This window comes from Oryctolagus cuniculus, chromosome 17 (genome assembly GCF_051225735.1).
Source record: "Oryctolagus cuniculus isolate XC-2025 breed Fujian yellow rabbit chromosome 17, ASM5122573v1, whole genome shotgun sequence".
In the NCBI taxonomy this organism is placed as follows: Eukaryota; Metazoa; Chordata; class Mammalia; order Lagomorpha; family Leporidae; genus Oryctolagus; species Oryctolagus cuniculus.
In genome coordinates, this window is record NC_142883.1 from 35,932,061 (window position 1) to 35,985,475 (window position 53,415).

Here is a 53,415-nt window from a genome sequence, read left to right on the forward strand (position 1 = left end):
GAGGGGCAGGAAAGTTCCACAAATCCAACGGCAGGCCCGGCTCTCGCCATGCCCAGGTGGGGAAGTCGGGGACCTCATGCTTCCCAGAAGGTGGGTAGGAAGCTGTGGGGCTCCCTCAAGGCAAAATACCCCGTAAGAAGCAGACTTTCTGTACCCGGGGCTGAGCCAACTGTGTGTCTGGAGAGAGCCGAGGGAACATAGGTCTTGCCCTCAGCCTCCTCCCTGGCTTCTAGAAGATACAGGGTACCCCAGATGTGCAGTATCCACCCGGAAAGAAAGAAAGAAACAGAGCTGGGGTGAGTTAGAGCTCTCTTCCCTGCCCCAAGCCAGGCTCCGGTGAGCATCCGGCCAACAGCTAACAGAGGAAGGAGTGTGACCTTGTGTTCCGTAGGAAGCAGTCCAGTGAAGGGCCCTGCGGAAACGGGGGACAAAGCTGACCTTTTATCCAGCAAGAAATCGCATGTTAGTCCTGCTGAGGACAGATTTAAAGGGTGCTCCTGGCCTTGCCTTCTCTTCTGGGTTCCCAGCCGACAGCAGAGATGGTGGAGGTGAGCGAGCGGCTTTGGTGAAGGAGCAAAGGGACTCTGAGGGGGGAAACCCTGCAGCGCCTCCGTACACCTGCGTTAGGGTGCCACTTGGAGTTCAGCTCCTTCCCTCTCCCTGCATCTCCTGGCCAAACCTCAGGGGACAGTGTGGAGTGAAGGCTGAGCTGCGCTCACACCTCGCACTGAGCCAGGAAGCCCCGGGCTCTGCCTCTCACCCACTTGTTGGTTCCTTTTCTGAAGCTGCCGTGCAGATCCCACCAAGAATCCCCTCCTCATGAGACCGACCTCCCCAAACAGCCGTGTTGTGTGTTGACTGCTCAAAGGCAGCAGTCTTGTCCAGGGCCTGCTGGGGCCTTGGTGGACCCTGGAATTGAGACCCCTCCCCTAAGGAGCGCCTCAGGAGCCAAGGGGCTGTCTCCACACTGACCCTAAGTGACATGCCTCTGTGCTCAGAGGCTCAGGGGGCCCCACCTTGCACCTGAGAGAAAACACAAGCAAAGGGAGAGGCAGGCCTCACTGCTGAGCCCAGAAATGACAAGTCAGGAATAAAGAGCCTGCACACACCGCACAGCTGTAAAATGGCTTTATGTTCCGATACGTAAAATAAAACGTCCGTGCTATATAACAAAACTCTTGACGATCCGTATCACCTGTCAGCTAACGTGTTTCCTAATAAAGCTTTATCTGCAGTGTATGTGTGTGTGTTTATATATAATATATAATATATACGTTTTATCTAAACCGCTCTTAGTTTTTAACATCAGACATGTAATAAAAATTTAAATAGATGTCTTTCCGAATACCCCCTCCAATGTTCATTTTTATTAAGTTTAATAGTCATCTTTAAAAAGCAAAGCTGAATTTGACATGTGGCCTGCATTTGTGAGATATATATATTTATTTATTTATTCATTTATATAATATATAAATAGGTTATTCAGCATGCAAAGAGTTGAGTGACTTCCCAAACTTCACTTAAAGCTCGCACCAGCCACACAGGCCAGTCTGCTGATGTTCAAGGCTAGAGAACAAGGCTGAGGGCCAGACGCCTCGTGGAGAAAAGCGACCTTCATTCCCTGTGCACACTGGCTGAATATTCTGGAAGAACTGAATTTTTCTCAATTCTCTCTCTCTTTCCATCTCTGGTTGGGCTTTCCTGGGAGTGGAACAGGCCCAGGAGATGCCTGACATCAGATCCAGGGTGGTCTCAGGGGGACATGGGTGTGCTTCCAAACTGCAGCCCCAGGAGGCTGCAGGCGGTGCCCGAGAGGCTGAGTATGGTACAGCAGAGGGGGTGTGTGGGTTGGGGGTGTGGGGTCGCCTGTGTGTTGAGGACCGAGGTGTGAGGGCTTTAAGACAAACCCCGAATAGTGACAAAGATGCTATTGATTTTCCCTCCTTTTGAAGGAAAAAATGAAACTTCCACCACTGTAAAATACCCATCAGGTGGGACCCTTCCTGGAAGTCAGCCTCAGCGCTCAGAGCCCCAGCAGTCAGCTTCCTGACCGCGGACTGAGACGCCTGCACCCCTCTCGGAGGCTCCGCAGGGCCTACCTCTCAGGTGGTCTCACAGGCCCTTCAGAAGCCAAAGCAGTGGGCCTCCTGCTCCCCTTGCACCTCCAGCATGTGTACAGAGCCTTCCTGGGGGAGACCTCACCACCTGGCCCTGAGCGGGCTCCAGGGGCCTCTAACTAGCTCCTCTGGACCCTCGATTCCCATCCCACCATGGGCACGTCCAGAGATGCCAGACAACAGCCCCAGGCCCTGCAGCAGAATCGTTTCTGAGATCATCCTGGTTTTCTTTGATGGCCTCAGTCGTACATCAGAAGACAGACGCTCTCCAAAATACATACATGGAAGCATGAGCACAGGTACACACGCACACACGCGTGCGCACACACACACGCATACACACACATGCACACGCGCTGTGAAATACCTTCCTGTGTTTCTCGGTTGTACAGGCCACCCACAGAGGTTACTACTGGGTTAACAAGGTCCGGGGGCTGTCACGGAGGCACGGAGTCACCCATCAGTCCAGTTCTCCACGGTCCCCATCCCTGAATGGTACTGTAGGGAGGACTCCCGGGACAGGGAGAAGCTCTGAGAGTACAGAAACTCGCTGGCAGCATTCAGGTGTGGGGAGGGGGGCTTCCGCTCACACACCGCGGGGAGGCCGCGCTCTCTGGGGAAGGAGGCGCTGGGCCCCCGCTCCCGGACCTGAGATTGGGAGAGCTGGTTGTAGACGCTGAAGTGCGCGTTTCCTGGTGGCTGGGAGCTCTGCGCGGAGATGGCGGGCAGCCGAGGCATCATGGTGGTGGCAGTGAAGTGCGTGGGGAAGGGCTGGTAGGGCACAGTCTCCATGGTCTGGACGCTGTAGCTGGTGTACGGTGAGACCGAAGTCCACATGTTACAGCTCAGTGGGGGCGGGGGCAAGTCGTCCACCCCAGACACCCCGGCGATCTCGGGCCCCGAGCCTGAGTACATGCACGCTTCTCGTGGGGTCACCTCACTGCAGTAGGAGGGGCTCAGCATCTGCTGGTCGTAAGGAGGGGGAGAACGGAAGTAGTGGTCCTCCCCCACTGAAGAGGGGGCTTCCAGATAGGATCGCTTGCAGGGCAAGTCCAGGTGGCGGGCGCTGTCTGCTGGAGGATAAAAACATACTCAGGGAGAGCCATTTCCACCCGCCCGGCACCTCCCGCACTGCCGCTGGATGCCACAGCAGGCTTCCCTCGTCACTCAGTGCCCACCCTCGCCCGTGTCGCCATGGCACGCCCACAAACGTCTTAATCAGCTACAGCTTTTAGAAGGCGGTGGCAGCCAAAAAGTGGTTGGATCCCAGACCCTAATCAAAGGCCATGGGGGACCCCAGAGCCCTGGACACCGAGTGACGTGCTGGACCAGGCTGTGATCCTTTGCCAGCCTCCTCCTGGGGTGGTGAGAGGCCCTGATGTGTGCTGGCGTTCTCAGGCCAGGCCAGCCCTGGCCAAGGAAAGTGGAGGCAACTGCCAGGCCCAACCAGGCTCTGAGGCCACATTTGTCTGAACTAGCCAGAAAATTAAGGCCACCATGTTTCTGCTTCATTCCTCAGCTCCTGTAGGCACGTTTCTGTTGTGGGTAGAAAAGGGAGTTAACCCTACTGTGGACAGAGACGGCCCATAAGATTGTTATCACGCCAGCTCCGACACCAAGACATCTACAACTTCAGGAAAGGAGCCGACGGTGAGAAAGAAGGGTCCCTCGGGCTTCTCGGGCTAAGCTGCTGCCCTGGTGTTGCTGACATGGATGTCCTGTCTGTGGGTCTTTCAGCATCTTCAGCTGCAGGAGTGGCCCACCCTCCTCTGGGGTACCGGGAGGACCCAGGCCTGAAGGCTCTGGTGGTGGCCTGCTCAACAAATCGAAGGACACTTATCCACACTTATCCTGGCCGCCCTCCTGCTGCCTCTGAGGATCATTCTGGAGGCCAGTGTGTGCACAGGGCAGGGCAGCCTGGAGGAGGGAGCTGGCTCTGCAGGCCAGTGCTCACCTCTCTCCAATGCCCCTCCTCGAGAGACATCTTCCCTGCCCTGGGGGAGCTGGATCTTCCCCCACTCACCCCTCCTCCCCATCTTCCCCCCAGAGTCTTCCTCTCTCCCTGCACTAAGCTCTTAGCCTTGGCAGGTGGCCAGTGACTCTAGGTCAGGACTAAGCAAATGTCTTCCATCAAGAGACAGCGAGGAGATGGATCAGGCTTTGGGGGCCACACCACGTCCACCACAAGTCCTCATCCTGCAGCTGGCCCCTGAAAGCAGCCGTGGACAACATGGACATAAATGAGGGTGGCTGTGTTCCAATAAAGCTTTATTTATAGAGACTAAATTTTGAACTTCAGATACTGTTCACATGTCATGAAATTTTTTTTTTTTTTTTTTTTTTTTTACAGGCAGAGTGGACAGTGAGAGAGAGAGACAGAGAGAAAGGTCTTCCTTTGCCATTGGTTCACCCTCCAATGGCACTGCGCTGATCCGAAGGCAGGAGCCAGGTGCTTCTCCTGGTCTCCCATGGGGTGCAGGGCCCAAGCACTTGGGCCATCCTCCACTGCACTCTCAGGCCATAGCAGAGAGCTGGCCTGGAAGAGGGGCAACCGGGACAGAATCCGGTGCCCCAACCAGGACTAGAACTTGCCGGCGCCGCAAGGCGGAGGATTAGCCTAGTGAGCCACGGCGCCGCCTAAGTCATGAAATCTTATGTTGACCTTTTCCCCACTGTTTGAAAACTGTGAAAAACATTGTGCACAGGCGGCACATCAGTTTAGTGCTCAGGCCCCAGTTTGCCAGCCTGCTCTCGGTCACTGAGCTCTAACAGGGCTTGTGCACGGGATACCCAGAGTTCAGCCTGGCTGGTGGCTGGGAGTGGTGCTGAGAGAACATGCTGGATCACAAGCAAAAGTCCCAGACATGGCCGGCGCCGCGGCTCACTAGGCTAATCCTCTGCCTGTGGCGCCAGCACCCCCGGTTCTAGTCCCGGTTGGGGCGCCGGATTCTGTCCCGGTTGCTCCTCTTCCAGTCCAGCTCTCTGCTGTGGCCCAGGAAGGCAGTGGCAGATGGCCCAAGTGCTTGGGCCCTGCACACGCATGCGAGACCAGGAAGAGGCGCCTGGCTCCTGGCTTCAGATCTGCACAGCGCCGGCTGTAGCGGTCATTTGGGGGATGAACCAATGGATAGGAAGACCTTTCTCTCTGTCTCTCTCTCTCTCCTCTCTCACTGTCTAACTCTGCCTGTCAAAAAAAAAAAAAAAAAAGTCCCAGACTTGTCCCCAAGAGAATGGCAGTAGCCTGGTGGGATCTTTGATGGAGTAACACTAACCATCCCCATTCCATCCACAGAGACACCGAGACCTGGTACCACAGCACAGCACTGGTGTTCCGGTTCCCAGCCCAGGGTCCCTACTACAAAGCAGCCCAGCCCCAAAAGTGCCACTACCATCTCTTGGGCCCCAGTCTGTAACCATGATGGCTCATCTCATTTCAATTCACAAACTTGCAAGAGCCTGTGCAGATCCTGGTGTGGAGACAGAGGGCTACAGGGCTGCCCCACCCTGCAATCTAAGAACCTCCATAGATGACAGCCCCAACCCGTAAGCCTGTGGACTCTGGGGCCTCAGCCTCCCCTCACCTCTAGCCCGACTAACGCTGTGTCTTCATCCTGCCCACAGAGCAGCAACTGCGAAGCCACACTTGCCAGGGCCTGGGGACACCAAGGCCACAAACTGTGAGCATTCCATACAAGATGAGAACCAGTCTTCCTGCACTGGGAAAGATGACCTTGAACCTGGCTACGGTCTCGAACCATTCAGGTTTACTCTCCCCGCCACACAAGTAATTGTGCATGTGTGTGTGTGTGTGCCCGTACGTGTGACTGGGTGTGTATGTGTATGTGTGTGGTAATGGGATATGTGTGTATGGGTGTGCATGTGTGTGTGGCAGTGGGGGTATGTGCTTGTGTAAGTGTGTGTATATGTGTGCAAGAGTGTGTGTGAGTGGGTTGTACATGTGTGGCAGTGGGGTATGTGTGTGCATGGGTGTGTGAGTTGGTGAATGTATGTGAGAATTAGCAGGGGGGAGGACTGGCACTGTGGTATAGTGAGTTAGAGCCCTGGCCTGTAGCACTGGCATCCCATGTGGGCACCAGTTCAAGTCCTGGCTGCTCTGCTTCCAATCCAGCTCTCAGCTGTGGCCTGGGGAAGCAGTGGAAGATGTCACAAGTCCTTGGGCACCTCTGCCTCTCTGTAACTTTTTCTTTCAAATAAATAATAAATAAATCTTTGGGGGAAAAAAGAGAGAGAGAACATGTGTGTGGTGGGGGGGGCAGCGTGCACGTGTATGTGTCATGGGGAGTGGCTGTGGAGAGAGCTCCCCCAGCCCCGTCATCCCTCCAAGGCTTGCAGACCAGAGAGCTACCTCGTCTCTTCAAGCAGTGATAGAAGAGGCTGGAGTCCCTCTGGGCAGGGAAGGTATTGAGAGGAAGGTCCTGTGGCTCAGCCGCAGCAAACTGCATGTGGGCCCCGTTCTCGTACTGGTAGTGCTGCAGCGCCTGGTGTGCACCGTGCAGGGGGCTGACGTCGGGCTTGGCCGCGAGCTGGGTGGAGACAAGCCTCTGCCGCATGATGCTTTTGGAAATCACGGGATACTCCTTGCTGAAGGCGGGGAGGACAGTGGGAAAGACGGACATACAGGGAGCTTTGAGGGTCCCCAAGTCCACGTGCTCAAATCCCGTCAGCCCCCCACCCTGGGCAGGGCAGCCTCACCTCTGCAGCCTGGCCACACGCAGGTCACTGTCGTCACTGCCCCGGAATCCCTTGGCAAAAGGATTGTTCTCGATTTTCAGCTGTGTGATCTGCAGGAAGAGGACACGCGGTAGAGTGGTGGCGAAGAGAGAACCGCGGGCCCCTGGCCTGCTTCCCACACCCTGGGCTCGCTCAGAACTCACGGCAGGGCCCGGAGGCCACACATAGCAGCCCTGAGCCAGCTGGGAGGCACCTGGGGTCTCCCCTGACCTTGCCATTCCACGTGGCATGTCCCTGGTTCTCTTACTCTTCTCCATTCTCCTTTTCTAGACCCTCTGATTCCTTCTCCTGCTCTCCAGCCCACAGCACCACCTGGTTCAGGCTCTCCCTGTACCTGGCTCCCTGGCCCACGGCCCTGTCCAGTGAAACCACCACATCAGGTTCACAGGGACTGTGCTCAAGGCAAACTGTACCCTGCTGCTCTCCTGAGGCCCTTCTACACCACCGCCACCCACCCGCCAGTCCTCGTGTGCATAACATGAACAGCACCCTGGGAAGGGTGGCAGGGACAAAGCCAGGGAGGCAATGAGCAGAGGGTGAGCCGTGGGGAGGGTGTGGGTGGGAACATCCCAGGCACCTATGACCGCAGCCTGGGTGCGGCCTCCACAACACTCAGTCCCCCTGCACCCACAGAGCTGACAGGGGCCCAGGGCTACTCTCCCACTTCTCTCCCTCTCTCTGCAGGCCCAGAAACATGCCTGCAGATGCACTGGGACAAGACTATACAACAAGAGGCCCTAACCCAAACCACAAGGCAGGCTCCGTGCTCCCAGCTTCTGCGCCTGCCAACTCTGCCCAATCCCTAAATACAGAGGCCACCATTACTCTGCTCCAGAGGCGTGTGTCTGATCCTCTGTCCTATTCCACACTCAATGTGCTCATGGCTCTGAGGGACACTGCCAGTTTTGGAGGTCCCTGGCCCAGCCTCACTGTATCTTCTCTGTCGTGGGAGCAGCAATGCCCGGGGTGTTGGTGGTAGGGTCTGGGGGGTACCTTGTGATTCTGATAGGAGGTCACAGAGATGAAGGAGGTCTCCGGGAACACATGTGTGCAGAAGGCTGTGTTTTTGGAGCCAAAGGCATTGTTCTCATCAGCCTTAACGATGTGGAGCCGCGGCTGGTACTTGTGCATGGAGTTGAGGATGATCTGCAAGAGAAGGGTCTCATTGTGAGCTCCAGGTCCCCACTCTCTGCTCCTGGACCCTGTTTAGCAGCCCTGGGCTGGCTTTCATACTCCCAAAAGCCCCAGCTTCAGGCCTGACTACCGGGACAGAGCCCAGAAAATTCAAAAGCTCCCAAGCAGAGAAGCAGGCCCCTGAGCCCTGACTCAGCCCGTCTGCTCTGAGGGCTCAGCTGCCTCCTCTCTCCTCTCACAGTGCGTGAAGGGCAGGGGGGTGGGGAGAAGTGGGGAAAGGGGCTCACTCTGTCTTCCAGGCGGCCCCCATTCACTCCCGCCTGTCTTAACATTAGAGGCCCGCTGGGCTACGGGCACTCAGAGGGCCAAAGGCAGCTCCCAGCCTGGATAGAAGCATGCTATGGACTAGAGCCCTAGATGACATGCACAATTCCTAAAATAATGGCAGAGGCGGCCAGGGGCCCCTTGTGGACACCAGGGGCTAGTGAGGACAGGTGGCCCAGCCGGACAAGGCTCAGCCAAGAGCTCCAGAGGCTGGGCCGTGAGCCCCGGGAGCAACACGCGGCAGTTGCTGCTCCGAACCTGCTTCATCTGGCCGTGCCCCATGGTAGCTGCGGCATCGCGTGCCATTAAAATGTATTTTTTATCGTTGACATTTGCCAGACGTCCTCCCACTGGAGGCAGGACCAGGAATTTGGGGCATTTTATCAGCTCGGCTGCCTTTGTTAACCCTTTGGTTTCTGTCTGGGCCGGCCTATGGTGGCCTCAGGTCCCACTCCCCCCAAGCTCCTTTCTCTCTGCCTGGGAGTGCCCCTTCCTAGGGATGGCCCTGCTGGCTCCCACCCTTGGGTTCCTGGGACCGGCCTGGTGCTGAAGCTGGATGAAAGATTTAACCCTTTAGTGACTGGCATGCCAAAAAAGAGGACAGAGTCAGGCTCTTCCAAGGCAAGCCTGGACTAAAGTCTAGGGCTAGAGAGGCTCTGCTCCCTTTACATCTCTGGGGCACAGGGACAGCCCAGAGAGCACACACTCAGCTGACAAAGGAGCTGGGCTCTGGGCTGCCCTGGACTCCTGACTTTGGTTAGGTGGTCCACCCAGCACCAACCAGCATTTCTGCCTCCTGCTCTGGCCACTCCCTCCTTTCTGTTTTTTGTGTTTTTTGTTTGTTTGTTTGTTTTTTGTTTTGTTTTTGTTTTGTTTTGTTTTTTGACAGGAAGAGTTTAGACAGTAAGAGAGAGACAGAGACAGAGAGAAAGGTCTTCCTTCTGTTGGTTCACTCCCCAAATGGCCGCTACACCAGCCTGAAACCAGGAGCCAGATGCTTCCTCCTGGTCTCCCACGTGGGTGCAGGGCCCAAGCACTTGGGCCATCCTCCACTGCCTTCCCAGGCAAACAGCAGAGAGCTGGACTGGAAGAGGAGCAACCAGGACAGAATCCGGCGCCCCAACCGGAACTAGAACCGGTGCCGCAGGCAGAGGATTAGCCAAGTGAGCCGCGGTGCCGGCCATTCCCTCCTCTTTCAATGGCAAACCTCTGGACCCTTCTAGAACAAGTAAAGAGCTTCCCCAAACCCCAAACCAGGTCCCACAACCGGGGACCCCCCACCCACTTGAAGGCCTGCCAGGCCAGAAAGTCCGAGTGAGCTTGACGGGGCCTTGGAGTATGCGCGAACCCGTCCAGCAGCTGAGAGCTCTCCTGCAGGCACAGGGGCTGGGTCTTGGGAAATACCTCCCAGTCCCTGTAGATCTCTGTCACCCGCACTGCTCATGAGGTGCAAACGCCCACCCAGGGTCCACCCAGGACCCTGAGCTCCCTTAAAACCCAGGAGGTGGCCAGACATCTCTGGGAATGCCCAGAGCTCCCTCGGCTCCCATCATCCTCCTTCCCTGTCGTCTGCCATGTGGGAAGCCCTGCACTCCTGGGCTGGCGCCCAGCTCCAGGACCGTCTGAAGCCCTGGAACTTCCCTCTGCGCACTCCACTTGGCTGCCACGGCCTCCGCCGGGCTTCCTGTTCCTTGTTCCTTGGTGAAACTATAAACTCCTCAAGGGGAAGGGCCGAATCCCTGACTCCTTTCGTGCCTCCAGGCTCCTCTGCCCTGACACAGGTCCTGGCGAGGGCCGGGCAGGCCGACAGCTGTGGGCAGATTTGGACCAGGACCGCAGGCTCAGCAGGGGCTTCCACAAGCCCCCTTGCCCCTGGGCCTCACTTTACTCACCAGAGACAACATCGATTGTCTCTAAGGCATTTGTCATGTCGGAAGTGGTGCTCAGACACAGCACAGACTATCCCGCTGTGAGTGGGCAGGACCAGCCCCTGGTTGCTTTGGCTCTCCCAGGAACCCATGCAAAGGGAGAGAGAAGACAGCAAGGCTGACAGAACCTAAAACAGATGCTACAGGCACCCAGCCCCCAGTGAGGCCATGCAGGGCCCTCAGGACCACCGGCAGCAACCTCACTGCTCCTGTGACACAGGGCGGTTCACGAGTGGTCCCAGGGCAGCCAAAGCCCTGGCATGACCCTCAACTCCCCCTCTCCATGGCCATGCCCGTGGTCCACTCCACGACCACATCCTGTGAATGTGCCTCCCCCTGCCCTCCGTGCAGCCCTGGTTCAGACCCGGGTCCCTGGCTGCACTGCTGGATCAGCCTCCTCCCTGCCCCCTCCCACTTCCTCTCCATCTTCACCTGCTGTACCGCCTATCAAGCTGTTCCCCTGCTTCCCCGGGGTATCCGGGAGAACAAAGCCCTTTGTATTTGTTCCTCAGGCTCCCAGGCCCGCTCCTTGTCACAACCGGGCCTGGAGATTTCAGGGTTCAGTAAATGCTTTCTATTGATGAAGGTCCCTGTTAGCCCCTTGCAATCAAGGTCAAGCTCCTTAGCCATCAGACAAAGTCCCCAGTGACTGGGGTAGAAACTCTGCTGACAGGGCAGCCTGGGAAGGCCGAAACTGCCTGCCCTCCTCCTAGGCAGGCACCACCAGAGGAGTGCGAGGACAGCCACAGAGACGTCACGAAGGCTCCAAAAGCCTCGGCGGACCTCTGCTCACCGGCTGCACGTGAGCAAGCGCCTCCCCTCCAGCACTGGGGTCCCTGTCTATAAAGTGAGGCCTTCAACTAAGTGGTCCCAGATCATGGACTCTGACAGCCAGGAACTCGGACAGGTGTCTAGGAGAAAGCCCCCTCCACTGAACCAAGGCAAATGTAAACGTGAGCCTCAGTCCCATCCCGCTGGGAGAACGGGAAACCAACTGGGTGACTCATGCACCTGGCTCTGCTTGCAAGTTCTGCAGGCGCCACACTGAGAGGTTTTGCCAGAGTCTCACATTTATGTGCGCTGCCGAGGATGCTGGGCCAAATGGGCCAGCCACGTCAACAGCCCCACTACGACTGGTCCCGTCATCATCATTGTTTCACAGAAATGGGATTCATTATGTTCTGGCCCCAGCTCCGAAGCCTGGTCTATTTTAACAATCGCAGTAGAGCCAGACATCCATCTCCTCGAGAGAGCACCACAGCGTGCTTAGCCACTAAGGCCCAGATTTCTCTCCGTTAGAATCACAGGACATCAAGACGTGGGAGGGTAGTCCTCACGTATCACTCCGGTCCAGCTGAGGAGCCAAAGGCCTGTGGTGGGCATGGGACTCACTCAAGGACACCCAGCTGGCTGGAGACAGAGCACTGGGCAGAACCCACAAGGTTCTCAACAACTTGTGGAAGGATTCGAGGTGTCGGCTAAGCAATGTGAGGGATGTGGGTCCAGCAGGCATGGCCTATCTGGGTGCGAGTGTTCATTTTGTCACATATGAACATCAGTTTACCTGCACCATTATTTTACTCTCTAAGTCTCCCTTCCCCTCCCCAGCCCTGCAAATAGATTAGGGTAGGGAGAGGAGCCGCAGCTCAAAAATAAAGGAAGAAAAGAAAACCAAGACCTGGAGAATTAAGTGACTTCCCAACAAAGAGCCAAATCAGAACTGGAACAGGAAGCCCTCTAGCCCATTCAAAAGGCCTCAGCCGCACAGGGTCTTGGGCCGTGTCACGGCCAGGACAGCAGTCCTGGGGTCATACCTAGGGCCCAGAACCTTCCCGCCTATTCTCAGAGCAGCAGCAATAATAGCCAATGTCCACCCAGCATGTGCTGTGTGCCCTTTGCTAGGCATTTTACATGCATCGCATAACTGATCTTTACAACAACCTCATAAAGCAGGCATCATTACTAGGGGAGTAGGGGTTGGGGAGTGAAAACATTTGCCCAGTACCAGGCAGCTGAACAGAGGCAGGACCAGAATGGTAGGGATTTCCAAGGCTGAGCTCTTACCTCCACCTGGTGGGGGGACAGCAGAGCTTAGTCTGGAGTTCTGTGGGCCCCCGTCACTCCCAAAGGCTTGGTACATTGACCGCAGCAAATGTGGGAGCAAACGAGGTTACGCAGGGGACAAACAGCTCTGGATCCCTACCCCCTGGCAAGTTAATAGCATGAACTTGGAGGGAAACCAGTACCTTCTCTGTCCACATGCCACCCTGCCACCCACAGGCTCACTCACCCAGCACCCGCTGGTTCTCCAGAGACGGTGCTGGGCACTGGGACACAGCAGTGGTGAAAACCTCGCGATGTTCTGCCTAGTGCAGACAGCGCACGGGAATCCGGAAATGGAGACACAAGCAAGGTGCTAGGAAGGAAACTCCAACACACTTGGAAGGACAGACTTCAGCTGAGATAAAGGCGTTCCTATGCACTCCCCCGAAGTCAGATGGCAATTTAAAGCAATTACAATAAAAAAAAAAAAGTACGCGGAGTTTCTTTTTTCACCACTACAAGCTGATTCTAAAGTTCATATGAAAAATAGACAAGACAAGCCAAGAAAACTGAGAGGAGTGAGAGGGCGGAGCCCTGCCAAGCACTGAAACCCTTTCAAAGTCTCAACAGCTACGGCACTGGCACACGAAGAGACACCAGCACCTGGGGGACTGGGCGTACAGAAGTCAGGGACCCCAGAGTGGGGAGGAGAGAGGACTATGCAATGCCTGTGCTGTACAATGAGCCCGCTCTCCAGAAACAAAGAATAAAGAAAAGAAAAGAAAGTTGGATTCACACCTCGTATCAAATGCCAGAATAAAATTCAAAAGGATCAGTGGTTTAAATGTAAAAATAAATCCATAAAAAACTAGAAGAAAATCCCCTTGTAAGTGAGGAGTGGAAAACAGGCTCCCAATTACTCAAAACCCAGAATCCTTAAGGAACAGACCAATCCAATCACAAATTTTACATGAGAATACAAAACCAAATGACAGATGACAAAGTCAGGAAATGCCTGTAGCTCTCATCATGGGCGGGAGCTGATTCCTCCTGATTTATAAAAGCTCCTACAAGCTGATGAGAGCAAACATGTAAGAGAAAATGAGCAACGGACAAGAACAGCAGCTCACAGAAGAGGCAACGCTTAGCCTCACTCACCATAAAGGAAATGAAAACTGAAACTGAGATCCACTTTTCACTCATCAAAATGGCAGAAACCCTAAGTTTGCTCTCCCGTGTTATTGCTTAGGCCACAGCAACAGTGGCAGTGCACAGTGGTGTGACTCCTCAGGGGCAATGACGGTGTCTTCAAAATTACAAACCCCTCTGAACAGGCAACTTAGCACACAGACATACACATCAATGCACACTGACAAGGGGAAAAACGAGAACACCTCATTCCTTCAATCAGGCTGGCTATAGAGTTGATGGAACAAACACGTGGTACAATTGCACAAAGCTAGAAAACAAAACAGAAAAAAAGAAAGAAGGATGTTTTCTATGAGTGGAAGGATAGCCTAGTTAGATTAAGCTTACAAAGCAAGGAGCGAAAAGTGTTGATACAGTAGCTGCCTTTTGTGTACAGATGAGGGGTCTGAGATTATGGACTATGCCTATATGTGCAGAAGGAAATGCTGGAAAGAAGTTAATTGGAGTAGAGCACAAGTGCAGTGTAGACAGTTTTATTTATTCAGTGATTTGTTTTGAAACCACGTAAGTATATTTCCTATTCAAAAACAAATTTTTAAAAATGCAAGTAAGTGTGAAATCATTACTTTGGTAAGTGCAAGGGTGAAAAGGTGCCTAAGGCTTTGTGTGTACAGAATGGGGACCTGAACTTTCTCCCTGAAGAAGCTGCATTTGAACTTGGATCCTAAGGCTCAAGTAGTATGCAAGTAAGCAAACAGGGTGGGAAGATCAACCCAGGCTGACAGGGAAGCACGGCAGGTGGCAGGCGGGCAGTATGTGTGGAACTGTGGCCAGAGGAGGAGGGGGAACTCGGAGGGCACTGGGCACAAGCTGGAGGCAGGGCACACCCCTGGGCTGCGCCAACTCAGCCTGTCCAATAGTTCTACCTACTATGTCAAAAATCCTATGCAGGCCCCCCTCCCCAACAATCTGGCATTCCTGCTAGTGAAGACGGCCATCTCTCCAATACACACACACAGTCACACATGCATGAACACACTCACGCATGCTCACACAGATGCACACAAACACAGCCCACTACGGCCAGGGCCTTCTTTCCTCCCGATCAAGGGTAAAGGAGGCTCACAGGCCAGCCACCTCTGTGTCCTGCCACAGGAGACACGCCCACCCCTCACTTGCACTGCTGGACTCTTATCCTGAAGAGGAGGAGAGGCAGAAGGGGAAAGCTGGGGGCAGGAGGAGTGGCAAGGAGGAGGCGGGATGGGCAGGCCACTGCTGCAGGCAGCAGGACCACGGAGGGGAGCTGGCTGCCAGGTCCATGGAGGCAATACCACCCTACCCTTGTTCCATGACCCTTTCTGCCCAGGCTGCCTGTGTAGCCTTTGGCCTTTGGCTCACTCCTGGAACCTGGTGGTCATTCCTGAGCCTGCCCTGCTGACCCGACCCTCCTGGTCTCGTCAGAAGCCAGTCCTGTCTGTTAGGAGCATCAACCGGGCTCAAGCCCTCACCTGAGTCATGCACCCTTCTCCTGGGTCTCAGACAGTCAAGAAAAGCAGTGTGTGTGTGGGGCGGGGGGAGGACACAGGGTGCTTGGAAGATAAGGCAACTACCCAAGCACATATTTTCCCCACGTGGCTGCTCTGCACCCCCCGTAACTGGGCCTTTCTTCTCCTTGGGCCCTTATGCACAGATAGACACACGGCCTGTCAGTCACCCTGCTCACCCCTGGGATGAGGAAATGGGGCAGCTGAACTTGAGGATCTCTAAGATAGAAGGATCCCAAGCTGGTATCATAGAACTGACTCTGGACTCCTCCACGACAGTGGCAGTGCCAGCTCACCGTGGATTGGGCCCCTTCACTAAGGAGAGACCCTAGCCCTTTGGACAGTGGAGTTGGGGGAAGGCTGTCAAAGAGAGGCTACTGCTAAAACTCCTGGGACACTATGAGGATGCCAGGGGAATGGCCAAAGTCCATTTGGCTGGAGAAGGTCCCTTGAGGCCTGGAAGCTTTTGGGGAAAACTGAAAATGCAGTGGTGACTTGTGCAGAATGAAGAGCTTGTTTGAGAGAAGTTCACAGTGCAGGATGGCTCTGTCCCAGCTCCTGTACAGAAAGAAGCCAAGAGGAGGCAGCTTCTTCACCTCCAGTAGGGCTCCCGGATCCCCCCGGCACAGGCCGGGGAGTGGAAAGGCAGCGTCTGCTGGGCTGCTTCACCCTGACCCGCCCTGGCAGAGAGCTCCTCCTCCATTGCCCATGTGCATGGCCAAAGGCTGCTCCCAACAGCTGAGGAGGGGACAGCTAGCACCCTGTGTATGGAAAGACAGGTAGGGGAGCCCAAACGGCAGGGGACCAGGAAGCAGGAAGCATGGGTCCATGCACTGGCTCCTTTCCTCCCAGCTCCTGAGACAATCTCCTCGGCTCCCTGAGCCCTGTCACCTCCACAGGGGGTGCTGGAGCCAAAGGACAACAGGTGCCGCACAAGGGTGAGGACAGAGGGAGAAGCAGTCCAAGGCTCTGCATCCCACGCCTCCCGGCAGAAAGCTGAGTTCACAGAGGTCGGTATCTGTTCTGCTGTGGACAGATAAGCCCCAGGCAGGGATCACAGGTGTGTGCATGTGCACTCCAGCCTCAAGAGCCCATCCGCAGGGGCCAGCGCTGTGGAGTAGCAGGTAAAGCCTCCACCTGTGACACTGGCATCCCATATGGGTGCCTGTTCGAGTCCCAGCTGCTGAACTTCCAATCCAGCTCCATGTTAATGGCCTGGGAAAAGCAGAGGAAGATGTCCCAAGTGTTAGGCCCCTGCACCCATGTGGGAGACCCAGACGAAGTCCCTGGCCCCTGGTTTTGGCTTGGCCCAATGTTGACCACTGTGACCACCTGGGAAGAGCACAAGTGGGTGGAAGACCCCTGTCTCTACCTCTCTCTTCCTTTAACTCTTTCAAAATAAATAAAATTTTTTTCTAAAATATTTATTTATTTATTTGAAAGAGAGAGAGGAGGAGAGGCAGAGAGGGAGAGAGGGAGGTCTTCCATCCATTGGTTCACTCCCCAAATGGCCACAATGGCCAGAGCTGTGCCAATCCGAAGCCAGGAACTAGGAGCTTCTTCTGGGTCTCCCACATGGGTGCAGGGGCCCAAGGACTTGGGCCATCTCCTACTGCTTTCCCAGGCCATAGCAGAGAGCTGGATCGGAAGTGGAGCAGCCAGGACTCGAACCGGCACCCATATGGGATGCTGGCACTGCAGGCTGCAGGTTTACTCTGTACACCACAGTGCCAGCCCCATAAAATTTTTTTAAAAAGAGCTTAACAGAGGCCCAAACTTAACACTACCCACAGTGTTGTCACAAGCCCCTTGGAGACTCAGGTAGAATCACCACACAGGTTAGCCAGGCTGGAAAGACCTGGCACCAGGCTTTGAAGGCCAGATTTCTCTCTGACGTCCTAATGAAGGCCCAGCTCTCCAACCCTCCCCTCCCCTCCTGTCCCCTGCAGGAGTCAGGGAGGGGCACTCCTAAAGCCAGGAGCAATGATAGCAGGTAGGTGCACCCAAAGTCCCCTCCAGAGCTTTGATCCCAAGGGACTTCTGCACCAAACGCTCAGCTCCTGCCAGGGGTCTGGATGTGTGCAGCTGCGGGAGAGACAAGGTTCTGGCCTTCTACCATGGAGGCCATCCCTAGAACTGCAAGACTGGAGCTACAACCCAGCCACGAAGAGGAGGGAGAATACGAGTTGAGTGGGAGCAAAGTCATGGCCAGGATAGTGTCCAGGAGGCCCCTCTGCCGCTCAACACAAAGCCTCTGCTGCTCTGGGAGGCAGAGCCCTGGCTGAGCCTTTCCACTGGACATCCGCCTGCCCTGCCTGCATGGGAAATCCAGCAGAGGGAAGTCAGAAGCTACACATGTTCATTCAGCATTCTCCCAACTTAGCAGCAAATGGAACACACTCTGAGAAATTAAAGCCAGGAGGGGTCTGCCAGCTGCACATCCATCAATCAGAAATGAAGCCTTGCTGACATTCTCCATGAGGGTCATTCCTGGAACCCTACTTTGCACATAGCTCCCCAGAAGCAGAACCAAGGCATCAAGGGTGACAAACCTACACACCCCAACCCCACCGCCCACACCCCGAGCATTGCATGCACAGCTCAGGGGGCTGCACCTGCCAGCTTCTGCCCACCCCACCCACCCCACCTGTCCTGCACTTCCAGAGCAGCCACTGTAAGTCTAAGGAGGGAGGGCCTACGCTCTGGCAGATAATACCAGAGGGTCCCAGGTTTCTGTTTGCCACACACTTGAGCTAAAAATTTCCACCAAAAAAAGCTCCTTTTTGGTGGCCAGCGAGGGCGAGATGGGGAAAGAGCGAGCCTGGGAAGCCTGGACGGGGCATCAGACACAGCACCCCTGGTCTTCAGAATCTGCTTGAGGGGAGCCATGTCCCAGGCAAAGCCAGGGGGAGCTGACACGGGGGCTGGGCCTTGTCATCTGGAGGGCAAGCAGGCTGCACACCAGGGAGCGGCTTCGGAACGCATCCATGCTCTTTCTCATGAGGTTCACCTGTCTCGTGTGCTCCAGCAAGGCCAGATTTGGGGAAACTGAGGCTGAGAGGCTTGGCCCATCACAGTCATCACCAAGGTCACCGTTCTTTCAGAGCCTCCTGTGGGCGTGAGGTCCTCCCAGCCTGTCCTCTCATTCAGACCTAACAGCCACGAGAGGTAGCTGGGGCCATCTCCACTTTCCAGACCAGGAAACCTCAGCTCACAAGGCAAAGAAACCGCCCCACAGTGGGGCAGATGCTGGATCCTGTCCCCCACCCCCACCTGCCCCTCCCCAACACTGCTCCACCCCCACCCCAAGGCCAGCTGGGTCCCATGCTTACATGGCCAAAGGGGTCCAGGTGGTTGTTTGTCAGCTTCAGCTTCTGGAAAGAGACCAGTTGCCGCATCCAGTGGGCCCCCGTGGCAGGAGAATCCGGGTGCACATACAGCCTGCCCGGCATGGCCGGTTCTGCCTTCCCCGCCACCATCCTGCCAACAGAGCAGACATGGTGGTAGCAGTGGATCACCCTGGGGTCTGTGAAGCCCAGATACCCTGTCCCTCGGAGAGCACCCCCCCCCCGGGTGACCAGGCAGGAGAGCAGCCGCGGGTCCCACCTGCAGTCACTGTGGGACCCTGGGGGTGGGGGCGGTGGTGAGGCACAGGGAACAGAGAGCTGAGGAAGAGACATGGCTACAGACCTCTTGTATTTTACGGTAGTAGAAAAGGAAGAGAAGAGCACCAGGAAATGCAACCATTTGTAAGAACAGGGGCTAATCACAAAGGTGCCTGGGGGAGATCCAGGCACTCCTGCATATACACTTATAAACTGTAAATGTTACAAGTTACATTCTTCAGAGGGAGCTTCTTAGAGGCCATAGACAACTTTCTAATTGTTTGCCCCAAAAACAATGCTAGGAAATTAATCGGTAGCTTTCCCTCGGCCAGAGCCTGCTCTGAGTTCTAATCTAGTCCAGAGACAGAAGAAACAGACACACAGTCCTTGCCAGGACCTGGTCCCCAGATCCTGCCTCGGCAGCTCCACCTCTGCCAGCTCCACTACCCACCCACCCTGGCTGGCACGCCCTCTGCAAATGTTCTTTTTTTGTTTTAATCTTTTCTTAGAATTTTATTTATTTTCCTTTTGTTTGGAAAGCAGAGGGACAGACACAGAGAGATCTTCCATCTGTGTGTTTACTCTCCAAATATCCCAAACAGCCAGGGCTGGGTCAGGACAACGCAAAGAGCCTGGAACTCCATCCGGGTCTCCCAAGAGAGTGGCAGAGACCCAAGTACTTGAGCCATCAGCAGCTCCCTCTCAGGGTGCACATTAGCAGGGAGCTGGAATTGGAAGTGGAGTAAGGGGGACTTAAACCACTCCAATATGGGATGCAGGCGTTCGAGTGCAGATTAACTGCTGTGCCAAGTGCCTGCCCCAGAAAGCATTGTTCTCAGTCCTGGGGGCAGACAGAGAGGGTGTGAATGAGTTGGCCTCATGAAAAGGGCAGCCTAGCATTTATTTGTGCCCCCCCCCCAATTGGATTTGCTCCAATTGGATTTGCTTATCTCCCCAACCCCTTGCCAAAGGGTCCCGTCACTCAGCCCCAGACAGCAGCTCCCTCAGTCTTTGTGATGGACACACAACCTAAGGCGGAGGGGCTCTGCAGCCAGAGGATGTGGGTGGAAACCAGAGACGGCCAGGTGATACTGCTAACTAGCAAAGTTCCCCAAAGAAACAGCCCCTGCCCCATCCCCAGTGAAGAACTGACACAGTGTGAATCTGCCCAGTGCTGGCATTCTTTCATCACCGACAGCATGGTCACCAAGTCCTGACTGTCCATGGCTGTGGGGGAGTCCAGACCCTTGAAATCCAGTGGACACCCGAACACCTTGGCTGCTTCCCGGCTCCAGCCCCACCTGCAGCAGCTGTGCAGGCACTGCCTGCCCTGCTCGGCCCTCAGAGTTCCAGTTCCTGGCAGGGATCCTGGGCTGGGCCCCTGTGCCGCACACCAGGTGGGGGTGGGGTGATGTGTGGGAAAAGCAGCTGAGGGAGGGCTGGCAGTGTGGTGAGGGTCCCAGGCCTCTTACCATTTGTTGTCACAGAACTTGTAGCGATGGTCATCCGCAGGGACGATGTCGATCAGCAGGATGTACTTGGTCTTGGGGTTCATGCCTGTGACTTTGACCTTGTAGCTGGGGAACATCCTCCTGAGGGGCCAAGGGGTGAGGAGAAGCAGGGACAGGGCCAGGGGAGACAGCAGAGTGAGCGGAGGACGCGGAAGGCCTTCGCAGGTGCCACCCCATACCTAGGGATCTAGCACTCACAGCCCCCCACCTTGCCTTGCTGCACTAGGAGGGGCTGGTGTCCCCCTGAGCCCCTGCAGCTGTCAGTCTGTGTCTAGGAACAGAATTGACATGGTCTCTCAAATTCAGTTCCCCTAAGATATGGGCCTGGTAGCTGCGGCAGCCTAGACGCCCTGGCAGAGACTGTGAGAGAGGATTCCCTCCCCGGCCTGGCCGCCTTCATTTCCCTGCTGGCCTTTGCTAGCTGAAGTTCTGGGGTGGCCTTGTAAAGAGCCAGGACAGATGGCCTGGAAGTCCCTGTGTGCCGCATCCACCAGCAGCGAGACGCTGCCTCCCAGCCACATCTGTGTGCCCTCAGACCTCAAACCAACCAGCAGGAAAACAGTAAAGTGAGTGTTGCGGAAAACCTGGCTTGGTGCTTTGAGCAGGGGTATTTCTCACCGTGAATCCTAACACGGCATGGGGGAAAGTCAGTCCAGGAGCTGATGGATAAGAACACGGATTCTGAAGCCACCCTGCTGAGGTCCTCAGCCTGCCCCCACCACTGATGCGTCTAGGACCCTGGGTTTCTCTGTGCCTTGGTTCCCTCACCCTAAAACAAGGATAACCCTACTACCTCACTCACAGCTCGCTGCGTAGCTTCAATGACTCCATTTATGACTATCACCCTGATCCCTGCTGCACTCCACTCTCCACCAATCAGTGGTTCGACCTCCCTCTGTGATAACGGATTTACCAAGAAACCTGAGGCTCTGAGGACCCTGAGCCCTGGGCCATGCACACACACCTACACCAGCCAGGAAAAACACACACACACTCCGGGGTCACAGCTCCCTCCCCTGGCCACCAGTGCCTTCCCCACAAGAGCCTCACAGTCCTCCTCACAGCCTCTGCCCCTCCGAGCTGATTTCCCACAAAGATGTCCCCAGGAGAGGAGCAGATCCAACCCTAACAGAAGACACCGAGGGAAATGAGAGGGACCGAGCCCCGAGCTGTGGGAAGGCCCGGCCAGTCCATGCCTGGAGGAGTCCAGTGCTCAAGGAGCCATCCCGCATCCCCAGACAGATCAGAGGGCCACATTTTGTCCACGGGGGCACCAGCTTTATCTAGTGAGGGCAGAGAGGATGAAGGTCTCCGCAAGCGGGCAGACCCTACAGGAGGCCCTGGCCAGCGCCTTGAGGTTCAGGCCCACCCCCTACCCCAGCCCAGCTGGGCCCGCACACGCCTCTTGCAGGAAGAGGCCAGACGAGCGCCCCACAGCGGGCGGGAAGTGGGGACGTGAGCGAGTGAACGTGCGTGCGCGCCCAGGCGCATGTGCGCGAGCACGTGGTGCAGTGCGAGCCAAGTGCGCATGTGCGGCTGTGTGCGTGCCTGCTGGGCGCGGAGGGGGGGGAGTGGTGAGTTCTAGCTGCAAGTCTAGGGACTTATAAACCGTGTGGAAGAATTTGTCTCAGATGTCAATTGAAAGCATTTTCAAATGTCCACCCCACCCCCTCTGCAGGAACGGGGGAAGTGACGGCTCAGGAACCCAAGCCTGCCTCCTGCGTACCAGCCCCCGTCCGGCCTGGGGGCACAGCTGCAACCCGCACCACCCTCTTTCCCGGCCCTGCCTCTCCCTGGTGGGCTTAAAGCTGAAGGGGGTGGGGGTGGGGGAGGCAGCGGCTGCCTCCCCTCCTCCTGGAAGGGAAGGCCCAAATCCTGTCCCCTCCAGGCCACCATTTTGTAACTGCCACAAAAACAGCCGCAAAATGGGGCAGCCCGGCCTCGCTGGGCCGGCTGGCACCAGTGGCCCCCACATAGCCCTGGATCTCCTGAAGTCACTCCGGGTGGCAATGACAGAAGGCAGCCAGGGCTCCCCTCTGGGACAGTGTCCCACACAGGGCGCGAGGGGAAATGACCACTGCCTGGTCTTCATAACCTAGGCTGAGGGCGGACACCGTCCTCCCCCTCCGCCTGCAGCTCCGGAGGCCGGGGTGACAGTGACTAAGAGCTGTGTGGAAGGCGAGGGGGAGCCTGTGCTTGCCGCCCAAGGCGTGCAGCTGGAGCTGACCGCTGACCACGGGGCGGGCTCCTGATGGATCCCAGGGTCGGGGCGGTGATGCCGCCGGCACGGGAGATGACCAGGAAGCGATCTCCACCTCGCCTCTGCCTCTGCCCACCCACTCCCCCTTCCTGGGGCGGAGGCCTGGGGCGGGGAGGGCGCCATTATCTGCTCCGGAGAGCCGACTCGCTCTGCTCCAGGCTGCGCTGCCTTGGTGCAGACAGACATCTGAGTCTCGGCGGAATCCAGCTCGGGACAGCTCCGGGGCCATGCAGACCTCATTCTGCGGCGCCCCAGGCACATTCCCACAACGACCAGCTTCTGAGGGACCCAGAGCGGCCCAGGGTGGGGCCGGGCTGAGTGCGACGGCGAGGCGCCCCTCTGGCCACCCCACGGTCCCCTGCCCACGCTCGGGCAGAGGGCTCCGCCTCCGCCTGTGGGCAGCAGCCCTGGGTACCCTGAGAGCTACCGCTGGAGCCCGGGGACCCTGGTGAGCACGACCCAGCGACGGAGGCCAGCTGGATTTAGGCGCTGGTCCTCCCTCCACGCCCCGCTGGCTCTGCGAAGTCCTTTCTAAGGAAACAGCAGAAACGGTGGCGCGGGGCGCACGCTATGGCCGCGCTTCGCGATGCACCTGAAAACCAGCACCGTCCGGGGAACACGGACGCCCTCGTGGGCTGGGGAGGGCGGTCGCTCGCGCTGTACTCGGCGGAGTCGCCGTCGCCCTGTGCACGCGCCCTCCCTGCTGTCCCAGTCCCCACGCCCGTACCCGCGACGGACGGGGCGCCCCGCACCCCCACCGCACGCGCGGAAGCGGCTCCGCCGGGCGAATAAACAAGCTGCCGCCCGGCGAGGAGATGAAAGCCCGGGCTTCTGCTCTGATCACGAAACGGGTGCGGGGCTGGAGCCCTCGTCCATTCATCCTCGGAAATGGCTTTGGCATTAACTGCTAAGATAAGCTTCCGGGGACGCTTCTCCGCGTCCGAGAGTTGCAGGGCCCGCGCCAGGGTTTGGGGCGTTTGATTTTGGCAATATCAACACATCAATGCGAACTCACTGCCCGGGAGGGGACACAAAGCCATCGCCGGGCTCCTCCTGGGTCCAAGTGACTGTTGCCAAATTCCAGGCGCTGACAGACTCGCCCTCTCGTGGGGGAAGGAGCGGAGAGCCCCCTAGGGGGACCGCCGCCTGGCAGGGCCCCAAACCCCAACCCCACCACAGCCCTGGCTTCCCCAGGGACCTCAGAAACAACCACTCGTGCCTTCCTTCAGTGAAGGCACAAAACCAGACGGAAGGGGTGAGAAGTCTGGGGGGAGTAGTTTCCAGGGTGGCAGGGGGGGTGACTGGTAATGTTCTCCTTCTGTATCTGGGTGGGGGTTCCCGGTCGCGTTCCTTTTGTGAAAGTCTGTAGAGCTGTATGCTTAAGATTACTGCATTCCTCTGCAAGAATATTCCACTTCAATAAAATCTGCATTAAATTGTGTGTGTGTGTGTGTGTGTGTGTGCACGCGCGCGTGCGCGCTCGCGCAGAGAGGCACAGGAGAAAGGCAGGGAACCACTAAACACCCTACTCATCTTTTCTGTTGCTAATGTCCAGGGGTCCTCAGGAAGAATTCTGGGATTTGCTGGGAAGAGGCCAGGGCTGAGGTTGGAGAGGGAGGGTGGCCGTGCTGCCTACACTGGGGCCAAAGCTTCTGTAGCCAAATGACTTTCTGAGAGCACCCACAGAGCTATCAGGTTGACTGCCACTTTGCACGCAGGTATGGGTCCACGCGTGGGTATGCACGTACCCCTGCCCCCACATGAAGTGTGCTCATTCACCCTAAGTGTTTTTTAAAGAACTATTTTCCCTGAGGGAAGGGGAAAGGGTGAGGGTGTGTGAAATGGATTCTATTTTAGAAGGCTGGTTGTTTCCCTTAGATTTTCTTTTTTTTAAGGCACTTCCTTCTGATAGACTTTTGCTTTCAGAAAATACTTTAAAAAGAGATCAAAGCACTCTCTCCCCAACCCACTTTCCCAGTGTCTTCAACCCTTACTTCTCTTATCATCCACGCCACTGGGCTCTGACGCTCTGTATACAGAGCGAGGGCAATTGGCTTTGAAGCCACGGATTAAGCCGGGCCAAATCCTTGCCTCAGAATAACAAACAATGCAGGTTCAACAGGAGTTCTCATCGGTAGTTCATTTTTCAAGCACAAATTCACTGTCACTAACACAAGCAACATTGAACTCAACAGACCATGAGGGCTGATAGTGGAGATTTATCTGGTGGCAAAACTGTGACCTAGAAGCAGGCCAGTCAGATGGTTGGGAAATTTTCATTTGGGGGAGGTTTATATTTAAATTTTTGTGGAGCTCGCTTTTATCTGTGTTTGGGAGAAGATGCAGTTTCTCACGTGGGTCAAGCTTGGCAAGGATGTGAGGAGGCCAAGAAGGGATCTGCTCCCTGCATTTTCCAGCGTGGACCCTCTGGGCAAGGCCGCCTAACTGCTGCGTGGGGGAGGGCTGGCCTGCATTTTACACCTGCTGTCAGAGGTTCCTGAGCATTCGGAAGTCGGCTCAGATGGCCTGGCGACCCAAAGTCACAGCCAATGAGGGGACTCTTCTCTCCTGGGACTTCAGACTTTCAAGGCCCCAAAGGGCTAAGGCAGGAGGCTTGTGATCCAAGAATTCAAGCTGGCTTGGGAAGGTTCTGGCTCCCTCTCTGCAGAGCCCTTGCTTCCCTTCATCCCAAAGGCAGCTAGCTAGTCCCTAAGCTGCCAAGATCTCTAGGGCAGAGCACAGGGGGTGGGGGAGGCTTTCAGGCTGCGGGGTGTATCAACTGCGTGGCCTGTGTGGACCCAGTGTGGCCTTCCTTCCCTGGAGTTTGCTTCTCCCTGCTCTGCCCCAGCACTCAGGTTCAGGAGAGAAAGGTCCAGGCCACCTGCTGAGAAATGGCAGTGTCCCAGAAAGGGTTCTGAGAGAGAAACACACAGTTTAGGGGAGCAGGGCGCCACAAGCCCCAGCAAAGCTGCATCTAGAAGCTGCCTTCCATGATGGAGGTGCTGGGGGGGACAGGGTTGCACACTGTGATCAGAGCAATAAAAGTGGTTTCTGAAGGCAGTGGGCAGCCATGCAGAAGGAAACAGATTTTGTGTGTGAGAACGGAGGGGTGGGGGTAGACAAATAAGGCTGGGGACTTTCTTAAGGGCTGACCTGGTGCAAGGATAACTTCCTGCCAGAAGAATAAAAGGCCATGATGAATTCATAACTGACCAACATCATCAGGGCCATTTCAAAACTCCTTCTATCATTGCTTGATGCCTCTCTCTAAGCTCCCAGGAAGACCAGGCACAAACATCTGCCTGAAGCTGGCCACCTCTGTGAGCGCATGTATGAGTGTGTGTGTGGGGGGAGGGATGGGGGACCCACACAGGTGCAGGAAACCCCACTGAGGAGACCCACAAGTGCCTTTTGTTTGAAATGGCAGAGGCCGGGCTTGCCAGAGAACATGCAGGCTGTTCATTTTCAACAGACAAGGTTATGTTTGCTGCCTAAAAATGAAAATTCTGGATCTTTTTTCTTTCCTTCCCTCCACCCCAGCAGGCACAAGAAATCAAATGTCCCTCCTCACACCTGTAATCTACTTGACAATTTGCCAGGCACCATCCCCATGGTACGCTGGCTGGAGCCTTGCAATCACCAAGAGAGGAAGGGCGGCAGGTGGGTCTGGTCACCGTTCATCCGGCTCCACTAAGCTATGGTGACTTGCCCAAGTGCACTCAGCGAGGACCACGCAGGGCCCTCAATATCCTCCACGGCTGCTCCACGTGGCAGCCTCCACCAAACCCTACTCTTGAATGCAAATACAGCAAACTCTCTCGCCCCTGAAAGAGTCCTTGGGGCCATGCCTTTCCCGGACTGAGGTGTGAGGCTGACCAGGTGCCCATATCCCTACCTTCAGGGAAACAAGGGACAGGCTGCCAAGCCTGCCAGCTAGCAGACAAGGAGGCCAACAGCATCCCCAGGCTGAACACAGCAAACCGCTGCTGTGGTCTGCTCCGAACAGCCCTGCACTCCCTAAGCAGTTCAGCGGAGCTGCGTTCTCCAAAAAGAAGGCAGTACTGAGTGGGGCCAGACAGTTCTGATTAGTAATACGATGAGGTAGCATTGCGTACGTGCTTACGTGTGCTAGGAGCCGTGCTGAGTGCTTTACCAACAGACAACCGTATGAGGCAGGCTCTGTACTTTTACAGCTGGCGTGGGGAGGGGGCACAGACCGGAAAGCACCTTGCGTGGGGGCTGCACGGATGGAAGCAGCTGAGTCAGAGCTGGAACCCCTCCCCAGTGGTCTGACACCAGCACCCTGGCTCTTCATGCTTCTCCACCAGATTCCTCCCAAATCCCCAATTTCAGAACCACAACCAGGCAAAGGGGCTTTTTCACACTCAACCTGTCCCTAGGGACCAAAATCAAGCCTGAGTCTGCAGAGGCGCAGAGCGTGGGGAAGGGGCTCATGAACCTGAACTTGCGCAATCTTCACCTGATCTCCCCTGTCAGGGGCCATTCCTACCCCCACCCCATCCAATCTCTGTCATCCTCGTCTGTGTCTTCCTCCTCTCACCCTGTCCTCCCTGTTCTCTCCCACAGACACCAGCGCATTTTAAAGATGTTTCCACTTTATAAATCATCTCTCTCTCTGGCAGCCACCCGAGCTCTGCTCCCCAAACAACACACACACACACACACACACACACACGCAGCCTAACAGTGCCTTTTCGTTGGCTGAGGGCAGGCAGAAGAGAGAGAAGCAGCACTGCTGCGAGGAGAGACTTGGGGGTAACCAGGTGCCAGAGAAGTTCTAGAAACTGGAAAGTGTGGTCCTATCCCCATCCATCATCTGGAGGGGCATCTAGGATCCCTGCAATCTTCAGAAACCCTGGAAGGTCCCCAAGCGGGGAGGGCAAAGCAGCCAGGCTGGGGAGGGAGGCAAAGTCCTGAGGCTATACACTCTGAGTTCGAGTTAGATTTGCATGCTGCTGTCGCACCCTCCTTCCCCCTCGGGCTTCCCACCGGGTCCCAAGTCAGGGCTGGATGTGGCCTTGAGACTGGCGAGGCCGAGGGGTCTCCCATAGGCCCTAAGACTGCCAAGAAGCCCCCGGGAGAGCCCCAGGGCTCCCGTGCGCCATCCCCCGGGGGTTAGCTGGGTTAGCTGCCCGCGCTGACCTGCCCGCCTTGGTGATGATCATCTCGGTACCCGCCTCGTGGAACTTCTTCCAGAGCTCCTTCTCGTGTAGCCCCACCTTGATGTTCTCGATGGTCTGGGGTGGGAGGGAGAGGGACTCATGTCTGCCTGGCCCACGGCTCCACGGCTCCACGGCTCCACGCGGAGCCCGCGAGAAGGATCATGCAGACCCGCACCAGCCTGGGAGTTCACGCTTGGAGATTTCGTTTTGCAAAATTATTCTGAACCGTTGGAGAATTTTTTTTTTTTTAATTTAGGCAACAGCGAAAGCTCCCTCCTTCGGGGCTGCACCTACAGACGGGCCAGCAGAAGACACGTATCGTGACCGGGCAGCGGTAGACAACAAGCTGCTACCCAGACAGAAACACTTCTCGCGGCAGGCCGCACCCGCAGGCGCCTGGTTAGGCAAGACCAGCGAACGGCGCGCACACGCCCCCTCGGCCAGTCGCACGCAGACCCACGCAGGCTGGGCTCTGTTGTCTGAGATCGCCTGGTTAGCACCGGGCAGCCCCTCGCGATGCCCCCGCGGCTCCTGCGCGCACGCGGGCTCCCTCCCGCCAGGTCCCAGGCTTCTGACCCCAGCCCCTGGCGGTCCACACAGCAGGACACTGAGCTGCCAGGGGTCTCTCTCCCGCTCCAGTCCCAGAGTAGCCCCAAGGGCCCGAAAGGTAGAGAGAACCAACAGGCAGCCACGTCCCCCTGGAGCGAATCTTGCCCGCGGTAAGACGAAACATCGGGCACAAGTCGACCAACGGCCGACTTCTACCCGACGGCCGGCGCGACCCTACCTGTTCCGCAGCCGCGGCGGCGACGTCGGCGCCGGGGCCCGGGGGACTGCCGAGCGCGGCTCCGCCGAGGCCCGGTGCGGCCAGTACGGGCTCCGGGGCGTTGGCGGCGTTGGCTACGCTGGCCTCTCCGAGCGCTGGGGCCGGGGCCCTGAAGGCCTCCTCGCTCTCCGACAGGCCCTTGTCCTGCAGCATCTCCTGCGGGGCACAGCACACACCGAATCACTCGCCCGGATCCACACCAGCCAGAGGCCCCCGGGCCCGCTCCAGCCCAGCCGAGGGTTTCACGAAGGGCATAGAGGCCTTCCTGGCGCACGTGGACCCCGCCCCCTCCTGAGCCGGGGGAGGGCAGGACTCTCGCCTCCTCCCCGCCAGGTCTGGGCCTGGGAGGGTCTGCTTGCCCAGCTATGTCTGCCTGCCCTGGGTGTGGGGCTGCGTGATGAGTAGGTCTGGGGGAAGGACCGCCCCCTCAGCATGGCCCCAGGTGTACCCCTAGTCCCTCCCTCCTGCTGGGCACCAGTGCAGCCCCAGGCCTGGGTCTGTTTGGCTGTTCCCTAATAACTGAGGTCCAGGCCTCACTCTGCCCAGGGCGGCTAGCATGCTTCCTAGGCAGGCAGGCCCAGGCCTCGGGAGCTCAGCACCTGCAGAGAGGGCCTGGGGCTGGGCGTTGGCCCTTCAGCCTTAGGCACTGCGGTGCCCTCAGCCAGTCCTAAAGACAGCGCTCAGGTAGACAGACTTGCTGATCCACAGACTTTCACTTCTACACATGCGATTTCCCCCTTCCCCCACACACCCTTCTCCCTGGGGCCCTGGCATAGGCTCCTCCACACATCCTGCTCACAGTGGCTGCCACATTCTCCTAGCCACGCTAGAATCCGGGCCCTGAACGCGGCTAGGGGCCCCCCAGCCTTGTCTTCACATTCACACTCACCCGCTCACCCACTCACGCTTTGGCTTCAAAGGGCTCTGCTTTGAGCCAAAGGATGGAGACCCTTCCCAGCGGAAGAACTGGGCCAGTAGGGAGGGTCCCGTTAATAGGCACAGCCCAGTGCTGCCTCAGGGTGCACACTCCTACATCACTCAGCATCTGGGGCCTGTTCACTCACCTACGCTTGTGCCTGCCCCCGGCCACAGATGGGTCACCAGGAGATCCCAGCCTGCAAGGACCAACCAAGCTGTCCAGGGGCCCTGCACTGTCCCTGCTTCCCCTCTGTGCCTCCCTGCTCTTGCTCCTTCTGGTTCAGACAAGTTCTGGTGTGCCTTTCTTGGGGGCAGGACACTCTCCCTTTTCTCCTTTCCCTTGGGTCTCCGTCAGCATCCCAAGGTCCAGGTCCCATGCCCACCCAGTTCACTGGCCTCCCACCCCAGGCTTAAACTTCGGCTCCCAGAGCCTTTGCAATGTAAACAAGCCAAGTGCAACCGAAGAGATAAAAGGAAGGCCAGGGCCAGCCCGGGCTGGGAAAAGCCCATAAAGATAAGGCTGACGACCCCGGCCAGGCTTTGGCCATAGCAGGCGGAGAGCAAGGCTCACTGGACTTGGTCGCCCGGCACTGCCTTGGACCACGTGCGAGTTCCGGGTTGAGCCTGGGAAATCCAAGAGACCCCAGACAGAGGGAGGCTGCCCCAACGAGGGCAGTCGCGCTGGGGGGGGGGGGGCAAGTCTCTGGTTCCAACGATCTCTCCCGGCCCGGCCTGGGAGGGCGCCTGCGGTCGGGCTGTCCCAGGTGTCGCATCCCGCGGGGCGCAGGAGGGTTGCGGTCCGGTCCGGCCACTGGGTCCTCTGCAGGGCGATCGTCACGCCCGGAGACTCGCAGCGGCGCGGTGCGACTCTTCCGGCGCCCCCAATCCTGCCCAACGCAGAGCACGGCCGCCCGGACCGGGGACTAGGGCTGTGCCAAGCTGTCCTTCCTCGCCTCGGGGTTCGCCTCTTGCTTCGGGCACAGAGGCCGCATCCTGCCCTCTCCGAAGCTCTGCGTCCATTTCTTTGATTTCGCACCCTGCGGTCCCCTCGGACCCCGAGCCTCCGCGCGCTCTGACGCCGGCACCGCGGCGTAGTGCTTGGCGTCGTCGCTTGGTGCGCGGGTGCGGCCGGCCGGCTCCACTCCCCTCGAGCCCGGCTGGGTCGCTCTCGGCTGCCGTTTCCCTAGGAGTGCAGCAATCCTCTTCCCACTTTAAGATGACTGGTGATGTTTTCCTCGCGCTAGAAGAATCGTTAACTATCCTGTACTAATTTAGTTTTAATATTTTTAAAAACTGTCCCCACGCTAATGTCCCCACGCTAAGGGAAGTGATCTGGTCAGCTCAGTAGCACTGAGAATATTTATCTTATCACACGAATTATTAGTACCTTTATCATTAATACCACAAGGTTGAAGCCCTGGTTTCGTTCATAAATTTATCACTATTAAGCACGCGGTTGCTTTCCACCAGCGCTCCTTCGTTCCAGGCCCCCTAGCACGTTCGTGGTATTACCAGTTTCTCAGTAATTAAATACAGTGTTTCCACAGGTCATGCTCATCCATTGTTATTTTTTATATTTGTTCTGTATCCCCAAAATGGTGGTTGTTAGCTCTTCAGTCTCTGTTTACAGTTTGTCACACTGTTAGAATACTTGTTATTTACCGCTTCTCCTAACATTGTGCTCCACAGTCGTGGTAATTTTCTTCACATCCTAGTAATTGTTCGGTTCTCTCACTATAATTTGGTTTGCTGGGATCGTTCACATACTCCAGGTATTATTCTTCATCGAACCGGTCAGTATCTTGTTACTTTGTCATTATTTGTAATGTTACAGATCTTAATTCACTAGTTATTTTTCATCACATCATTACTTCTTGTTACTTTGTCATAATTTGTAAAATTGCTGTAGCTCCATCCTCTGATTATTTTTCATCACATAAGTACAATACTTCTTATTACTCAGCCATTATTTATAATGTTGTTGTGACTATTAATACCTTGGTCATAAATTGTCATATTACTCCAGCAATTCTCATCATTTTATTTGTATTTTACAGTTGCTCTTAAGATTTTGGTTAATATTTGTTTTAATAGTTCACTATTCTATCAATAAGGCATTATATGATAGCATCCCACCAATACTACTTATTCTCCTTAATATTTTTTATTGTTCATCTTTTTACTACAGTGTGCTTGCTACAGTTGCCCACAGTTTAGTAATTTCTTGCACTATTATTTGTTATACTATTATTACTGGCATGAAGACAGTAGCTCTTACACTGTTCCTGTATTTGGAGTTACTTTGTCTTTAATCCTGTTGAAGTTTTGATTAGTATTTTCATTTGATTTTGAAAGTGTTATTTTATAGCCCAAGTTGCGCTGTTTAGCCGTGTTTCTTTGGTGGCTGCTCACATTCTGATAATTTTGGGTCATCGATCATTATTTACACATAACGTTCCTTGCCTTAATTCCGACGAGTCGGTTGCCTCGAAGGCTCTGCAGTTCTGATCATTCATATTTCTGCATCGATTTTCGCCGCGAGTACCCAGGCCCTCTTCTTTGGCCTGTCCTACTCTGCAAACACCAGCTTCAAGGCCACTGCTCCGCCTGTCACGGCTCCACCTCGCCTCTGCGGTGCTGGCGCCGTCGCTTCTCTGCTCTTGGGTGCCTGGGACTCGGAGAGGAGGTCCCGCGCTGCAACCCCTGGGTGCCGGGGCCGGGCGGCGACCAGACCCGAGGCGCTTTATGCCGCCCTCTTGCAGCCTTGGCCGCCCCCAAGGTCCTTGCCTGGTCAGCTTTCTCGCCCTTTTACAGCTCATCCTTTTAGATCCTGCAGCCTAACCCTGGGCTCCAGGTGGCCCCAGCCCCGCACGCCCGGCTCACCCGCACCGCGCCACAACCGCACACTCACCCTAACTGCGCTGCCACATGCGGAGGCGCCTGTGGCCCGAGGTCCACTGCAGGCTCGGGTCCGAGGAGCGCGGGACAGCCGGGGCTCCGACTCCGGGCCGCTGGGTCAGGGTCCCGCTGCCCGCCCCGCCCTCGGAGCCGGACACATCCCGGCTCTGGAGCGGGCCCTTGATCTCCGACGCTGCACTTTGGGGCCTCAGCTCCCTCCTCCTCCTCCTCCTCCTTCTCTCCCTCCTTCTCTCCCTCCTTCCCTCCCTCCCTCCCTCCGGGGCCGCCTCCCCCACCCCCCACCCCCGCGCTGACGTCGCCGCTGTCAATCAGTCGTGCCCGCCGCCCCCCGGGGAGGGGGCGCTAGGGTCCCCTAGCTCTGCGGCCCCCAAGACCCCGAGCCCGGAGTAAGGCCGCCTATTCCTCCACCGCGCGGCCCAGCGCCCTCCCCGCGGCCCTTGCGCCCTACCGGCCGGGGAGCAGCTGGGAGTCCCGCATGGTTTAGATTAGAGAGGCGGGAAGAGAGGGCGAGCGGCCCGGCCGCGCCGCGCGGCTCCCACCCGAAGCTCGACAACCGGGACGGCTTGCCCAGAGCCGCGGGCCCACAGACGGGCGCTCCACGGCCAGGCCTGGCTCCTGCCCGGGCCACCTCCAGGCAGCCGTCTCCACCGACCCCTGGGCTGCGGGCTTCCTGCCGGCACACGCCCCTCTCTGACCCGCTCTCAGCCGCGCTCGCACTGAATTCGCGAGCCCACTTCCCGGCGTGGCAGACACTCGGTGCCTCAGAGCCCTACAACCGATTACCGACCGTGCCCACCACGTCCTCACACCTACGGGCTCCGGGCACCGTGCGCACCGCCCGCGCACCGCTCGGCCGCCCCTCTTCGTCCCGGCTCGGGGGCCGCGGGCGCCAGACCGGGCCTGGCGCGCCTCGCGGTCGGCCGCGGAGGTCGCGGGCGAGGGCAGGCCCCGCGCTCCGGCCGGGCAGCCGGGCCTGGAGAGGCGGCGGCGCCGAGGAGGTGCCGGTCCGGCCTCTGAGTCGAAGCCTGGGCCCTGGCCCAGGCCTTGACGGAGCCCAGACGGGCTCAACGATGCCAGGCTTGGCAGGGCCTCTTCGGGGAAAGCGCAGCCAGGGGCCAGGCCTCGGCAGCAGCACCCCATCCCCCGCCCCCTCCCCGAGATCCCCGAGCGCCGCAGAAAAGCCCAGCGCCCGCTCCAGCCAAGGAAGCGCTGCGTTCCTCTAGTTCTCCATGCGCGTCTTTACCTCCCCGCAGGCCCCTGCAGCTGCACGGGCGGACTGAGCCGTGTGCACCGCAGACCAGGTTCGACCTCGAAGCTTGTCGGATGCCCACAACACTGGGGCAAGGACAGACCTGCCTCCCATGCTCAGGAGCTTCTGACAATAAAGATTCCCAGAGGAGCCCCTCACTTCTCCGCGTGGACCGCATCCCTCTCTCCACTGGGGGCCCCAATCTCTCCAACCAGCCTCTGCTCCTTTCCAGATTCTGACCTCAAGATCACATGGAAGGGAACGAGGTAGGGACCTTCCTTTCCTGGATGGGTCTGCCCGCCCTTTCCTAATGCTAGGATGTGGAAAGCCAGCATCAGTGCCTCTCTCACCCCCCACCCCCACCCCCTCCTGCGCTCCGAGGAGGAAGCAAAACACAGACTCCAAAGCCAGCAGCGGTTGCTGCTGCCCCCGCCGTCCCGCCGAAGCACCAGGAGCCTGTAATCCAGCTCAACAAGAGGCCCATTGCTAGGGAGGCCCCCATCACCACCTGCAAGCAGTGCCAGACCCTTCCACAACTTCCCAGCAAGACTCCTCGCATGAAGGCCTAGGAGAGGGTGGGGAAGCTTGTCGTTCCCCTACTCCTGCCTCCTCCCCCAGGGAGGAAAGGGAAAGTGGTGGGAGATGCCAGGGGGAATCTGTTTCCTGTGTGAAGGGAGCGCTGCACTTACCGCCCCCTCCCATGCCCTCTGCCACAGCTAGCAGGGAGATCCCTTGCGGATAAACAGTGTACAGGCCAAGGAACCAACTACCGTGTGGAGGGAAGATCAGAGTTAGGACAGGCTCTGGAAAGAATTTGTTGACAGTCACTGGAGGAAGTGCAGAATGAGACGGTGGAGTGTAGCTCTTGTGAAAATGTAGACTGGAGCCTTCCCAGAAGTGCAAGACTTTCTGGAGACCATCCAAATCAATACCCAGTGGTTAATGGTGATTTAGAAAGGAGATATGGAAGAGACTGGCAAGGTTTTGGAAGAGAAAAGCAAGGGGGGAGCAGTGAGCAAGTAAGAGGGGGCGGTTACACATACACACTTCCCATCCTGTGCTGCAGTACCTCCTTTTGCTAACTCCAGGACTACAAGGATGCACCTCTAGTCAGTGGTGTTTCGTGGTTTAACTAGCAGTGCCTTTTCTTCTTAGTGGCATGTAAAGTATTAGGGGTAGCTTACACTTGATGAAGTGCAGCATAAACTGAAAAATGCTCCCCTCCAAAATTCTTTTCGGACTTCAAAGTACAAAACTCCTCCTGGGATAGCTAAACAAATAACTGACTGTTAAGCAAGCGTCTCCCGCGCTGACATGACATGGCTTGAGGTCAAGTGCTCTGGTTTGGTATTGGGCTGACCTTGGTTTTAAAACCCTGCCCTGAGTCCTGGATCACCATTTAGTAACTGTGTGACCTTAGGCAAGTCCCCTCATACCTACACAACATGGAAATGACCCCACCAGCACATAAGCTTTCCCTGAAGATTGGCCAAGTGAGTGCAGGTAAATGCCCAGCATGTGGGAGGTGGTTAATAAAGGTTAGCTCCCAAGCATTTTAAACATTGATTTGATCCTTCCCCAACCTTTCCCAAAAGGGCGGGAGGTAGTTTGTAACCAAAATAAGCCAAGAAAAATATGAGTGGGAAAACAAATTAGGACCAAGGAAAAAAGGAAAAGGCACATACACAGTCACTAGGTGCGGACTAAGTTGCTGTAATTGAGAGCAAGTCGGGCTTTCCAGCTGCAGGCAAAATGGCGGCTCTCCACTTCAGAACCATGGTAACAGCAGTGCGCAGGTGGGAGGTGAGTGAACACGCTTTCTCCTGCCAGGATCTCTGACAGCAGTTTCTCATGTAACTTTTTCTTCTTCTTCTTCTTCTTTTTTTTTTTTAAGATCATGTTAGATGCTGTCTTTCTCTTTTTTTAAAGACAGAGACAAACACAGAAACAGAGATGGACACAGAGAGAAACAGAGATCTCCCCCACGTTGGTTTATTCCCCAAGTGCCCACAACAGCCAGACTGGGCCAGGCAGAAGCCAGGAAACAGGAAATCAATCTGGGTCTCCCATTTGGGTGGCAGGGACACACGTACTTCAGCCAACACCTGCTGCCTCCCAGGGTACACATTAGAAGGAAGTGGAATGGGAAGGAGATCTAGGACTCAAACCTGGGCACTCTCATATGTGACGTGGATGTCCCCAGCTAAATCTTAAATGCAGAGCCAAATATCTGCCCCATATGTTTCTTATGTGTCTATAGAGTGCTTTCTCTTGTACAAATGGTTTCACAGGGGCCAGCACCCCATGTTCAATCCAGCTTCCTGCTGATGGCCTGGGAAAGCAGTAGAATATTTGGGCCCCTGCACCCATGTGGAGAGACCCGGAAGAAGCTCCTGGCTCCTGGCTTTGGATCAGCCCAGTTCCAGCCTTGCGACCATTTGGGAAGTGAACTAGTTGATGGAAGATATCTCTCTCTGTCTCTCCCTCTCTCTGTAACGCTGCCTCTCAAATAGATAAATCTTAAAAAAAAAAAAAAAAAAAGTGGCTTCACAGCTACTATCTCTAAATACTTTGTTAACCTTATTTTTCTTTATTTTATGAATTTATTTATCCAAAGCAATGTTTATCAAGTGCTTACTACATGCCAGATACATCAGGAAGAAAGGTTAGCTAACCATTGTAATAGTGAACTAACAGATTGGCTCACAAGTCCTGACTGCAAACTGCAAACTCCCTAATTTATTACCTAGACAGCCCAGAGAGAATGGGCTACAGGATTAACTGGGGGAGCCTGAGCACTCAGTAAGGTGGCTCTCCCAAAGCCTAGGGCAGATTTTGGGTGGATGACTGCCTGAGCTGGCACCACAGTGGCGTGAAAAGCAATTACAATTTTTTTAAAACCCAGGATTTTGGAGCAATTCATAAGGACCAATGCCAAGCCCCAACCCAGACCAACTGAGTCAGAGTCTCTGAGAGTAGAGCCAAGGGTGAGAAGCACTGCTCTGTGCCAAGTGTGGAATCCTGTTCTCTGCTCTCCGCCTCCCCCTCGTAGCCAGGGATTGCAGTGTGAGCCAGTGTTGGCCTAAGCTCATTGGAAGACTAGAGGGAAGGAAGGTGGTATGGAAGGTTTTGCTTTCTTGATAAAGAGGAAGACACACCCTTCAATTCCCCTGAGGAGGAGGTCCTTGGAGTCCTCACCCTCTGGAAACCTTAAGGCAAAAAGGACCAGTCTGCTAAGGATGAGAGAGAGAGAGACAGAGAGAGAGAGAGAGAGAGAGAGGAGTAAAACAGAAAAAAATCTGGGTGGCGTCACTGAGAAGGTAAACCAATACCAGTCAGCTTCTTGAAATATGAGAAAAATAAGCCATGTTCCTTTACATCACCGTTAGTCTGGCTCTGTTACTCACAGCCAAATCCACTGCTGAGACCCATGGAAAGGTCCCCGCTCAGCGTTGAGAGTCCTTCAGGTACTTCATAACAAAAGGCACATACAGAAGGTCTGTGAGTCCTTGTGTCCTGTGCATATATGCCTTCCAACAGAATCCAGGCAACAAAATCTTCCCCATTTCCTTCCCGGCTGTGTTATTCTGTGCGTGTTGCAGTTTCAGGTCCGAGATCCTTATTAAGCCTCCAATAGAGAAAGGATGAGTGAGGCAGCGGGGAATTTAACTGTCTTCTGTGGCTTTATTGTCACCCAGTAGCCCCAAATCTAGGTTCCAGATTCCCTAGCTCACACCCATGGGGATTCGCAAGCTCTGGACAGCTGGGGTTGGGGCAGGAATTTGAGCTCATTCTTGAAGGCTGAAGAACCGAGCAAGGGGACAGGCCATAGGTGGCAGCTGCTGCTGCAGGTGCTTCCCCTACACCACAGATGCAGTCTGCTCACCCGACCTCTCACCCCAGCCTCCCAGGCCTTCTCCTACCAGAGAGAATTAGAAAATGTACAGTCAAAAGACTGGGGAACTGGGCTGCCCCAGTCTCTGACCTGGGTGAGGCAGGCTGGTCCGAGCCATATAAGGACTGAGGGCAGAGGTGTGATTCTCCAACAGCACAGGTAGATCCTTCCTATACCTCCCTCTGGAGATGCTGCAGAGGTAAGGAATGGATCCTCAAATCTAAGTTTTGCCGAGCCTGGGCCAGGAATCCAGAGCTGCTGTTCCAATGTCCTAATCTGTAGGTGGATTCTCTGTAGGTCAGCTTCCCCACCCCACTCAACCTCTTTTCACATTTTCCTGAGATGCCATTTCCTCCAGCAAGGTTTCTCTGGAATGTGGGCTCATGTTTACTGTCTGAGGAAGGTATATCTGCCAGGCTTGTGTTACGTGCAAAAAATTCCTATCTAACTTCTCTTTTCCTTCTTTCTCCTTTCCATTCTTCCTTAGCATGTATAACACAAAGTTGGCAATGAATGAGGAGGTGAAACAAATTAGGATTCAAGAATGTGAGGGGCCGGTTTGTGGCACAGTAGGTTAAGCTGCCACCTGCAATGCTGGCATTACATATGGGCACCAGTTTGAGTCCTGGTTTCTCCACTTCCAATCCAGCTCTGCTAACGGCCTGGGAAAACAACAGAAGATGGTCCAAGTGCTGGGACCCCTGCCGCACACGTGGGAGACACAGATGAAGCTCTTGGCTTTGGTCTGGGCCGAGCCCTGGACATTGTGGCTTTTTGGGGAGTGAACCAGTAGATGGAAGATTTTCTCTTTCTCTCCCTTCCTCCCTCTCTTCCTCTCTGTCTGTAACTCTGCCTTTCAAATAAATGAAATGAATCCTAAAAAAAATGAGTATATGAGTTATCAGGAAGCCTTTCGAATTGGACATTTCAAATCCCACATTCAGATCCTCTGCAAGCTGTTTCCAGAGGGCCCTCGAGCATGACCAGTGTTACACCTGTGTCCTCATCTCTACAATGACTTCAATAGCGGCCGCCTCACAGGGTGGCAGAAGTATGACATGGCATCACCCGGATGAGAGTGCTTTGATGGCTCACAATCACAGCGAATGCATACTTCACACCTACAATGTGCCTGGCAGCATTCTCAGACCCTTATATGTGTTATCTCACTCCCACCTCACCACCCTATCAGATGGATACTACCATGCACCTAATTTTATAGGTGAATAAAATGAGGCCAGATAATTTTCCCAATGTTATACAACCAGGAAATGAAGTCAATCTGAAATTCAGTGTCCGTGCTTTCAACTCTGTGATCACCTAACCCAAGCAGGTTTCCTTTGTTAAACAGGGATAACTTCCCTCACCATGTTGTGAGAGTAACATAGTGTCTGACACATAGTAACACTCAAATCCTGGCAACATGATCATAAATAGGACTTGCCATAGACAACAAGAAAATAGGTCATTGTAGCCATCGGCCTCCAGGGCCCAAGACCTTCACCTGGCAGCTGTTACAATTGAAATCATAAACCCCCCACCCAGATACCAAAGGATCAAGCATCCCTCTCTGTAAATTCTCAAGAGAGCCACTCCTATCCTTGATGGTACCAAGAACACCATGCTGTCTGTTTCTGACCTCACCAAGGGAGCCCCTGGAAGAGTCGGCAGGACCATGGGAGTGGCTGCCCACTCATGGGACTTACTGTTGACGGAAGGAGGGTGTTCTACACTTACATTCAACTGCAAGTGTGTCTTGTGCAAAGATGGTGCTGATGACCCTGCCCAGCTGGGAACAAAGCTTTGGCTAAAAAAGGCAAATTCTTGACTAAACCAAACATAAATTAAGGAAAAAATGTGTTTATCATTTGGAATAAAACCCTCTATCACAGGCCCCTGGGCAAAGAATGCTCTGCTCCTGCTCCCCATCCACTTACTTGGGCACAAACCTGCTGCACCAGTGGTCATGTGGCCCTGGATGTGGAGGGAGACAATACAAGTGCTACACAGTGGCCTTGGAAAACCAATCTTTCTCTCTCCACTTCTGGGTGAAATTTGTTACCATAAAAACACCATGCACACACAAAACCAAGTAACACCTGTAACAATGCCAAATATGTGCCAAAGGAAACCCCAACAAGAGACAGGCTTGGTGCCTCCATCCCCCTTCACAGCACAGGCCCTTCTCTCAGGTTGTACCAAGCTCCAACCTGTCTGTCTTCCACTCATAGTCCCTCGAAACCGGGTCCTGGAGTTTCTTGGGTGCCCCAGCCCATCCCTCCAGGGTCCTCTCCCAGTAGCTTCCCTCGCCTTCAAACACCTCCAGCAGCCTGGGCCCCACTCAACCCAGGGCTGCGCTCTGTGCCTCAGCCATGGATTTTTGTCAGTCTCTAACTCTAAGGGGCTGGCACAGTAAACAGGTAATGGAAGGAGGCTTGATGTGAGCATCAGCGGGAAGATTGAAAAGCAACTGGATAAGGGATCTTGCTTACTGATCAGAGACCCAAACCTTTCTCTTGCAGAGTTCACGAAGGAAGGAGGCCGAGCGAGAGGCAACTTGCCTCCCAGATCCGTAAGCTCCCTCCACGTAGCTAACGCTATGAAGGTGCCTCCTGCCATCTAGCTCCAGCCTCTCTTGCTGCACTTATCCCTTTCTTTAAGGAAGCAGATGCATGCTGGACCTCCACAGTAAGAGTTTCCATTCTCTCACTCAGTCCCTGAAACTGGATGGAGGGAGCTGTCCAAGGCGCGCTGTGTCCTGGAGGGAGACCAGCACTGGCACTGATCGGGGTGCCTACCCACGTCTGCATTCTTGGGAAGCAGGCCTGGAGCCGGGTTCCGCCGGAGACGGAGACGCAGTAGGCCCTAGAAAGGGATGGCAGGAGAGTGTCCCGAGGCCTGACCCCCATACCCTTGCATTTTCTGAAGTTTCCCCTTTGAACACGTTTCTTTATTTATTGGGCCTCATTTAACCTCAGCCGTGTCCTCCTGGGATCATTTATTTGGTAAATGTCACTCGGCCTGCTCGGGCATTAACCTCATAATCCTATTGATTTCCTCCCAGCTAGTTGGAGGTTTCCCCCGCTTCTTCCTGGGCCAGTAAGGCTGATTCCCAGTTCTAGTCATTACCGAGGGTAACACCCTAAACTGGTGAGGGGCATGCCCAGAGGACGTCTAGGAATTCCTCATTCCTACGTTGGCCCTCCCCAGTTTGCGGGACATGGATTCAGGAGGCCGCCTCGGCTGCTTAAGTGTGAGGTAAGGTGACTAAGGGCGCAGCACCACCACCGGGTGCTCCCTGAGTGGCTACTGACAATGTCCTTCACTCAAAGAGCTTGGCTTCACCAATCGCAGCTCCCATCTGCCTGGAGCCCCGCCCCCCTCCGCCATCTTGACTGCTGAGGCGGCAAGGCGCCCAATCACTGACTAGGAAGTGCGTGAGGGCGGGGCTGAGGACCCTGCTGGTGCCCACGTGGCCGCCGGGCCTGCGCCTTCCCGCCACCTGCGGCCGGCAGCCTGGCCCCTGTCGAGCTGCAGCTGCAGCTCCCAGACACCATCCCAGCCCGTCGCCAGGGGATTAGTGTCCGTCTGTAGGTTGGGACAGCCTCAGTGGGGGTTGTCCTGGCCCAGACGAGGACCTCCACTTCGTGCCCTTCCCCAGGACCCCTCCTCCCAGGGTCCAGCGTGTGCGGAGGGGATTGTTTTGGGGGGTCTGGCTGCCTGGGGTTCTGATGTCTCCCAGAGCTGAGGTGTGGGGTAACAGGAGTCCCCCTCCCTGCCCAGCCTGAGCCACATGTGCTGGGAAGTTCATTTCCCCTTGTTTTGCAGAACGGGCTCTGGGATTGACCCCGGGAGTGACCCCAGTGTCAGGAGGCATTAATGATCTCCATACGGGCAATAAACAGGCAGCCCGGCTGGCTGGGTGTGGAGGTGCCCTGGAATGGGGCCGCCTTATTAGCCTCACATTTACTCGTGGGCAGAGCCTTAATGAGCGAGGGCTCCCTCATCCGTCTGCCCCCTCCCCCAGGCACCCCCCCAAGCTCCATGCGAACGTGGTAGAGACACTGAAGCTGGCTCCTGTGTCCCGCGGGCTTCCTCGGGAGGTTCTTTTCAGCCCCCAGCTCGGCCACTTGGCCGCCTCTAGCAGAACTTCGTACTCTGGCCTGATAACGTGTATCTTGTTTTCAAACCATGCAGAGGCCCAGTCCATAAGCGCTCTGAGTCAGCCCACTGTTTTGTCTACCAGACCCAAAAACAAGAGTCTTCCTCTTCATTAAGTTAAATCCCCCCTGACCATTAGAGCCTTATTCCCCAAAGAGCAAGTGGAGATAGCTGGCTTCCGCCCTCTACCCCAAATGGTCTTTGGCAACTGCCTGGGTGATTACAAAGCCCAGTCTGACTGATCAGACAAGTTCCAAATCCATGTCCATCCAGGAGCTTTCTCCTTCTTGAATGTGTGATTTGGCTCCTAGAAAACCAGTTTCTTCATCTGGGCAGTTTGCTGAGGACTGACCACACACTATGTGCTAAGCACCAGCAAGATGAAGCTGCGGAAAACTCAGGCCCTGCTTTTGGGGGGCTCCCAGTCTAGAGGGGCAGACAGACATGTAAACAAGGGCAGCAATAAATGCACTCAGGGCTCTCATCCGGGTCCGTACACTGAGAGTGAGGAGAACACAAAAGGAGAGTGAACAACTCACCTGGGATTGTGGAGGGAAGTTCGGTGAGGGATGACGCCTGAGTCCATCTTTGAAAGGCAAACATGAATGGACCTGCAAGGTAGAGAATGTGGACGGGCATCCCAGGAGAAAGGGAGAGCAGATTTGAAGGGCAGGGGGAGGCAAGTGTGAGCAGTGGTGGGGCTGGGGTGGGGAGGGCAAGCCTGTGGTTTGGGAAGGGCCTCTATCACCATCCTAAGAACTCTGAAGGCCTCGGGAGCCATAGAGGTTTGTAGCAAGGCTGAGGTTAGACCTCCAGCTCCACTTCCAGCCAGTGAGCTGCCCCGCCCTCGCAGGAAGTCTCCTTTACACTAAAGCTGACTGGATACATTCTTCACAGCTTGGACAACAGAACCCTATCTGGTAGTGAGAAAGGAGGCAGGGGTGTGGGCAGAGACAGATTTAATTTTAGTTATCAAGAGATGAAAATTAGAAACACAGAGGCTGGAGATCCTGATCCGGGACTCCTAGTGTGCAGGGAAAGGTTCATATTGGTGGCTGATGAGGCCCTAGAAGAGAATTCATGGGAGAAAAAAGGAGACCAGGAACAGAATCTAGGAGGATGGGATGGGAGTGGGGGTGGAGTGGGAGTGAGGGTATAGGGGGAAAAACCACTATATTCCGAAAGTTATACCTATGAAAACTGCATTCATTAAATTAAAAAAAAAAAACTTAGAAGAAGAAGAGGAAGAAGAGGAAAGAGAAGAGGAAAGAAAAGAGGAAGGAGGAGGAGGAAGAGAAGGAAGAAGGAGGAGGAGGAGAGGGGAGGGGGAGGGGGAGGGGGGGAGGAGGAGGAGGAGAAGGAGGAGAAGGAGGAGGAGGGGGGAGGGGGGGAGGAGGAGGAGGAGGAGGAGGATATTAATGACAGGCCCCGAGAAGAACTGGTCAGGAGACTAGCTGAGAAAGAGCACAGCCCTTTAGGAGTAAGGACGAGGCGAGCACTGTGAAACACCGACAAGGGTGTCAGGAGGAAAGTGCCAACTATGAGGGAAGAGCAGTGAGAAGTCGGCGTGCAGCAGAACAGTCTAGCAGAGGGAGTGTTGGAGGGTCGATGCGCTGGCTTCTTTAAATCGGAAGAGCCCACACTCTGACTAACCTGGGCTTGTGGAAGGAGCCCCAACCCTGTCCCTTGCTACCAAGCGTTCCTCTTGTGCACACTGGCTACAACGCGCCAGGAAGGCAGTCCCTGGGAGCCCTCCCACTTTGCAACTGAGAGAAGATGAAGTCCATCAGAGAAGGTGAAGAAAACCCTTCCAGCACCCAGGATCCCGGCAGGGGACAGCCGCTCACAGCACGCCTCCCATTCCACCAACAGCATCCAAATTCATCAGATTAACACCAAACCGAGCTCCTACCCTATCCCAGCACCGCTTCCCAGTCCCAACACCGCTTCCCAGGAGCCCGCGTTCCTTCACACAAGCGCCCTCACCAAGTGTCCTCACAGAAGCACGTTCATACAAGCTCCCTCACACAAGTTCTCTCGCTCAAGCTCTCTACATAGATTGTCTCATACAAGTGCCCTCACACGACTTCTCTCACACAGGCGCCTCGCACGAGCTCCCTACGTGAGATCCCTCACACAAGTGCCTCCCACAGGCTCCCTCACACAATTTCCCTCACACGAGCGGCCCCGCAGTCCTGTGTGCACACCTCTGACTGTACAGCGCCCTTCTCGCTGCTCTCCTTCGGTGTCCTGCCTACAGGTATGCGTCACCACTTGTGAAGCATCTTCACGCACCTGTATTCCGAGGAGAAGGGGGGGACCCAGGTGGTGTCATGATGCTTATTTTACATATAAGGAAGCCAAGGTTTAAGGACATTCAGGCACTTTTCCAAAGCTACAACTAGGAAGTAGCCTCTTCAGACTTCGGGAATCCAGTGGTTTTCAGATATCAGGCCCAGAATCACGAAGTTTAATGCCGCTGTCACCTGACTGACTGCATGCAGCGTGGCTGTGTGTGATTTGGTTCAGAGGGTTATGGGGGCCATGTGCAGCAGTCCAGAGGTGGGCAGCTGGAACCACACACATAGGTAGAATCCTGGACAACCTGCTTAGCCTTCCTGGCCCTCAGTTTCCTCATCCGAAAATGATCCACACAGGAATCAGTTACTTCACCGAGGCATTACATATTTAGGAAACATTTGGAACACTACATGGACAGTAGATTTACATGAAACAAAGCAACGTATGCATCATGGGAGTCCCAGAAGAAACTCAGACAGTGTCAGACAGCTTATTTAAAAAAAGAATAAAAACAAGGCAGGCATTTGGCACAGCGGTTAAAATACCACTTGGGATGTATACATCCCTTCTCAGAGTGCCTGGGTTTGAGTCAAGTATCCGCTTCCCATCCAGATTCCTACTAATGCACACCCTAAGAGGCAACAGGTGGTAGCTCAAGTAGTTGGGTCCCTGCCACAACATGGACTGAGTTCCAGGTTCCTGGCTTTGACTGCTGTTACGGGCATTTGGGGAGCGAGCCAGTGGATGGAAAGTCTCTCTGTCTCTCTGTCTCTGTCTCTGTCTCTCTCTGCTCTTTAGATAAAATGATAGTAAGTTTAAAAAGTTTTTTGTTTTTACATAGTAATGACCAAAAACCCCACCCAAATCTGGGGAAGGAAAGGAACATCCAAATCCATGACACCCAAAGAATCTCAAATGGACTGAACAAAAGAGATCATCACCAGGGCTGGCGCCACGGTGTGAGAGGCTAAGCCTCTGCTTGCGGCACTGGCATCCCATGTGACCACCGGTTTGTGTCCTGGCTGCTCATCTTCCAGCCCAGCTCTCTGGTAATGGGTGGGACAGCAGTGGAAAATGGCCCAAGTGCTTGGGTCCCTGCACTCATGTGGGAGACCCGAGAGAAGTGCTTGGCTCTTGGCTTCGAACAGGCCCAGCTCCAGCTGTTGTGGCCATTTGGGGGAGTGAACCAGCAGATGGAAGATATTTCTCTCAGTCCTTCTCTGTCTATAACTCTCTCTCTCAAATAAATAAATAAATAAATAAATAAATAAAATCTTAAAAAAGAAAGGAAGGAAGGAAAGAAGGGGAAGGAAGAAAAAAATCATTACCAAGATGCATAATGATTAACATTTAAAGTTGCAAGAGAGAAATTACCTACCCCATAGAGGAAGATCCTCATAAGTCTAACAGTGGATTTTTTGGCAGAAACCTGGAGGGCTAGTAGAGCGTGATGACGCATTTAATGTTCTGAAAGAAGAAAGTTCCAGCCAAGAATACTTTAGCTGGTAAAGCTGTACTTCAGAAATGAAGGAGTGATAGACTTTCCCAGATAAACAAAAGATGAAAGAGTTTATCAGTATTCATCTTCTTTACAAACATGGGAAAGGAAGTTCTTCAGGTTGAAATAAAGGACATGAAGTACCAACATGAAAACACGTGAGGGGGCCAGTGACATGGTGTAGTGGGTTAAGCAGCTGCCTATAACGTCAGAATCCCATATGGGTGCTGGTTCGAGACCCAGTTGCTCCACTTCTGATCCAACTCCCTATTAATGCTCCTGGGAAATCAGCAGAAGGTGGCCCAAATACTTGGGCCCCTGCACCCATGTGGGAGACTCAGAGGAAGTTCTGGGCTCCTGGCTGTGGCCTGGTACAGTTCCAGCCATTGTGGCCATTTGGTGGGTGAATCTGTAAATGGAAAATCTCTTTTATTCTCTCTCTCTAACTCTTCCTTTCAAATAAATAGATAACAAAATCTTTAAAAAAGAAAAAAAAAACACACACACACACGAATTTTTTTTTTTTTTTTTTTTTTTTTTTTTTTTTTTTTACAGGCAGAGTGGACAGTGAGTGAAAGAGAGAGACAGAGAGAAAGGTCTTCCTTTGCTGTTGGTTCACCTTCCAATGGCCGCCGCAGCCAGCGTGCTGCGGCCGGCACACTGTGCTGATCCGATGGCAGGAGCCAGGTGCTTCTCCTGGTCTCCCATGGGGTGCAGGGCCCAAGCACTTGGGCCATCCTCCACTGCACTCCCTGGCCACAGCAGAGAGCTGGCCTGGAAGAGGGGCAACCGGGACAGAATCTGGCGCCCTGACCGGGACTAGAACCCGGCGCTGCTAGGTGGAGGATGAGCCTATTGAGCCGCGGCGCTGGCCCACACATGAAATATTAACTTTATGGGGCGGGCACTGCGGAATAGCAGGTAAAGCCACTGCCTGAAGAGTTGGCGCCAATTTGAGTCTCCACTGCTCCACTTCTGATCCAGCTCTCTGCTAATGGCCTGGGAAAGTAGAAGAGGGCCCAACTGCTTGGGTCCCTGCACCCATGTGGGATACCCAGGAAAAGCTCCTGGTTCTTGGCTTCGGATCAGCTCAGTTTCAGCCATTGCAGCCATATGGGGCATGAACCAACAGATGAAAGATTTCTCTCTCTTTCCCTCTCTCTGTGTGTAACTCTGCCTCTCAAAAATAAATATTTTTGCCGGTGCTGCGGCTCAATAGGCTAATCCTCTGCCTTCAGTGCCGGCACACCGGGTTCTAGTCCCGGTCGGGGCGCCAGATTCTGTCCTGGCCACTCCTCTTCCTGTCCAGCCCTCTGCTGTAGCCCGGGAGTGCAGTGGAGGATGGCCCAAGTACTTGGGCCCTGCACCTGCTGGGAGACCAGGAGAAGTACCTGGCTCCTGGCTTTGGATCAGCGCAGTGTGCTGGCTGCAGTGCGCTGGCCGCAGCGGCCATTGGGGAATGAACCAACGGAAAAGGAAGACCTTTCTCTCTGTTTCTCTCTCTCTCACTGTCCACTCTGACTGTCAAAAAATTTAATTAATTAATTAATTTAAAAAATAAATATTAAAAAAAAAGAAAAAAGCGATCAAGGTATAATACTACAAAAATCATCAAATCACAAAAGGAGACAGGAAGACAGAAAAGAATTACAGAAGTCAGAATATTGGGGCCAGTGCTGTGGTGTAGTGGTTAAAGGCATCCAATATGGGTGCTAGTTCGAGTCCCAGCTGCTCCACTTCCAATCCAACTCTCTGCTATGGCCTGGGAAAGCAGTAGAAGATGATCCAATTCTTGGACCCCTGTACCCATGTGGAAGACCCAGAAGAAGCTCCTGGCTCCTGGCTTCAGATTGGCACACTGCAGCTGTTGCAGCCAACTGAGGAGTGAACCAGCAGATGGAAGACCTCTCTCTCTCTCTCTCTCTCTCTCTCTCTCTGCCTCTCCTTCTCTGTGTAACTCTTTCAGATAAATAAAAAAATCTTTATAAAAAAAAAGAAATCAGAACACAATTAACTAAATGGCAATTGTAAGTTCTTATCTATCAATAATTAGTTTAATTATAAATGGATTAAATTCTCTAATCAAAAGGCATAGGGGCTGAATGAATTTAAAAAACAAGATCCAAGTATATGCTCCCTACAAGAGACTAATTTTAGTTTTAGGGACACAAATATACTGAAGTGAGGGGTTGGAGAAAGCTATTCCATACAAAGAGTAATTAAAAGAGAGTAGAAATAGCCATAATTAAATTAAATAGACTTAAGCCAAAAACTATGACAAGAGACAAATAAGATCATTATGTAATGGGGCTGGCACTGTGGTGTAGCAGGTAAAGCCACTGCCTACAGTGCTGGCATCCCATTTGGGCACTGGTTCAAGTCCCAGCTGCTCTACTTCCAATCCAACTCTCTGCTATGGCCTGGGAAAGCCGTAGAGGATGGCCCAAGTCCTTGGGCCCCTGCACCCGTATGGGAGACCTAGAAGAAGATCCTGGCTCCTGGCTTTGGATCAGCACAGCTCCAGCCATTGCGGCCACTGGGGAATAAACCAGCAGATTGGAAGTCTTCTCTCTCTGCTTTTCCTTCTCTCTGTGTGTAACTCTTTCAAATGAAAATAAATAAATCTTTTAAAAATCACTATGTAATGATAAAGGGGTAAAATCATCAAGAAGATATAACAATTGTGAATATATATACATACAACATTGGAACACCCAGAATATCTAAAGCAAATCACTATAAAACTAAAAGTAAAAATACACAGTAATGCAATACTATTAGGCAACTTCAACACCAATCAATGTTGGCAAGATCATCCAGATGGAAAAATCAATAATGAAACAATCCTCAATGAAATACTAGCAACCTGAACTCAACAGCACGTTAAAAGGATATACCATGATCAAGTGGTATTTGTCCCTAGGATGCAAGGATGGCTCAACATACACAAAACAAGAAATATGATGCACCACATTAGCAGAATGAAGGATAAAAATCTTATGATCATCTTAATAGATGCAGAAAAAGAATTTGACAAAACTCAATATTGTTTTCCATTAAAAACTTTTAACAAATTGGGTATGGAAAGAATGTACCTTAACATAATAAATGCCATATATAATAATGCCCCAGCTGATATTGTACTCAATGGAGGAAAGTTGGGGGGCTGGCATTGTGGTGTAGTGGGTAAAGCACATTCTGCAGCACCAGCATCCCATATGGGTGCTGGTTCAAGTCCCAGCTGCTCTGCTTCTGATCCAGCTCCCTGGATTGCACCCGGGAGGGCAGCAGAGGATGGCCCAAAGCACTTGGGGCCCTACTACCTGTGTGGGAGACCCAGATGAAGCTCCTGGCTTCTGGTTTCAGCCTGACCCAATCCTGGTTACTGCAGCCATTTGGGGAGTCAGTCAGTGAATGGACAATTGATCTCTCCCTCCCTCTCCTTCTCTCTCTCTGCCTCTGCCTCTCCCTCCCTGTAACTCTGCCTTTCAAACAAACAAATAAATCTTTAAAAAAATCAAGAAAAGCTGGAAGTTTTTACTCTAAGATCAGACACAAAAAAGGGTGCCCATTCTTGTCAATGTTATTCCAAATAGTACTGGAAGTCCTAACCGAGGTAATTAGGAAAAAAAAAGTAAAGTAAAGAAAGAAAGGAATGAAAAAAATTCAGAAAGGAAGAAGTTAAATTGTCTCTAGAGAGGACATGATCATATGATCTTATATATAAAAAACCCCAAGGACTCCAGCCCCCACCAAAAAATCTATTAGAACTAATTAATTTAGGAAAACTGTAACACATAAAAGTTGCAGTTCCATACCTGAGCAGTGAAGAATCCAAAAAGGAAATAAAGAAAACAATGTCGGCATGCACCGCGGCTCACTAGGCTAATCCTCCGCCTTGCGGCGCCAGCACACCGGGTTCTAGTCCCGGTCGGGGCGCCAGATTCTGTCCCGGTTGCCCCTCTTCCAGGCCAGCTCTCTGCTGTGGCCCGGGAGCGCAGTGGAGGATGGCCCAAGTGCTTGGGCCCTGCACCTGTATGGGAGACCAGGATAAGCACCTGGCTCCTGCCATCGGATCAGCGCGGTGCGCCGGCCGCGGCGGCCACTGGAGGGTGAACCAATGGCAAAAGGAAGACCTTTCTCTCTGTCTCTCTCTCACTGTCCACTCTGCCTGTCAAAAAATAAAAATTAAAAAAAAAGAAAACAATGTCATCTCCAATAGCATCAAAAAGAACAAAATACTTAGAAATAAATTTAACCTTGGAAGTAAAACACCCATACTCTGGAAACTACAAAGCATTCATAAAAGAAGATGAAGACACAAACAAGTGGAAAGATATGCCATACATTAGAAGAATTAGCATTGTTAGATTGTCCATACAACAAAGCTATCTACAGAGTCAATGTAATCCTGCTGAAACTCCAATAACATTTTTCACAAAAATAGAAAAAGCATCCCCAAATTCATTAGAACACAAAAGAGCCTGAATAGCCAAAGCACTCCTGAAAAAGGACAACCCTAGAGGCATCTCACTCCCTGATCTCAAACTGCATTAAGCTATGTTAGTCAAAACAATATGAACCAGGGCCAGCACTGTGGCATGGCAGGTGAAGACACTGCCTGCAGTGCTGGCATCCCATGGGGGCACCAGTTAGAGTCCTGGTTGCTCCACTTCTGATCCAGCTCCCTGCTAATGGGCGTGGGAAAGCAGCAGAAGAGGTCCCAAGAGCCTGGGTTCCTGTCACCCGTGTAGGAGATCTGATTGGAGTTCCAGGCTCCTGGCTTTGGCCTGGCCCCCGCTACTGTGATCTTTTGATCTTTTGGGGAGTGAACCGGTGAATGAAAGACCCCTCCCTCCCTTTCTGCCTCTCTCTGTCTCTCTCTACTTCTCTTTGTAATTCTGGCTTTCAAATAAATAAATAAACTTTAAAAAAAAAAAAAGAATGAAATTGGACTCCAGTGTTAACTTTAATACATAAAATTTTTTAAAGATTTATTTATTTATTTCAAAGACAGAGTTGGGGGGGTGGAGAGATATTCCATCTGCTGGTTCACTCCCCAGATGACTGCAATGGCTGGGGCTGGGCCGATCCGAAGCCAGGAGCCAGGAGCTCCCATGTGGGTGCAGGGGCCCAAATGCTTGGGCCGTACACCATTGCTTTCCCAGGTGCATTAGCAGGCAGCTGCATCAGAAGTGGAGCAGATGGGACTTAAACCAGTGTCCATATGGGATGCTGGCGCTGCAGGTGGCAACTTTACTCACTACGCCACAGTGCTGGCCCGGTACATAAAAATTATCTTGAAATGCATTAAAGACTTAAGCCTAAGACCTGAAACCATAAAACTCCTAGAAAAATTGTTGCTATTGGTCTTGGCAACAATGTTTTGGCTACGACACCAAAACCACAAACAAAAGCAAAAATAAACAGGTGGGATTCCATCAAACTAAGACGTTTCTGCAGGGCAGGCATTTGGCCTAGGGGTTGAGACATCCACATTGGAGTGCCAGAGTTCAAATCCCAGGTCTGTCCAGGATTCTAGCTTCCTGCTAATGCACACTCGGAAGCATAGCAGGTGATGGCGTAAGTACTAGGGTCCCTGCCACCCTGTGGGAGACCTGTATTGAGTTCCTAGATTTCACCTTCAACCTGGCCCCGCCCTGGCTATTTCGGGCATCTGGGAAGTGAACCAGCATATAGGAGCACTCTCTCTTTCTCTCTTTCTGCCTCTTTAATAAATTAATTAATTAAAATGTTCTGTCTAACAAAGGAACCAAAGTGAAAAGGCAACATATGGAATGGGAGAAAATATTTGCAAACAATGTATCTGATACAAAACATGACAGGAACTCACACAACTCAATAGCAAAAAATAAAAAACCCTGATTTTTAAAAGGTGCAAAGTTGCCAGTGTTATGGTACAGCAGATTAGTCTACTGCTTGTGACACTGGCATCCACGTCAGAGCACGGGTTCAGGACCTGGATGTTCCACCTCCAATCCAGCTCTCTGCTAATATGTCCAGGAAGCAGCAGATGATGGCTCAAGCACCCGAGCCCCTGCCATCCATGGGGGAGACCTAGATAGGGTTCCTGACTCCTGGCTTTGGCCTGGCCAAGTCCTGGTCATTAAGGCCATTTGGGAAGTGAACCAGAGAATGGAAAATCTCTTTCTCTTTCCCTCCCTTTCAAACAAATAACATAAATTTTAAAAATTAAAAAGGCACAAAGGACCTGAACAGACATTTTTCCAAAGGAGATACAAAAATGGCCAATAGATGGGCAGGCTTGTCATAGTGGTTAAACCACCACTTAGAGTGCCTGCGTCCCGAATGGGGGTGCCTGTTTCTGAGTCCCAGCTATGCTCTGGATTCTAGTTTCCTGTTGATATTTCCCCTGGGAGGTGGCACATGATAGCCCAAGTTCATATGGGAGGCAGGAATGGAGTTCCCTGGCTACTGGCTTCAGCCTGGCCCAGCCCCAACTATTGCAGGCATTTGGGGAGTGAACCAACAAGTAGAAGATCTCTTGCTCTTTCTCTTGCTCTCGCTCTCACTCCCCTCCCTCCCTTCCCTTGAGCCTTTCAAATGAAATTAAAAAAAAAAAGGAAAACAAGAGCTATATGGAAAAGTGTTCAACATGACTAATCATCAGAGATATGCAAATTATAATAATGTGTCACCTCATATTTATTAGGATGGCTATTTTTTAAAAGATTTATTTATTTATTTGAAAGCCAGAGTTACAGAAAGACACACATGTACACACACAAAAAGAGAGAGAGTGAGCAAGAGAGAGCAAGAGAGATATCTTCCATCCTCTGTTTCATTCCTCAGATGGCCACATGGCCGGTGCTGGGCCAGGCTGAACCCAGGAGCCAGGAGCTTCATCTGGGTCTCCCTCATGGGTGCAGGGGCCCAAGCACGTGGTCCATTCTCCACTGTTTTCCCAGGCCAAGAGCCAAGGAAGTGGAGCAGCCAGGACATGTACCGGCGCCCACATGGGATTACCCTCTATGCCACAATGCCAGCTCGCGTTTCTTTCTTAAAGGTAACGAGCGTTGGTGGGGGTGTGGAAGGAAAGGAAGCTGTGCACAGGACTGGTGGGAATTAGGACGCCCACTGAGGCTTCCTCGGTTATCACCACAGAGCCGCCATGCGAGCCCAGCAGCCCTCTCGGGGCGTTTATCCAAAGGAATTGAAATCAGGGTCTTGAGGAGGCACACAGGCTGTGGTCTCAATGCTGCCCCTCCGCCCCCGCCATCCTCATCGTGGTGGCCTTGGAGAGCTGAGGCCTTCTGGGAAGGGCTTGCGCCACGGGGGCTCTGCCCACCCGAATGCACTGGGGCCTGGAGAAAGAGCTGAGGGAGCCAGCCTCCGCCCCGCCCCCTGCTGCTCTTCCCTCTCGTGAGGACAAGGCGTTCGTCCCTCCCACCGTGCGAGGGCCCCTGGTTAGCATCGTCCGTGAAGAGTGGGCCTTCCCCAGGCCCTACAGCCTGCTGCTGCCTTGGGCATGGGCTTTCCTGCCTCCAGAACCCTGAGGAAACAAATTTCTATTTTTTATAAATTGCCCAGACTCGGGTGTTTTGTTGCAAGAAGGAGAGTAAACAGGCTACAACAGCCGCACACCTATGTGTGCTGCTGCAGCATTCACAACACGTCCATCAGCAGAGGAGCAGGCGGGGAAAACGTGTGCATACGTATACACAAGGAAAAGCAGAAAACCCGCCCTGGCAAGACGAAAACCCAGCCACCCGCAACACACGGAGACACCTGAGGGGCATATGCTAATAAACGAGGCACAAAGAGGGAACTGCTGTGTGCTCTCACTTAAGTACATCTCAAGTAGTCAAACGCAGCAGCAGAGAGCAGAACGGTGCCTACCAGGGTCTAAATCAAGGGGGAAATGCTCAGGGGGTGCACGGCTCGGTTAGGCAAGGGGGGCAAGTTCGGGTGCTCTCATGTGGAGCACGACGGCTTTAGGTAACAAGATGTTCTGTGCAGGTGAAATCCCTAACAGAGTAGGTCCTGGGGCCAGTGCTGTGGCGGCAGAAAGTTTAGCCTCCGCCTGCAGTGCCGGCATCCCACATGGGCGCTGGTT

General features: G+C 54.1%; 1 protein-coding gene across 2 annotated transcripts; it reads right to left on the minus strand.

Moving 5' to 3' along the window:
* Window positions 1-1,111: 1,111 nt before the first annotated feature.
* On the minus strand, window positions 1,112-32,426 carry TBX4 (T-box transcription factor 4). Of its 2 annotated transcripts, none has more exons than XM_002719252.6 (9): window positions 32,206-32,426; window positions 28,338-28,532; window positions 27,531-27,625; window positions 20,069-20,188; window positions 18,324-18,471; window positions 7,863-8,015; window positions 6,831-6,919; window positions 6,484-6,719; window positions 1,112-3,187 (listed from the first exon to the last, which is right to left on the minus strand). In XM_002719252.6, the coding sequence occupies exons 2-9, from the start codon at window positions 28,527-28,529 to the stop codon at window positions 2,571-2,573; spliced, it is 1,650 nt and encodes a 549-aa protein (XP_002719298.2). In that variant the 5' UTR covers window positions 28,530-28,532; window positions 32,206-32,426; the 3' UTR covers window positions 1,112-2,570. The 2 variants fall into 2 exon arrangements, with proteins under 2 accessions (XP_002719298.2, XP_008269411.2); XM_008271189.5 differs by having other exon boundaries at window positions 1,112-3,190.
* Window positions 32,427-53,415: the final 20,989 nt, after the last annotated feature.

Bases quoted from the DNA above. Each gene is read 5' to 3' on its own strand.
- TBX4 (XM_008271189.5), bottom strand. From the start codon at position 28,529: ATGCTGCAGGACAAGGGCCTGTCGGAGAGCGAGGAGGCCTTCAGGGCC. The intron at 18,472-20,068 runs GTAAGAGGCCTG...CTCTGTTGGCAG, and splicing joins AAGTTCTGTGACAACAAATG to GATGGTGGCGGGGAAGGCAG. The intron at 6,920-7,862 runs GTACCCCCCAGA...CTCTTCCTGCAG, and splicing joins CCTCCTATCAGAATCACAAG to ATCACACAGCTGAAAATCGA.